At 36.1% G+C, this 72,089-nt stretch overlaps 1 protein-coding gene and 1 long non-coding RNA gene across 3 annotated transcripts in view; both read left to right on the top strand.

Moving 5' to 3' along the window:
* The first annotated feature begins 33,657 nt into the window (after positions 1-33,657).
* LOC110700097 lies at positions 33,658-34,037 on the top strand. Its single transcript, XR_002507126.1, has 3 exons — positions 33,658-33,696; positions 33,782-33,839; positions 33,938-34,037. It is a non-coding gene; the product is annotated as an uncharacterized LOC110700097 (long non-coding RNA).
* Positions 34,038-67,968: 33,931 nt separating this feature from the next.
* LOC110700040 (lipoyl synthase, chloroplastic-like) overlaps positions 67,969-72,089 on the top strand; it is a 5,056-nt gene continuing 935 nt past the window's right edge. Inside the window, exons 1-6 of one of the 2 annotated variants that reach the window (XM_021877531.1) lie at positions 67,969-68,322; positions 68,743-69,130; positions 69,607-69,770; positions 70,804-70,894; positions 71,013-71,170; positions 71,884-72,055. In XM_021877531.1, coding sequence (XP_021733223.1) covers positions 68,768-69,130; positions 69,607-69,770; positions 70,804-70,894; positions 71,013-71,170; positions 71,884-72,055 — 948 coding nt within the window. In that variant the 5' untranslated portion in view covers positions 67,969-68,322; positions 68,743-68,767. The remainder of the gene's footprint in view (positions 68,323-68,742; positions 69,131-69,606; positions 69,771-70,803; positions 70,895-71,012; positions 71,171-71,883; positions 72,056-72,089) is intronic. The other variant, XM_021877532.1, reaches the window with a different exon arrangement.

Genomic DNA, 72,089 nt, shown 5'->3' on the forward strand with positions numbered 1-72,089 from the left:
AAATGTAAATACATAACTAATGACATGATGAACATAACAAAAAAGAAAGGTATAAAATAATGGATACAAACGCTTGAATGATTTTGTTTTACTGAGGAATAACAAAATTTAATGTGAGAATTCTATATAATAGCATTAGTTCAGGTTTCTTAACCTTTGCAGGTTTTGATTCCTGAACTAGTTTTACTACCTTCATGGTCTCTATAGGATCAAGCTCTTCTATTGCAAGAGTTTTTTCAATAGCATCCACCTCATTCCTCCAAATGCTTACATCACCTACAGATAAATCTCCACAAAGAACTTCCTCCAAGGGATCCCTTGCAAGAACTTGTGGTAAGCTTTCTTCACAAATATCATCAATTATATCTACGACATCAATTAAACAACAATTTTTTTCTAGCATAGGTCCTTTTAAAACTTTTCTTATATTAAAAGTGATATTATCATCTATAACAGAAAAGGTTAGTTTTCCATTTTTAACATCAATAATGGCTCCTTTAGTATGGAGAAAAGGTTTACCTAATATAATGGGAATTTGTTTATCCTCATCCATGTCTAAAACAACAAAATCTATAAGGATAAAAAATTTACCAACTCTGACAGGAACATCCTCTAGAATTCCTAAGGAATATTTAATCGAACGGTCTTCCATCTGTAAATTAATGTTATTAACTTTCAAATCACCTGTAAGTTTAGTACACACAGTCGATGGCATAACACTAACACTAGCACCCAAATCACATAATGCTTTATCTATGAAGACATTACTAATATGACAGGAGTTAGAAAAACTATTGGGATTCTTTAATTTAGGAGGGGATTTATTTTGAAATACAGCACTACATTCCTCTGTAAAAGCTACAGTTTCTACCTCATCAAAGGCTCTTTTCCTAGTCAAAATATATTTTAGAAATTTAGCACATGTAGGAACATGAGTGATTAAATCAGTGAAAGGAATTGTTACTGATGAGGGGTGAAACTAGGTCGTTGACTAATCCTCCCTCGGTCAAACTAAATTTATAAACACTTAACAAACCTAAATACAAGTATAAAGGCAATTCAAGGGTCAAACCCAAAGGAGCGGTAATGTTCAAGCGCTCGCAATTATGCGCCTAAACTAGGTCAAAGACAAAGATAAAGAGAGAACACTAACAACTAACAAACAAAGAAATCAAACAAATAAAGCACTAGGGAATGGGGATCAACAAGTAATCATGACAATTGTAGCAACTCGGGAACAACATGCAAATCAACGGATGCAAAGACTAATGGTAAGAGCAATCAAAAGAGCTCGACACGCTATATCCTAGAGGTCTAACTAGCGCCAACTATGAGAGACACTAACTAGCAACGTCACTAATCAAACTCAATCGATAATTGTAAGCTACAAATTAATGATTCGTATCAATGTAGACTCACAATGCAATCTAGCATAATTCTCAAGGCCTAATCAAATTACACACATGCACAATTTCCATTAATCACTTTAATGTCAACAATTAATCAACACAATCCCCAAACTACTTAAGCACAATCAATCAATCATACAAGTTTTAACCAATCCCTAGCAAAATAACTACTATAACATCATCATCTAATCAATTAACAACTAAGGAAATCAAGAATCAACAAAATATTAGAACAATTACACTAATCAACAATCAAACATCAAACATCAAACTCAAACCAAACAAACATGAAATCAAACAAAACAATAAAATGAGATAGAGTTAGAAACTCTCATTGATAATAGAGAAGATCTTCAACACAATTTTCACCATTGAATCTTCAATCTCTCAATCACCATTGAAATTCCTCACTTTCTCACTTTAAAATCTACTCCTTAACTAACCCTAAAACTAGTGAGAGAAGCTCTCAACTAAGTTAAGAATATGATCAAAATTATGTCTAATAACTCTTAAAAAATTGGTTAAGAAAGGTATTTATAGAGGCGCGGAAAAGAGATCGAACGAAGTCGGAAAGCAGGGGAGGAGCGACCGCCCGAGTAGAGGCGCGCACCCGCTCCTTTATGGGTTTCTTCCGTCTTCTTTGCCGCTTCGTGCGCTCGATAATGAACCTGCAAACTCCGGATGATGCATGATTGTAAGGGCGGTAGCTAAGAGCTCTTTTGGTGGGGTCAATACCAGTTCTTGATGGGAGCACGGCTCGAGAGCGCAAAACCTAGAACTTGTAGCATCCACTTTCTTGCATCTTGAGCTTTCTCAATGCTATGAGCTTACTCCACAATCTAACTTGGAAAATCATCACTATCGAGACTTGAACCTCGTACAATACCTACAACCATTAAAAGAGAACAAATAAAGGAGAAAAGACTAGAAAAACCATTAAAATGCACAAAACCACAATATAAGAAAGAAAAAGGTAAAACAAAGAGCAAAAGCCTGAAACTAAGCATTTATTAAGAAAGAAAGCTATGAAAAGAAGGTAAAACAACCTAAATACTCATCAAATGGGTGCCATTTATGACACCCATCAGTTACCTGCATATTTTTCACAGCCTCCAAAAACTTACCAAATTGCTTATCAAACTTACTCTTCAAATGTCTATTTGGGAATTGAAGTATGATAACTGGTATCCTCACATCTCCACCTTTGTCCTGAGATTTACCCTGCAAAAAAAATTAGAAGGGTTAGTTTCCTCTTGTAGCCCTATAGGTTAGTAAGATTAACATTTAGTACAAGGGAATCAAGATTATCAATAGGTTCATCATCCTTGGGCATAGGAGGCCCATCATAGTGTGAACTACTCCTAAAAGTAATTGCATTACCATGATCCGTAGGATGGATTGGTTGCGATTGTAGAGCTCCTTGCTGACGGGTTTGTAGGATAGATGAAATCTGCACAATTTGATTGTCTATAATTTTTTTATGAGCTATAATCAAATCAATTTGTGCATCCCTACTCTCCATGTGCTTTTGAATGCTTGATAGGTTTGCTCTAATTTCTGACATAGTAGGGTCAGAAGATGAGGAGTGTTATGATTGGGTTTTCTGGCCAGAGTTATGATGGTAATATTTTTGTTGTGGTGGTGGTTGTTGTTGTGTTCTTTGTGGAGGTGGAAGATTTTGTACATTGATACTTGTAGACACCTAAAAATGTCTACCCAAAGCCAAACCCGATGATGAATAACCTTTCACCGCCATTATTGGTCGGGTTGAGTATTTAATCTTGGAGTGCTTATATCCATTTTTCCATTTCATAAAACAAACCAATTCCTAGCCCATTTCCCCAAACCATAACTTACTTTCCTCTTTTCGTGCCTTTAAACCCAAAATAATTCATTTCATGTCCCTTAAAATCATTCATTTCTTGTCCTTTTTATAAAAACATTTAGTCCATTTTATTTTGGTCCATAATCTGGGTCCAATGATTGAATATTTGGATGGAGTTTTAAAAGATCTTTCCAACGATAATATTATAAGCCCAAATCCGAGTTATAACTAATAAGTTATGGCCAAAATATTAAACTGAGCCCAAACCGAACCTAAGCCCACCTTACCTACGACCCAATGATCATGTGGAGGGTCTAAAAGCTTTAATCCCATCCCTAAACCAATAAGGATAAATTGGAAGCTTCTATAAGTTTCTAAAAGATCTGGATTATCCTTTTTGAAAAGATAAGATAAACGAGTTAAAAATTGAATAAATCATTTCTTTTTTAAACTCCTATTTTCTATCTGAATTGAAATACGTTCTAAGATAGACAGATATTATTTTCGTGCCTCATAGTTTTTATCAAAATTTTATATGGTTGGATATACCTTGAAATTACCTTTCCAATGATATATTATAATATCAATTCCGAGCTATAACGGAAAAGATATGAATAAAATGTCACTCTATCCAAAAATGACACTGTCTCACTATTTCGGCCATATCTTTTATTCTACAAAATATTTAATCTGATTCTAATTGGGTTAGAAAGTAGACGTCAAGAGCTTTCCAACAATATCGTTTTTTTACCTTATTTTGATATCTGGATCAAAAGATATGATAAAAACAAAAACCGCAAAAACTGTTGTGTATCGAGTTTTATTCCGATTTAATTCGGATCTTATCTTGTATTTTTTACCCTTCTTTTTTCTTCATAAATAGAGGTCATATCTCTCCTTTTTTCAATCATGAACAAGTTTGATCACAAAATAATTCTCTTCTCCCTCTTTAGCCTGAACACTAGCCTCCCTATTTTTTTCATTCCTTCCTTAAGCACTCCAAGGCGTGAAAGGTACCATTAACCGAGGATTTGGACCAAATCAACTCTACTTTTTATTTAATTTAATTGTTTCAATTTGATAAATATTTATTGAAGTTACTAACAGTTTATTAATATTAAACCAATTTAAGGAAACGCGGAAAGTGAGTAATTAATCACTTAATTGCTCTTATTATTATTCTTGTTGCTAGTATCATGATTAGGGTTATTATTTATATTTGATTTGACTAATGATATTATGGTTAAATTGCTTCCAATATAAATGTTTATTCTATTATTATTATTATTTATGATCACCATATTACATGTTTAAAGGGAATATGTAATTGAAAATCACGCCTAATAAGATAATTTGGACAACCGGTTTATGTTCCTTTTAATCTTGTTGTTTATTCAAGTGATCACTAGTATTTTAGAATAATGTGTTGCATTAATATTAAACCAATTTAGCTTAATAATAGTTTGGAGCAAATTGAATATTTTGTTTGCATGTCTTTGAGATCGCAAGAATCACTTTTCACTATAAGAATCGAGTAGAGGCCAATACGGGCGAACGTGACTCCATGACTCACTTCGTACCATCATCCTCAATCCTCCTTTCGTGGTTCCGAACCATATGGAGTTAGTAATCTCATGGATTATGAATGGGGTGTAACCTTCACGGGTCAATCGTTGTTGCCTATCGTTGTCCCTTTATCGTGGTTGCCTTTTATGATCCGTGTACGGTTTACAAGTTCCCTAAAAACTTGTTGGCGACTCACTACTTTCCTTGTCCCTAATCGTTGTCCCTAATCGTATATGTCAATTCCCACTTCCTAAGAGTGCCAAGCATATTCATAACATCTTTAACGTAGGCGCACTTCGAGCGACGCCTAAAATTTGGCGACTCTACTGGGGAGGATTCTTGGTTATTTATCGATTTGAGTAATCGGTATTTAATTGAGATGAGTGGATGAGACTTGAAATATTCTTGAATTGTATTCCTGCGATTTAATTGGCATTGTCACATATGCATATGCATTTTAGCTTACCTATTTTGCCACAATAGTATGTGTTCTACGTATGTGGCTAGCCCGGGGGATTTATGCTCTATCAACCCGAAAACGCTCATGGCAATAAGGGTTCATCCGAGTTTTTAAATCCACCCAAACCATGGAGTTGAGTTCGATTTCATCATGAACTCGCGGAGCCGCTCGTTGGCATACACCCTCAAGGGAGGCTGCCTTGCTAACGCGTCCAAACTCTTAACCATGGTACCCTTCGAAACCCAAAGCTTGACCATAGTCGAACATAGAACTTGACTTTAGGTTGCGAACTTCATTACATCATGCTTGACGATATGCTTATATGTGCATTTTTTTATTCAATTTTTAATTATTTTTTTTCTCTTATCAAACCCTTTTTTTTTTATTATTAGAGTCGAGCCATAGATTTTTTTATAAAATTTTTAAGTCACCCGGATTTTTAATCCCGTATAATGCACAAGAGTTAACTTGTTTTGGTCATATCCAGATTTCTAGAAAGAGTTACATGTCATACCACCTATGGATCTGTAGCCGGAGTTTTATCTTTCATTTGGAGTTGGTTTCGTTCCAATCAGAGTCACAGATCAAAAGTTATAACCGATATATTACATCCTGTCCAGTTTAGGTGTCTTTTTAGCGTCAACTTTTTTTTTTTATATATCTTTTCGTGTCAAGCTAGTCTTAGCCAAGTCATTTAATCCGTGACAACTCGTATAATATAGGATTATAGATATTTATTTTTATTTTATTTAATTTTTATATCCATGAGTCCTAACTCTTCTTGAATTTTAGTCCTCTTCCTAGTTTCTTGTAATTTTTTGTGCTAACCTTAACATGTGTTCTTTGTCTTTAATTGTGGTTGATCTTATTTATGACTAATGATTGCCAATGGACCGTTTTCACCTAGTAAATAGCATAAACATTAAAATTGGACAAAATTAATCAAGTTAGTTTGTCTTTTAGTCTTCCGTGCTATTTCGTCATTGGGTCCTTTGTTTTTCACAACGTCCTCATGTCTAGCCATGCGATCATACCACGAGTCTTAATAAACTCACCTAATCACACATATTGAGTCATTGCACACACTTTGTCTTCGAGTAATGCACTATATTGTTTATGATCGTATACTAGGACCATGCATGTGTCGTTTTCTGTCGTAATAGGAATGAGTTGAGTATTTCCCATCAGCTTTCAAATTGTTTCATACACTCTTCCTTTCCAATATGAGTATTGAGTGAATGCATTAAGTGAGTTCATCCTTACACAGTACTTGAATCTAAAATCACTAGGCAAGAGTTGGAAGAATAAGGGGAACGTCATTCCTTCCTTCTTTTCTTCCATTTAAAGCATCAGCAATAACAAACTTCTTGTCCCTCTTGGTGGTAACAAGTAATTCATAAGCAACCATGAAGACGAAGCGCAAGACAAGTTTCCATACAATATTTCATGCTTTTTTTTTCTTTCGTTTTAACCCTTTACCCCTAATAAGTCTAGTATAGGTTCTCCTTATCCTTGTGTCTATATGGCATGTTCCATTAATGAGCATTTCTTTCCTTTGCATTCGATCATGTCATTCGCAAAAAAAAAAAAAAAAAAAAAAAAAAAAAAAAAAAAAATCAATTGCCGAACTAAACACAAGGTACACCAATGATTTGAGGCACCTTTCCAACCCTGTCATTCCCCATTTACAATTCAAGCACACATTCCATTTCTCCATCAATCACTTTGAGCCTCGTCTAATGATTGACCTTTTTAATTCAACCCACATTCACTTAACCCTAGGATAAGAAGGTGTGTAATTGTATAACATTCAAAAAGCAAGTAAAAAAAAAGTAGCAAAGCAACAATAAAACAATGTCTAAGGGAAAGTGTTCCAATGTCTTTGATATGAACACGTCTCAAATTTCTTCTCTCATCGAGTGCTTGGTACCGTGCCTGAAAGACATGAATGCTAAGTGAGTGATGGACTGCATGATCTGAAATTACCTACATTGATTCAAAAGAATGAAAAAAATGGAATTCAAATAAGAAAAATATATGAAAAATAAAACTTGCAAAGTCCAAATTTTCAAAAACAAAATTGCATATCTTGGGGGCTTCTCTCGGGTCTTGAGCCTTTTACCCCTTTCTTCCCTAAACCATCAGCTTAACCATTAAAACCCTTTAAAAACCTCTTTGAGGTGTACATACACTTGTGCAAAGTTCGGTTAGAGCTACGTTCGGCCTGATTCCTAACGGATACGTAGACAACCTCACATTGAGGTGCGGCCACATTCATATGCATGATCGAGTTAAAGAATATCCAATGCTTAATCTTATGACCCTATCCATCTAGAGCTAGACTTGGGGGCTTGAACCCACATCATTTAACCTACACATCCTAAAGAGTCATCATCTTTGACTCTTCTCACATCTATTTCCATCACCATAACCCTTGCAGCCAGCCTTAGTATCACATTCACACACTTCACTCACACATCCATATCCATATCATCATCCTTCCCCTTAAGAACCCTTTATCATGAAATCTTTTTTTCCCACTGTGCATGTTTCATCATCTTTCAAGACAACATTCATTAGAAGAAACATCGTATACTTGCTTAGCTTCCTGACCTGAGCAATATTCATTGTTTCATGCATCGCATATCGTGCTTAGCTTCCAGACCTAAGTGACGTTCAAGATCGTTTCTTTACACCATATATGATGCTTAGCTCCATGACCTAAGTTCAATTCATTCATCTATCCTAAGAACATGCATCATGCATACATTATCTTCAAGAAAGCAATTCATTCCATGCGATTCATTTCGTCTTGCTCAACGAGGAAGTTCAAAATTTTTCCCTTTTGCATGTCTTTTCTTTTGAGGAAGTTCAAAAACATTTTCAAAATTTTTTCATCGAGGAAAGTTCAAACATAAAATTTCAGTTTTAATGTCCTTGACCTAAGCAACGTTCATTATACAATAAAGCTTCAAGACCTAAGTGACGTTCAAGATCGTTCATTACACCATATATGATGCTTAGCTCCATGACCTAAGTTCATTCATCTATCGTGTCACATGATGTAATTGTCCTTAGCCTCCTGGCCTAAGAACATGCATCATGCATACGTTATTTTCATGACAAGCAATAATCCATGCGATTCATCTCGTCTTACTCAACGAAGAAGTTCAAAACTTTTTCCCTTTCTCATAACTTTTCTTTTGGGGAAATTAAAATACGTTTTTAAAAATTTCTCATCGAGGGAAGTTAGAAAACAAAACTTTTTTTTTTCATGTCTTTCTTTTTCGGGAGAGAGTTGGTACCCTCCACTCATCTCATGACAAAAAGACAGAATTTTTTTGCTTTTGCATTTTCGGTTGCTTGTGTCTGTGCACACACACTCAAACTATACACACACAATCACAACTCATACTCATGTCATGTCATGTCATCATGTCGGGTCAAGTCAAGCTTGGTCAAGTCAGTAGGTTAAGTCAATCATAGTCTATACGAGCCTCTTGGCAAATTTTATTTTGTTGGTCTCAATTACAGCCCACGTCCGGGGACAAGCAGACCATCTACAACCCACGTCCGGGGACAAGTGGACCATCTACATCCCACGTTTGGGGACAAGCAAACAATTTACAGCCCACGTTCGGGGACAAGCGAACCATTTACAGCCCACGTTCGGGGACAAGCGAACCATTTACAGCCCACGTTCAGGGACAATCGAACCACCATCATTTCATGGCGCAAGGTTCTCGATACACAGAGACTTGCAATCTTATTAGACAAGTTTTTCCTCAAGCATGGAAAATTGTCGGTCGTTGTCATCTCTCAAAGCGAAGAAGTCAGCGATTACATCATATGTTAACTTTCCTCAAGCATGGAAAATATATCAACCGGTGGGTTTCTTCAAGCATAGAAAACTGCTAAAATCATCTGTCGACTTTCCCTAAGCATGGAAAGTATTATCGATGGGTTTCTTTAAACATAGAAAACCGCCAAATTCATATGTTGACTTTCCTCAAGCATGGAAAGTATCATCCAGTAGGTTTCTTCAGGCTTAGAAAGCTACCAAACTCATCTATCGGCTTTCCTCAAGCATGAAAAGCATTTCAACAAACGTCATCCGGTAGATTCCTTCAAGCATAGGAAGCTACCAAACTCATTTGTCACCGATACACTGGTGTCAGATACGCATTCTATCCCTTTAATCTTTTATCTGTAGAACTAACATTTTTCTGCAAGTATCGGCGTATATAGAGTGATTTAGGATCGCAGAACGTCTTAAATCATTCTCCGTCCCAATCGACTACTTTGACTATCGTTTTCGAAGCTGAAGTTTCTACAAACTCTGTCAAAGTGGGGGCTTCTGTAGACACCTAAAAATGTCTCCCCAAAACCAAACCTGATGATGAAAAACCTTTCACCGCCACTATTGGTCGGGTTGAGTATTTAATCTTGGATTGATTATATCCATATTTCCATTTCATAAACCAAACCAATTCTTAGCCCATTTCCCCAAACCATAACTTATTTTCCTCTTTTCATGCCTTTAAACCCAAAATAATTCATTTCGTGTCCCTTAAAATCATTCATTTCTTGTCCTTTTTATAAAAAAATTTAGTCCATTTTTATTTTGGTCCATAATCTGGGTCCAATGATTGAATATTTGGATGGGGCTTGAAAAGAGCTTTCCAGCGATATATTATAAGCCCAAATCCGAGTTATAACGAATAAGTTATGGCCAAAATATTAAACTGAGCCCAAACTGAACCGAAGCCCACCTTACCTACGACCCAATGATCATGTGGAGGGTCCAAAAGCTTTAATCCCATCGCTAAACCAATTAGGATCAATTGGAAGATTCTATAAGTTTCTAAAAGATCTTGATTATTTGTAGGCGTCGCTCGAAGTGCGCCTACGTTAAAGCATGTGGTGAATATGCTTTGCACTCATAGAAAGTGGGAATTGACATATACGATTAGGGACAAGGAAAGTAGGGAGCCGCCAACAAGTTTTTTAAGGAACTTGTAAACCGTTCACGGATCATTTAAGGCAACCACGAATAAGGGACAACGATAGGCAACAATGATTGACCCGTGAAGGTTACACCCCATTCATAATCCATAAGATTACTAACTCCATATGGTTCGGAACCACGAAAGGAGGATTGGGGATGATGGTACAAAGTGAGTCATGGAGTCACGTTCGCCCGTATTGGCCTCTATTCGATTCTTATAGTGAAAAGTGATTCCTGCGATCTCAAAGGCATACAAACAACATATTCAATTTGCTCCAAACTATTATTAAGCTAAATTGGTTTAATATTAATGCAACACATTATTCTAAAATATTTTTGACCACTTCGATTAATAACAATATAAAAAAGGAACCTAAACCGGTCGTCCAAATTATCTTATTAGGCGTGATTTTCATTTACATATTTCCTTTAACATGCAATATGGTGATCAATAAATAAAATAGAATAAACATTAATATTGGAAGCAATTCAACAATAAATTGTTAGTCAAATCAAATATAAAATGACCTAATCATGATACAAGCAATATTAAAATAAAATAAGAGTAATTAAATTAATTAATTACTCACATTTTGCGCGTTCCTTTAAATTGCTACATCATGAATAAACTGTTAGTAACTTCAATAAAAAAGTATAAAGCAAATGAAAATTAAATTAAAATAATATAGATTTGATTTGGTCCAAACCCTCAGTTATTCACAAGTAGAAAAAATGCTATTTGTAACGCCCTATTAGTAACTGGCATATGTTATGCTAGTTACAAAATCATCAATAGTAACCGACTAAGATAATGTCAGTTACAAATTTCATGACATTAGTAACCAGCGTAGTAAATGTCAGTTACTAATATGTGGTTTATCAATGTTTGAAGTTTTATTATTAACTGACTAAATAAATGTCAGTTACAAATATTAAGTCAAAAAAACTTTGACTAAAAAGCTTGTAACTAGCTTACAAACGTTAGTTACAAATATTAAGTCAAAGAAAATTTGACCAAAGTGTTTGTAACTAGCTTATAAACGTCAGTTACAAATATTAAGTAAAGAAAATTTTACCAAAGCGTTTGTAACTAGCTTACAAACGCCAGTTAAAATAATAAGTCAAAGAAAATTTGACCAAAAAGTTTGTAAGTAGCTTATAAACGCCAGTTACAAATAATAAGTCAAATTTTTTTTTTTGAAGCAACAAAGATTAAGTTTCTACATTCTATTAATATTATTTAATTTTTATTAAAGGTTAAAAAAAATTATTGAATGCCAGTAAATTTGCAGAAATAAAAAAAAACAAACTGAAATTTTTTGCACCTTCGCTCCAACGAACTGTTCGAGGTGATACATAGGCTCAAACTCAAAACATCCTTTGCCTTGTACACAAGAACCCCCAACAAATGTTTTCAAGTTAACCTATCCAAATCCGGAGAATGATACATAGGCTCAAACCCCAGTCACTAGCTAGACAAACTAGTATAAATCCTGCAAAATGATTACTTCTACTGTAGTTCTTTATACTCTACCTTTTCATCATTCTTTTTTCGTTTTTCGCAAAAACTCTCTTCCTTAACATCAAATTAAACAACAAATTTCTCAAAGGTTTTTTTGCTTTTTCTTTTTCCCGATAATTCTTTCACTTTGCATAAACCCTAATTTGATAATTTTAAATTCAAATTTCTCAAGGGTTTTTCCAGACGATTTGAGCCTCGATTATCTGCGCTACCATGGTTTTCGGTGGGATTTTTGCTTTCAATTTCGTCGCTTTCATCATTGAGAATCAGTACTATAATTCCAAAGGTTATTTTTTGACGCTTCTTCAATTTGATTGATAATATAGCGATTTGTGGATTTCCTTTGAAATATTAAATTGTATAGAAATTTGGGAATTCCCTTTAGAGTTCATGATTAGTTTTGCAATTTGTGAATTTTGCAGTTAATATTTTGGAAAATTATACAGTAATTATGCCCTTCATTCTTCTGTAAATCTGAACGTGTGGGTGTTTGGCGCAATGTTTGATATAGTTTGTTTTTCCTTACTATAAGTATTGCGGAAATTGGGGCATGGCAATCAGTCTTCGTAATGCCTTTATGGTTGACTCAAGTTTTCAATATCTTTTATATTGAAAAGAAATTGGGTTGAATATGGGTGCTAGTGTAAAGGTTCTTGGTTTATAATGCAAGGCAACTTTGAAAAATATGCTAACAGCATTATAATTGTCCATTTCTTGGGAATTGTGGTTATAATGCAAGATTAATAGCATAAGGTGTTGTATTGCTGTGGTGGACTTATATTTTGTATGAGGTTGTTGTACATAAATTGTATTGGTGAAGTTGGTGAATGAGGTAGAAAAACCTTCTTGATCTTGTCATCAGCCTCTTTTCATACTCCTTGGATTAAGAAAAGATAATACTTCAATTTGGGATAAGAAATTGACTATATGAATATATTTTGTTCCCTTTGTTCACTCTCTCCTTGTACTGGTTAGGAGTGTAAATAGTTTGTGATTATTTTGTGTTTAAACAAGCTCAGAATAGGGGTAAAAGAAAGAAATTGATCTGGTGAATCTAGAGGCACTTTGCAAAATTGGTTTTTTCTCTCTCATATCCCTTACTTTTAAAAAAAAAATATTAAACCATTTTCTCTTTTTATAAGTATTAAATCCCCAACAAACTATGCTTATATACGAAGTACTACCTTCGTTTCTTAAAGTTGACATGTATTCCTTTTTAGGAAGTGTTTTTTTAGTGGACACGTTTCCTTTTGGGGTAAATGTTTTACCTTGTATTTACTAGATAATCCACTTGCCTTTTCATTCTCTCTCACTCTCTCTCCTCTCCTTAATATATGTGCCTAAATCAAACACGTCAACTAAATAGAAATGGAGGAAGTATTATTTAACAAGTTCAACTCAAATGTAAAAAAAAAAAATAAAAAAAAAAAAAAATACAACTCAAACTCTTAAGACTCCATGTCGAAAAAGCTTATGTAAAATGTAATATGCACAGGGAAAGTATACTTTTTCCTCTTTATCTTTGTTAATTAATGAGTGCCAGATGAGATGAGATTAATGATGATACTAGAATTGTTAAGCTGGCTTGGAAGTCAAAAGAGGACTACCTTGTGTTAGGTGAAAAGATGGTGAATATATTTGACATTGAGATAAGTTGAAACAAACGCCATTAATTTTTATATGATGTATCTAACATGATTGATTTTTGGTTGTATATCTTTTATTTAGGCACCTTGTGCTAGGTCTAAAGATGGTGGTACCGAATGTGCTTAAAAGTCTATTAGTAATGAAAGTACTATTTAATTTATTAAATAATTGTACTATCTATGTTCATTTGAATTAGTGTGCTCAACAATGTGGTGGTACCGAATGTGTTTATCATGTGATGAGATATATGTATGAGATAGTATCTTTCCATAGCAATTGGAAGGGTAATTTGAAAGAGGATAGTGATGAATTTACCTCTTTTGTGCAAGCTAAAAAGCTTTATACGAGTTTTGGTTGATGTTTTATTTTTATAAAGTATAATATATATACAAGTATTTTTTTTTATATTTGCAGGAGTATTGGTAAGACTTGCAGCCTACAATGATGTAACATTGGATGAGATTCAAGAACAATGGGCTAAGTTTTTTAGGCTTAATTTTTTGTTGAAAGACTAGTTATCTTATTAATTGATGTTATGATTAATCGCATTTAGCTTAATTAAACAATGTAACACATTTAATGTATCTACTTTAATTTTATTTAGCCTGTTGGTTATTGTTATTATATTTCTAAATTATAAATCAATGAATTTTTTATTCAAGTTTTAATTGCTGTTTGGATATTAAAGTATAGTTAATTTTGTGTAGTTTATGGTTATGGATGAATAATTCAATTGAGTTGCGTGATACTATTTAGAGTGTTTGTATTGTATGTTGTGGGTGAATTTAAGTTATATGGAAGTATTCGGAGTACGTGTTTTGTTGGTTGAATAGTAACAGGTTATACCCATTTGACGATGCCATTCTTGTATCCGAATCAAATATTTATAAAAGAAAATTATTATTCATTAGTAACTGGCGTAATCTAGTGCTAGTTACTAATAGTATTTTTTTAAAAAAAAAGTAAAAAAATATATTCGTAACCGGCGTTGTGATTTGCCAATTACTAATAATACCCTTATTGTAACCGACGTAACTTAATGTCAGTTACAAATAGTATGATTTCTAACTTGGAAAATAGACTTTTTGTAATTGGCGTTGGGTTAAGCCAGTTACAAATAATACATTATATGTAACTAACATTATCCGGTTACGAATAATATTCACTAGTTGTAACGGTGGCATTCGCAACCAACAATGCCAGTTACAAAAAGTCAATTTCGCCAGTTACAAATAGCACTTTTTCTACTAGTGATTTATACATTTCACGCCTTGGTTTAAGGATGGAACCTCGGGTTTAGTATAGACTCCTTGGAGTGCTTAAGGGAAGAATGGTGTAATTAGGAATATAGGTTTAAGGCTTAGAATATAGGAGAGAGAATAGAATAATTTTTGTTGTAAAAGAGAGGAAGAGAGAATGATTGATGCCCCGAACTGCAGAAAGGAGGGGCTTATTTATAGGGAAATTGAGTAGAGGGAACACGTGGAACCCTAAAAAGATAAAAACCCTAAAAATTAACACCGCGACGCGGCAGAAAAACATCATGACACGGTGCCAGACACCGTCAGACGGGGGAAGGCACCGTCAGACAAGGAAAAATCCCGTGACGCGGTGGACAACTGGAGTGATGCGGGAAATATTTGACCTACGGTAAGTGAAAACGCGTGAAGGGTTTACGCGGAAAAGACACGAGAAAATTCTGTGACACGACACACGTACCGTGACACGGCAGTGTCCACCATGGCATGGTACTGTACACCATGTCACGGTATGGGAAAATGCGGAAATTACATGGAAAAAGCACCGTGACACGATGGGATCTGAACTACCGTGTCGCAGCAGCAGGTACCGTGCCACGGTGGAATTTGACGCGAAAAGGCTTCAAAAATGGCATGACACGAAGTATAGTACCGTGTCACGGCTCCAGGCACCGTCAGACGGGGGAAGGCACCATAAGACGGGGCACACTCCCGTGACACGGTGCTTTTGCACTGTGCGCAGTAATTCCAGTTTTTTACCCATTTTTAAAATCATCATAACTTTTGATCCGTAACTCGGAATAAGGCATATAATATATCATTAGAAATATTATCAAGTCTAATTTCCAACCCAATTAGAATCAGGTAAAAATAATTTTTATATTTTAAGATATGGCCGTTTTAGTGGAAGGGTGTCAGTTTTGGGTCCAGTTTAGTGTTTTGCTCATAACTTTTTCGTTATTGCTCGAAATTGGGCTTATGATATATGGTTGGAAAGCTTATTTCAAGGCCTATCCAACAAAATAATAATTGGATCAAAAATATATATCCATAAAATCAGTTTCTCTCGGTTTTGCGATATGGACACAAAAAGTGGAAAATAGGTTATGGTTTAGGGAAATGAGCTAGAAATTGGATTGGTTCATGAAATATATTGAACAGAACATGGATTTAAGCACTCCAAAGATTAAATACTTAACTGGACCAATAATGGCGCTGAAAGGTGTTCATCATCGGGTTTGGTTTTGGGGAGACATTTTTAGGTGTCTACATTATCCTATTTGAAAAGATAAGATAAAAGAGTTTAAAATTGGATAAATCATTTCTTTTTTAAACTCCTATTTTCTATCCGAATTGAAAGACGTTCAAAGATAGAAAGATATTATTTTCTTACCTCATAGTTTTTATCCAAATTTTATATGGTTGGATATCCCTTGAAATTATCTTTCCAATGATATATTATAATATCAATTCCGAGCTATAACGGAAAAGATATGAATAAAATGTCAAACTCTATCCAAAACTGATACCGTCTCCCTATTTCGGCCATATCTTTTATTCTACAAAATATTTTAATCTGATTCTAATTGGGTTAGAAAGTAGATATCAAGAGCTTTCCAACGATATCTTATTTATCTTATTCCGATATTTGAATCAAAAGATATGATAAAAACTAAAAGTGCAAAAACTGCTGTCATCGAGTTTTTTTCCGATTTAATTCGGATCTTATCTTGTATTTTCGACCCTTCTTTTTTCTCTATAAATAGAGGTCATATCTCTTCTTTTTTCAATCATCAACAAGCTTGATCACAATTGATCACAAAATAATTCTCTTTTCCCTCTTTAGCCTAAACACTAGCCTCCCTATTTTTTTCATTCCTTCCTTAAGCACTCCAAGGAGTTCATACAATACCCAAAGTTATATACTTAAACCAAGGCGTGAAAGGTACAATTAACTGAAGGTTTGGACCAAATCAACTTTACTTTTTATTTAATTTAATTGTTTCAATTTGATTTATATTTATTGAAGTTACTAACAGTTTATTCATGATGTAGCAATTCAAGGAAACACGGAAAGTGAGTAATTAATCACTTAATTGCTCTTATTTTTATTCTTGTTGCTAGTATCATGGTTAGGGTTATTATTTATATTTGATTTGACTAATGATATTATGGTTAAATTGCTTCCAATATTAATGTTTATTCTATTATTATTCATGATCACCATATTGTATGTTTAAAGGGAATATGTAATTGAAAATCACGCCTAATAAGATAATTTGGACACCCGGTTTAGGTTCCTTTTAATCTTGTTGTTTATTCAAGTGATCACTAGTATTTTAGAATAATGTGTTGCATTAATATTAAACCAATTTAGCTTAACAATAGTTTGGAGCAAATTGAATATTTTGTTTGCATGCCTTTGAGATCGTAAGAATCACTTTTCACTATAAGAATCAAGTAGAGGCCAATACGGGCGAACGTGACTCCAAGACTCACTTCGTACCATCATCCCCAATCCTCCTTTCGTGGTTCCGAACCATATAGAGTTAGTAATCTCATGGATAAATGGGGTGTAACCTTCACGGGTCAATCGTTGTTGCCTATCGCTGTCCCTTTATCGTGGTTGCCTTTTATGATCCGTGAACGGTTTACAAGTTCCTTAAAAACTTGTTGGTGGCTCCCTACTTTCATTGTCTCTAATCGTTGTCCCTAATCGTATATGTCAATTCCCACTTCCTAATAATGTCAAGCATATTCACAACATGCTTTAACGTAGGTGCACTTCGAGCGACGCCTACAATGCTCCAGTAGGAAAGATATGGATAGTTCCAAAGGCCAGGATTATAAGTGTTGGAGTATGGCTTATTTTTCCTATAGGTTTGGAAGGCATGAACATGCCCCATGGAACTCCTACAATCTTGCTCCCAATGATCTACAATTCCACAATTTTGACAAAAAACTTCATTATTATTATTGACCGCAGAAACATTGGCTACAAAGTTAGGAATAGTAGTAAGATTATCTTGTTTTTGGCAATTAGATGTTAACTGAGCCTAGAAGAAGGATACAGAATCAACATTATGTTTTCTTTTGTTAGCAAACCCTCTCGGATTCCCATATTGGGAATTATGAATTGCCATGTCTTCGATAACTTGATCTGCATTTTCAACATTAAGATTCATGAACCTCTCACAAGCTGCAGAATCTAGAATTGATCTAGATGAGTTTCCAAGTCCATTGTAAAAATCTTGGATCAACTGCCATTGTGCTAGATTATGGTGGGGACGTTCTCTTTGTAGATCCTTAAATCTTTCCCAAGTAAAGCTTTCCTCTCTGCAGGGTAATATTTATTATAAAAATTTAAAGTAAGAGCTTCCCAATCAATAATACCAAGTGCAGTTCTATTCAAACTATTAAACCATAGTTTAGCTTTTCCACATAAAGAAAAGGAAAAAGGATCTCCGTGATTTGGTCTTGCATGACCCCAGTTTGCCTAATGGTATTGCAATACTAACAGAAATCTGCAATGTGAATATTAGGATCTTCACCCTTAGCTCTACTAAATTGCTTCTTCTCTATCATCGTGATAAATAGGGGCTTGATCTCAAATTACACTGCATCAAGAGTCGGAGTAGGAGTAAGGTGTGGAAAATTTTAATACCCCGTATTTTATACGTATTTTATTTAAAGTATGTATTTTATAAAGTATTTAAATAGTTGTAATTATTTTAATTAAAGTATTTTAATTAATATTATTATAAAAGGAAAGTTTATTTAAGTATTTTATTTAAAAGTTGGGGATTTTATTTTAAAGAAAGTTTAATTTTGACAAGTTTTAGGAAAAGGATTAGGAAAAACGAAAAGAGGAAAGTTTAGGGTAAAGGGTTGGTAGAGAAGGGGTATAAATATCCCACTTATGAGGTAAATCAAACTTTTCCCAGAGTGGAGAAAACCCAAGGTAAGCTTCTCCCCTTTTCTCCTTACTTTTCTTTCTTTTTTTCCTTCCTCTTTCCCTTCCCCTTTTCACGGCCGACCACCACCACCACCACACACGTGGCCGGACCACCACCGCGCATCACCGCGCGCCACCAGCACACGGCCAGCAACCGCGGCGACACAGGCGGCAGCAGCCCAGCCGTGTCGTGGTGGCTGCTGCTCGGTGTTCCTCGAAAAAAAAAAGATTTAATCTTTCTTATTCTAATTTAATCTATGCTTGGATCTAATTATAAATTATGAATTTTGGGATTAAATTTTGATGTTTGAATATTGTAATCATGTTAATTAATTTTTAGCTTTGGTTTTAATTTAAAAAGCCCCAATTTTTAAAACCCTAGGTTCTTGATTTATGAAATTATGAAAGTATATGATGTATGAATGTTTAGATCTTCAATTTAAGTGCTTTGAAACCAAATTACAGCAAGTTTTAATTAGAAATGAAGTGCTGAAATTTTATGTAGAACCGTAAATATTATGTTTTTGAAGGAAATTTAAATTACCCATTAAGTGGGACTTAATTAGAGTGTTTTAAATATAATTTCAGCCTATTTTAATTATTCTAAGAGGGATTTTAGGATAGTATATATTGCTGAAAATTTGTTTAGAGTGGGTGTTAATGCTCTATTATAATTTTAATGTGTAGGAGACTTCGAAGTGAGCAATTTTTACTAGTTGTGACGATTTTAAGATCGTATTCAAGGTACGTTCGCGTACTTAGAATATTTTGATGATGTAGAATCATGCTAGGTTTAATTTCAATCAATTACAAGTAGTATCATGCTAAGGTTTATGTATTAAATTGTGAATTTTTTGTGTTGGTAATTGAATTGTGAAGCATGAATTATTTGTGATGGTTTATGGATTGGAAAATTATATTTTGGTATGATTATATGGACTACATATTTAATTATGGCATGATAGATAGCATGTTTAATTAAACTAATTGTTTAATTATGTTTGGAATATTGAAAAGAAATTTAATTATGGTTCATATAATTTTTATTGATGCTTTAAGCATGAGGAAGGAGCTAGATAAGTGTCTATGTACACGAGGAATAAATTGTATGTCGGTGCCTTTGTGCACTTAAGGTGTGTTTAACACCGAGGGATAGGATTTGTGGCGCATTATGCGTTTAAGGTGTCTTTGACACTGAGGTAGAATTAAAAAGGGTTCAACATTAAATCATATGTGGTCACTAATTATTCAAGAATTAAATTGGTAAGTTTGTTTGATTGAATAATTATTGTTGATTGATTTATTATGCTTTGAGAGTCATCACCAAGTCTAATAATATGTAAATAACGTAAAGTGAAAGAGATTACGCACCAAAACTCTTGGAACGTATATACCTTGAGTATGAACAATGGGGGGAGTTATGGGGTTTTATATTTAACCATAACTTCCAATGGAGTACAGGACGCTGTATATTCCTTTTTATTATTTATTATGCGCAGGAATTCCGCCACCTTTGTGTGGTTTGTCGCTGGCACGGTTAGCTCCCGTGCCAGTTAACCTCAAATTTTATTTGGGGGAGGTAAAGAGGTGGAAACCCGTTCGATGCATAATCAAGGCAAAATGAATTAATTATTATCTAGTCATTGTGTCTTGTTGGTTGTTGGGTGTGCTTGTAAACAGGTACAATGAGGTAAGTGTGTGTGATGATAGGAGAATGCATGCTAGTGTGTTTAGTTACGCTTATGTACTCAGCTTTGCTGATCGTGTGTGTTGTTTGTGCCTGGCCATGTCTTTATCTTGGCCCTACGATGATCCATTTTAATGAAGAGTAGTGGGGGCAAGTAGAGATACTCTTTCAGGTATTGAAGCATGTTCATGACGGGACATGAGTGAAGAGGGAATCATGCTAGCTTCCATTAGGATATGTTTTGCTTTATGCATTGAATGTTTTATTATATTACTTTGTGGACTAACACTAAAAGTTGGGTTGTTTCGGTTTTGAATAAGGGCCTTAAATGGTTCCAAGTTGTGGTGAGTTTTATTTGACTTTGGTTTTGTTGTGTTTCAGCTTTGTTTTTGTTGGGTTGTTTTTAAATTGTGTTATTTAAATAGTTTTGGTTTTTTAAGTATTCCGCTGTGTATCTTTGATATTTGCCTTAACCGTTTTCACGGTGGCGGTAATGTCTTAGATATTCCTATTTAAAGTTTTATACAGGGAAAAACAGGTATTTTAAAATAAAGGAATTTCTAGGGTGTTACAAAAATCTTTCAGTGACGGCTGCGAATAATCGTTGAGCTTGCGAGGTGGCTGTGGAGGTGGATTCGCCATCTCTGATTCAGGTTATGAAGAAACTTCTGAATCGGTAGAATTAGATGGGCGTTCCAAAGGTGTTTCATATCAGCCTGTAAAAATTATTTTGTCTATGAAAAGATTGTTTGATTTCAAGATTGAATGGAATGTAACCTGATCTAGATCTCCTGGGCATAAACACAGCACTAAACAAACAAATATGAGAAATTTTCTCAAAGAACTTGCGTTCTCCGAGACGGGAAGAAATAATTTAGACTATAAAAACAATTAGAAATTAAAAATAAAAATTTTTCCCCAGCAATGGCGCCAATTTTTGACAGGATAAAGTCATATCACCTAGTCAAAAATAATTCCTAAGTTCCTCTAACTATGCAGATAGGGTAGAAGGGTCGAACCACAGGGAAACAAGTCTTCATATTCCTAATTAATTAATATAATCTAAATTATAAAGTAACTAAATTATAGATATGATGAAATTAAACTAAGGGAGATAAAATTGGGGAGAAATCATTTAATAAAAGCCTAGGGTATAGGTTCACCAATAAAAAAATTCTAGCGTAAAACATAATAATCCATTATCAATACATCAATTAATCAGATCATAAAGGGCTTTCGCTACGTATTACAATCACAGAGTTAATTTACCGGTATTCAATCTCATCTCTCGAATCTTGAATCAATATTGCATAACTCATACATTAAACCAGGCCTAATCTAATTGCATAGAATTAAATCAATCAATAGGAAATTAATCAAGCATTGACAATTAACAATAATAATTGACCCCTTCATATTATTTATGGATCCCCACAAACCCTAGAAAGAAAACTATTCGCACATAATTAAATCTAAACTAATCAAACCAAATAAACAAGACATGATGAATTAAAGAAATTAAATTACTGAATTTAATAAGGAAGAAATCGTTACCAAAGTTGGCAGGAATAATGAGTTGAATTAAAGAACAAAGTTGTAGAGAGAGAAAATAAGAGAGAAGTTTAAGCTTAAGAGAAGATTAAAACTAATGAAAGAGAGATAATTGTATCTAAAGCTATTAAAACGTATTTATAAAAGGCCTGTAAAAATCATAATTAGAAACTAAGTTAAATCGTTGAAAAACTCCCTTCAAAACACACGCTTGGTCGGGCGAGGTACCGCCTGGTTGGGCGCGCCTTTTTTGTCTCTAAACCATCTCTCGCGCCCGGCCAAGCGCGAGCTCGAGTGAAGCAATGCCTTGATCCTTCTTCCGCCCCTCCCGACCTGGCGCGCATTCGGGAGAGGCAATGCTCGGGTGGGCGAAGCTCTTAGACACTTAGACTTCTTATTTGGGCTATCAACTTTGGCCCAAACTAAATCTCCTCCTTGGGGCTTTAATACTTGGTCCAAATGCCTCGGTATCTCATATGTCGAGCCCTTAATCACTAGTTTGATGAATATAACTGGTCTTGGGCTACGAAAAGTGGTCGTGCTCCTCCATTGCTCGTAGTTGCACTAAATAATCTCGGGAAAATGCTCCAAATGTGCAATTCCCTACAAAACGTAACTTAAACTACGAAAATACTAGAAAACACCAATTAATAATAAATTTGGCTCTAAAGAGCCAAAAACACTTCTAATTTTGACCAAGGGACAGGGGTAAAACACTATATAAAATAGACATATCAGTGATACGACTTTAGCCTGTCAGTCTTCCCAAAAACCAAACCCAGTGATGAATATCTTTCACGTCATTTGAATATCGAGCCAGATGAAAATGTGAAAAGTCTTGTGATGTTGTCATTTTAAATACTTCTTTCTGTTTTTGAAAATGTTTCTTTTCGTACTCTAATTATGGGAAATGTTCAGTCTAGTTTATTTTGGTCCATGGTAAGGGTCCAATAATATTGTAGTTGGATTGTCTTGAAAAGAGCTTTCCAACGATATATTATAAGCCCAATTCCAATGAATAATGAGGAAGTTATGGCCAAAATGCTAAATTGGCCCAGAAATGAGTTTTATATACGGCTCAATGATCAAGTGGAGGCCCATTAATTATTATGTCTAAAGTCTGTTGATCTTAAGTTTTGATGATGACTCAAGGAACCTAAGCAAACCCATAGGGGCTTTAACTTTTGTCTATTAGCTTTGATGTATTGACAGGTTTTATATGCAACGAAGTTCTAGAGTTAGAATGGAGCATGGAACAAGTCTAAAGGATGAGCTATGGACGAGCATAGAAGACAATCAGAAGCCAAGTTCCTTAAGTGAGGAACTGAAGCTCCAGAGTCGAAGCTTCACTGTGTTCCAAGGAGTCTATTGTATCTTTATTATTTATTTTAGGCTACTTGTATATATGATAAGTTCATTGATTGATAGGATTTAAGTGGATTTAATTTCAGTTTATAAAGATTTTATTTTTCCTTTCTTTAACAAAGATTTAATTTTATTTCGGAAAAATATCTTTCAAGTAAAAATATCGTATTAATTAAAAGATTTTCTGTTCTGATTTTATCCTAACATTTTTGGAAAATCTGACTTGGTAAAACTATTTTTTAAACGAATTTTACTTGGTAAAGGAGGTTGAGAAAATATAGGAACCACTTCCTTACTGTGCGCTTCAGCTTGCTGCCCAAGCATCCACGAACTGCACTTCCTTATTTCATGGAAGTTGTGGTATAGTGGGAGCTAAGGAAAACATAAGGTTTTCAACTGCTTTCCTCCTGTATAATTCGGATTCGTTTTCTGTTTTGAAAAGCAAACTTGAGCATTACGATTCTTAGCTTTTCTAAAAGAGTCAAAAATCTACTTAAGTCCTTGAGTGTCTTTGTACTTAGCATCTTAGAAGTTTTATCTTGAGTTGTATTGGGGTAGAGTTTGGGTAAACTCTAGAGTGTGTAATTGCTTTGAGTGAAGCAAGGAGAAAGAGAGATATTCGAGAGCTCAACTGATTGAGGGATCAGTTGAGGGGGAACTTAAGTTCGTAGATGAACTTGAGTTTAGAGTCTTAATTTGTAATAGGCTGTTTGCCCTATTATTATTAAGAGTTGTGATTAAAATCCCTTGTGGTCGTGGTTTTTCTTCTTGATTAGGGCCAAGAAGTTTTCCACGTAAAATCTCTCTTGCACTTTAAAGTTTTTGTTTAAATTTCTTTAAGAATTCCGCAAAAATTACCCTAATTCCTCAACAATACAATTCACCCCCCCCCCTCTTATGTTGTTCATTCGAGTCCACAAAGTCATTAGGATTAACTTTAATCTTCTAGAATAATCTAGAATGTTATTTTAAATTCTAGTGGAATTTGGATTATTTATTATATCTTTTAGAAAATAAAGAATTTAATTTGGAATAAAACAAGTGTTTTATAAAATAAATCGGATTTTAAAAGATAAGTATAGACTTTAATTAATCTAAGTTAATTAGATTAAGTATTCCATACTGTAGGCGTCGTTCAAACTGCGCCTACGTTAAGCATGTTGTGAATATGCTTGGCACTCTTAGGAAGTAGGAATAGACATATACGATTAGGGACAAGGAAAGTAGGGAGCCGCCAACAAGTTTTTAAGGAACTTTTAAACCGTTCACGGATCATTTAAGCCAACCACGAATAAGGGACAACGAAGGCAACAACGATTGACCCGTGAAGGTTACACCTCATTCATAATCCATGAGATTACTAACTCCATATGTCTCGGAACCACATAAGGAGGATCGGAGATGATGGTACGAAGTGAGTCATGGAGTCACATTCGCCCGTATTGGCCTCTACTCGATTCTTATAGTGAAAAGTGATTCCTGCGATCTCAAAGGCATACAAACAAAATATTCAATTTGCTCCAAACTATTATTATGCAAAATCGGTTTAATATTAACGCAACACATTATTCTATAATATTAGTGATCACTTGATTAAATAAAAAGATTAAAAAGGAACCTAAACCGGTTGTCCAAATTATCTTATTAGTCGTGATTTTCAATTACATATTCCCTTTAATATGAAATATGGTGATCATAATAACAATTGAATAAACATTAATATTGGAAGCAATTCAACAATAATAACGTTAGTCAAATCAAATATAAAATAACCTAATCATGATGCTAGCAATATAAAAATAAAATAAGAGTAATTAAAATAATTAATTACTCACATTCCGCGCGTTCCTTTAAATTGTTACATTATGAATAAATTGTTAGTAACTTCAATTAAAATATAAAATCAAATTGAAATAATTAAATTAAATTAAATAAAAAGTAGATTGGATTTGGTCCGAATCCTCAGTTAATTATACCTTTCACGCCTTGGTTTAAGGACGGAACCTCGGGTTAAGTATGAACTCCTTGGAGTGCTTAAGGGAAGTATTTTGAGGTAATAGGATGGCTAGTATTTAGGCTAAAGAGGGAGAAGAGAATTATTTTATGATCAAGCTTGTTGGTGATTGAAAAAGTGGTGATATGAACTCTATTTATAGAGAAAAAAGAGGGGTGGAAGAATTAAGATAAGATCCGAATTAAATCGGAATAAAACTCGATAAACTGCACTTTTTGCGGTTTTTGTTTTTATCATATATTTTGATCAAGAAATTGGAATACAATGAATAAGATATCGTTGGAAATATCTTGAAGTCTAATTTCTAACCCAATTGGAATCAGATTAAAATATTTTGTAGAAGTAAAGATATGGCCGAAATAGTGAGACGGTGTCAGTTTTGGATAGTGTTTGACATTTTATTCATATCTTTTCCGTTATAGCTCGGAATTGATATTATAATATATCATTGGAAGGATAATTTCAAGGACTATCCAACCATATAAAATATTGATAAAAACAATGAGTCAAGAAAATAATATTTGTCTATCTTTGAACGTCTTTCAATTCGGATAAAATTAGGATTTTAAAAAAAAGGAGTTTTTTTCAAACTCTTTAATCTTACCTTTTCAAAAAGGATAATTAAGATCTTTCAGAAACTTGTAGAAGCTTCCAATTAATCCTAATTGTTTTAGAAATTGTATTAAATCATTTGGACCCTCCACATGATCATTGGGTCGTAGGTAAGGTGGGCTTAGGTTCGGTTTAGGCTCAGTTTAATATTTTGGTCACAACTTCTTCGTTATAACTCGGATTTAGGCTTATAATATATCGTTGGAAAGCTCTTTTCAAGCCCCATCCAACTATTTAGTTGTTGGACCCAGATTATGGACAAGAAATGAATGACTTTGAAGGACACGAAATGAATTATTTTGGGTTTAAAGGCACGAAAAGAGGAAAATAAGTTATGGTTTGTGGAAATGGGCTAGGAATTGGGTTGGTTTATGAAATGGAAATATGGATTTAAGCACTCCAAGATTAAATACTCAACCCGACCAATAATGGCGGTGAAAGGTTGTTCATCATCGGGTTTGGTTTTGGGGAGACATTTTTAGGTGTCTATAGAAGCCCCCACTTTGACTGAGTTTGTAGAAACGTTAGTTTCGAAAACGATAGTCAAAGTAGTCGATAGGGACAGAGAATGATTCAAGAAGTTCTGCGATCCAAAATCACTCTTTATACACCGATACCTGCAGAAAAATGTTAGTTCTACAGATAAAAGAGTATAGGGATATAACGCTTATCTGACACCACTGTCTCGGTGAAAAATGAGTTTGGTATTTTCCTATGCTTGAAGGAATCCACCAGATAACATTTGTTGAAATGCTTTCCATGCTTGAGGAAAGTCGATAGATGAGTTTGGTAGCTTTCTAAACCTGAAGAAACCTACCGGATGACACTTTCCATGCTTGAGGAAAGTCGACATATGATTTTGGCATTTTTCTATGCTTGAAGAAATCCACCGATAATGCTTTCCATGCTTGAGGAAAGCCGACAAAGGAATTTGGCGGTTTTCTATGCTTGAAGAAATCCACCGGATAATACTTTCCATGCTTGAGGAAAGTCGACAGATGATGAGATTGCAAGTCTCTATGTATCGAGAACCTTGCGTCATGAAATGATGGTGGTTCGATTGTCCCCGAACGTGTGCTGTAGATGGTCCGCTTGTCCGCGGACGTGGGCTGTAGTCGGTTCGCTTGTCCCCGAACGTGGGTTGTAAATGGTTCACTTTTCCCCGAACGTGGGTTGTAGATGGTCCGCTTGTCCCCAGACGTGGGCTGTAGATGGTCCGCTTGTCCCCGGACGTGGGTTGTAGTTGGTTCGCTTCTCCCCGAACGTGGGCTGCAGATGAGACCTGTAAAAATAAATTTGCCAATGGACTCGTTTATATTGTGATTGACTTGACCAAGTTTGATTTGATGTGACATGACATGTGTATGACTTGTGAGTGTGTGTGTGTATATGTGTGTGTGCAGACACAAGCAAACGAATGCAAAAGCAAAAAATTTCCGTCAATTTTTGTCATGAGTGGAGGATACCGACTTTCTCCCGAAAAAGAAAGATGTGAAAACTGAACTTTTATTTTTGAACTTCCCTCAATGAGAAAAAAGTTTGAAAAAGTTTTTGAACTTCCCCGAAAGAAAAGACTTGAAAAAGAGAAAAAATTTTGAACTTCCTCATTGAGCAAGACAAAATGAATCGCATGGATTGTATGCATGATGCATGTTCCTAGGCCAGGAGGCTAAGAACAATTACATCATGTGACACGATAGATGAATGAACTTAGGTCATGGAGCTAAGAATCATATATGGTGTAAAGAAGCGATCTTGAACGTCACTTAGGTCTGGAAGCTAAGCACGTATATAGATGAAATGATTATGAATGTTGCATATTGAATGTTGCTTAGCACATTATGCGATGCGTGAAACAATGAATATTTCTCAGGTCAGGAAGCTAAGCAAGTATACAATGTTTCTTGTAATGAATGTTCTCCTGAAAGACGATGAAACATGCACATTGTTTTAACAATATTCCATGATAAAGGGTTCTTAAAGGGAAGGATGATATGGATATGGATGTGTGAGTGAAGTGTGTGAATGTGATACTAAGGTTGGCTGCAAAGGTTATGGTGATGGAAATATATGTGGGAAGAGTCAAAGATGATGACTCTTTAGGCTGGGTAGGCTAAATGATATGGGTTCAAGCCCCAAGTCTAGCTCTAGATGGATAGGGGTAAGAATTGGATATTCTTTGACTCAATCAAGCATGGATATGAATATAAATGTGAATATGAATGTGGTCGCACCTCGATGTGAGGTTGCCAACGTATCCGTTAGGAATCAGGCCGAACGTAACTCTAACCGAACTTTTCACAAGTGTGTGTACACCTCAAAGAAGTAATTCAAGGGTTGTAACATGGTTAAGTTGATGGTTTAAGGAAGAAAGGGGTAAAAATCTCAAGACCCGAGAGAAGCCCCCCAAGATATGCAATTATGTATTGGACTTTACAAGTTTTATTTTTCATATTTTTATTTTTTTTTTATTTTTTTTTATTCTTTTGAATCAATGTAGGCAATCTCAGATCATGCGGTCCATCACTCACTTAGCATTCATGTTTCTCAGGCATGGTACCTAGCACTCGATGAGAGACGCAATTTGAGACGTGTTCATATCAAAGACATTGGAACACTTGCCTTTAGACATTGTTTTATTGTTGCTTTGCTGCCTTTTTTTTTACTTTCTTTTTTAATGTTATATAATTACACATCTTCCAATCCCAGGGTTAAGTGAATGTGGGTTGAAGAAATGAAGGCCAAACGTTAGACGAGGCTCAAAGTGGTTGATGAAAAAATGGATATGTGATTGAATGGTTAATGGGGAATGAATGGGTTGCAAAGGTGCCTCAAGTCATTGGTGTACCTTGTGTTTAGTTCGGCAATTGATTTTTTGATAATCACATGATCGAATGTAAGAAAGAGATGCTTATTTATGAATAAGGTAAGAAATGTGACACATAGACACATGAATAAGGAGAACCTATGCTAGACTTTTTAGGGAGAAGGGTTTGAAATAAAAGAAGAAATCATGAAATCTTGGTAAGAAGCTTGCATCGTGCTTTGTCTTCATGGATGTTTATGAGTTACTTCTAGCTGCCTGCTGAGAAAAATAGTTTCTTATTGTTGATGCTTTGATTGGAAGGAAAGAAGGAAGGAGTGACGTTCCCATTATTCTTCCAACTATTTTCTAGTGATTTTAAACTCAAGTAATGTGTGAGGATGAACTCACTTAATGCATTCACTCAATACTCAGATTGGAAAGGAAGAGTGTAAGAAACAATTTTGAAATCTGATGAGAAAAACTCCACTCATTCCTATTACGACGGAAAACGTCGCATGCATGGTCCTAATATACGATCATAAACAATATAGTGCATTACTCGAAGACAAAGTGCGTGAAATGACTCAACATGTGTGATTAGGTGAGTTTATTAAGACTCTTGGTATGATCGCATGGCTAGACATGAGGACGTTGTGAAAAATAAAGGACCCAATGACCAAATAGCACGGAAGACTAAAAGACAAACTAACATGATTAATTTTGTCCAATTTTAATGTTTATGCTATTTAATAGGTGAAAACGGTCCATTGGCAATCATTAGTCACAAATAAGATCAACCATAATCAAAGACAAAGAACACATGTTAAGGTTAGCACAAAAATCGATCACAAGAAACTAGGAAGAGGAATAGAATTCTAGAAGAGTTAAGACTCATGGGTATAAAAAAAATAAAATAAAAATAAAAAATCTATAATCCTATGTTATATGATTAAACACGGACTAAAAGATTTGGCTAATACTAGCTTGACATGAAAAGATATAAAAAATTAAAAATAAATAAATAAATAAAATAAAAGAAAGTTGACGCTAAAAAGACACCTAAACTGGACAGGCTGTAGTATATCAGTTATAAATTTTGATCTGTGACATGGATTGGGACGAAACCAACTCTAAATCAAAGATAAAACTCGGGGATATAGATCCATATGTGGCACGAGACGTTACTCTTTCTAGAACTCCGGTTATGACCAAAACAAGTTGACTCTTGTGCAGGATACGAGAATAAAAATCCGGGTGACTCAAAAATAAAATAAAAATAAAATAAATCAATGACTCGACTCTACAAAAAAAAGGTTTGATAAGAGAAAAAAATAATTAAAAAAATTCAATAAAAAAATGCACATATAAGCATATCGTCACGCATGATGCAATGAAGTTCGCAACCTAAAGTCAAGTTTTATGTTCGACTATGGTCAAGCTTTTGGGTGTCAAAGGGTACCATGGTTAATAGTTTGGACGCGTTAGCAAGGCAGCCTCCCTTGAGGAAGTATTCCAACGGGCGGCTTCGCAAGTTCGTGATGACATCGAACTCGACTCCATGGTTTGGGTGGATTTAAAAACTCGGATGAACCCTTATTGCCGTGAGCGTTTTCGGGTTGATAGAGCATAAATCCCACAGGCTAGCCACATACGTAGAACAGGTACTATTGTGGCAAAATAGGTAAGCTAAAATGCATATGTTACAATGCCAATTAATTCGCAGGAATATATTTCAAGAATCTTTCAAGTCTCATCCACTCATCTCAATTAAATACCGATCACTCAAATGGATAAATAACAAAGAATCCTCCCCAGTGGAGTCGCCAAATTGTAGGTGTCGTTCGAAGTGCGCCTATGTGAAGCATGTTGTGAATATGCTTGGCACTCTTAGGAAGTAGGAATTGACATATACGATTAGGGACAAGGAAAGTAGGGAGCCTCCAACAAGTTTTTAAGGAACTTGTAAACCGTTCACGGATCATTTAAGGCAACCACAAATAAGGGACAACGAAGGCAACAACGATTGACCCGTGAAGGTTACACCCCATTCATAATCCATGAGATTACTAACTCCATATGGTTCGGAACCACAAAAGGAGGATCGAGGATGATGGTACGAAGTGAGTCATGGAGTCACATTCGCCCGTATTGGCCTCTACTCGATTCTTATAGTGAAAATTGATTCCTGCGATCTCAAAGGCATACAAACAAAATATTCAATTTGCTCCAAACTATTATTATGCTAAATTGGTTTAATATTAATGAAACACATTATTCCATAATATTAGTGATCACTTGATTAAATAACAAGATTAAAAAAGAACCTAAATCGGTTGTCCAAATTATCTTATTAGTCGTGATTTTCAATTACATATTCCCTTTAATATGCAATATGGTGATCATAATAACAATAGAATAAACATTAATATTGGAAGCAATTTAACAATAATAACGTTAGTCAAATCAAATATAAAATAACCTAATCATGATGCTAGCAATATAAAAATAAAATAAGAGTAATTAAAATAATTAATTATTCACATTCCGCGCGTTCCTTTAAATTGCTACATCATGAATAAATTGTTAGTAACTTCAATTAAAATATAAAATCAAATTGAAATAATTAAATTAAATTAAATAAAAATTAGATTTGATTTGGTCCAAATCCTCATTTAATTATACCTTACACGTCTTGGTTTAAGGGCGGAACCTCTGGTTAAGTATGAACTCTTTGGAGTGCTTAAGGGAAGTATTTTGAGATAATAGGATGGCTAGTATTTAGGCTAAAGAGGGAGAAGAGAATTATTTTATGATCAAGCTTGTTGATGATTGAAAAAAGGATGATATTACCTCTATTTATAGAGAAAAAAGAGGGGTCGAAGAATTAAGATAAGATCCGAATTAAATCAGAATAAATTCGATAGACTGCAGTTTTTGCGGTTTTTGTTTTTATCATATCTTTTGATTAGGAAATCGGAATAAGATGAATAAGATATCGTTGGAAATCTCTTGACGTCTACTTTCTAACCCAATTAGAATCAGATAAAATACTTTGTAGAAGTAAAGATATGGCCGAAATCGTGAGACGGTGTCAGTTTTGAATAGAGTTTGACATTTTATTCATATCTTTTCCGTTATAGCTCGGAGTGGATATTATAATATATCATTGGAAAGATAATTTCATGGGATATCCAACCATATAAAATTTGGATAAAAACTATGAGGCACGAAAATAATATCTGTCTATCTTTGAACGTCTTTTAATTCGAATAAAATTAGGACTTTAAAAAAAAGAGTTTTATTCAATTTCAAACTCTTTATTCTTACCTTTTCAAAAAGGATAATTAAGATCTTTTAGAAACTTGTAGAAGATTCAATTAATCCTAATTGGTTAAGGAATTGTATTAAATCATTTGGACCCTCCATATGATCGTTGGGTCGTAGGTAAGGCGGGTTTAGGTTCGGTTTAGGCTCAGTTTAATATTTTGGTCACAACGTATTCGTTATAACTCGGATTTGGGCTTATAATATATATTTGGAAAGCTCTTTTCAATCCCCATACAACTATTTAATCATTGGACCCAGATTATGGACACAAAATGAATGATTTTAAAGGACACAAAATGAATTATTTTGGGTTTAAAGGCACGAAAAGAGGAAAATAAGTTATGGTTTGGGGAAATGGGCTAGTAATTGGGTTGGTTTATGAAATGGAAATATGGATTTAAGCACTCCAAGATTAAATACTCAACCCGACCAATAATGGCGGTGAAAGGTTGTTCATCATCGGGTTTGGTTTTGGGGATACATTTTTAGGTGTCTATACATACGGATTTTAGATAACGCGTTCTCCATCGCGAAACGACAGGACCCATCGCGTCGCGATGGAAGCAATTTTACTCCGAATCAAATTCGATCTTTTTCAGTTCGTTTTGGGACTTTTTTCTATATGTATAAGGTCCTTATTCCCCGTTTTCATCATCAACAATCATCTAATTCTATTCTATTCTCTTTCTTAAGCAATAACTTGTTCTTTCCCTCATGCTTTCTAGCCTAGCCTTTTTACAAACACAATACCGCATCCATAAGTTCTAGACTCACCTAGCTAACACTAGTAGAAAAATTGAAAATGCCACCGGTTATCTTTGTTTGATCTGATTTCGAAAAAAAGGCAACCATCAAAGAGAAGGAAGGTGGAGAATCCTAAAAGCGTTGATGAACCTACAAAGAAGATGAGTGAACAAGGGTCGAAGAGTGAACAAGTGTCGGAAAAGAATTCTTCGAAAGGTTCAGCCATGCAACCTACTCCACTTGTTGGAGACAATGTCCTTCAATCGCTCACTAAGGATTTAACTTTTCTACACAATCGTTTTAGTCATTTGCCTAGTGACGATCCCATTGAAATTGCACTTCCTAAGGCAATGTTCCATTATGATGAGGATGCAAGTGCATGGTTAAACAAACAAGATGTGAAGGAATTTTTAAGAGGTTCAATGCTTAACATTTCTCTCATTCAAATATTCATGAGGTACGGGCACATGCCAATTAAATTAATTATGTTATTCATATTAGTGTTGTTTATCCTTCATATATATGTCAATTAATTTTTCATTGTCCATGCACGCAGAGCACTACGAGAGCACTTAAGTGACACTGATTCCCCTAGTAAAGTTGGGTGGTTATCCCCCGAACAGACATCCGAGACTAGAATCTTACACAACTCCCCCAAGGTGATGTATTATGTTAATCATAGTATTAGGGAATCAATGCGTGCGGGAGACAAGTTCATATTCGCCCCATGTTATGAGGAGTACGTTTAACCATGTGTAATTCAATTATTTCTACATTTGAATTATATGTTGTACCCTAATTATTGATTTGTTTGTGTATTGTGAATTTATGTAGGTTTCATTGGTTCCTCATGGTGATTTTTCCTGCTAATAACACAATCTTTCACCTTAATTCAGCTCGATCAACAAAGAAGTACCTCGTGATGTCTGTACTACAAAAGTCAATATAGTTACCTAGTTTTGATTATCTTAACCTAACTCATTTAGTAGTCAAACTAATCAAATTTGAATTTACTTTCTTATAGTATTATGAAGAAGATACATGGTCGTGCTCCACGGGGTCCTACATGGAAATCACCTATGGTAATGCCACATCATATTGTGATTACCTTAATAAACATTGCTAAAACAATTGTGGACTTTATGTGACGTTTGATTCATTTGATTTGTTCCTATGCTAGTGCCCACAACAAGATAATGGAGTTGATTGTGGATTATACGTGATGAGATTCATGCTTGACATAGCGACTCATTGTACCAACACCATACATCTTGATGAGGTACGACCTTAAAACTTAGTAAAATTCTCTTTTTACGTGATTTCAAGGCTTAGCCACCTATAACTAAGTATAATTGAAATGTTATGAGAAACAACATGGTCATTAGTTAAAAAAATGTAGAAAATGGGCAAGTAGAAGTCATTTAGGCTTATTTAGGCTATTTAGGATGAAAATGCGACCTTAAACTTAGTAAAATGCTCTTTTTCTGTGATTTCAAGGCTTAGCCACCTATAAATAAGCATAATTGACATGTTATGAGAAAGAACATGGTCATTAGTTAAAAAATATAGAAAATGGGTAAGTAGAAGTCATTTAGGCCTTATGTAGGCTATTTAGGATGAAAATGCGACCTTAAACTTAGTAAAATGCTCTTTTTCTTCAATTTCAAGGTTTAGACACCTATAACTAAGTATAATTGACATATTATGAGAAACAACATGGTCATTAGTTAAAAAATATAGAAAACGGGCAAGTAGAAGTCATTTAGGCCTTATTTAGGCTATTTTGGATGAAAATGCGACCTTAAACTTAGTAAAATGCTCTTTTTCTTTGATTTCAAGGCTTAGCCACCTATAACTAAGTATAATTGACATATTATGAGAAACAACATGGTCATTAGTTAAAAAATGTAGAGAACGGGCAAGTAGAAGTCTTTTAGGCCTTCTTTTAGACCATTTTGACCTAAGTATTTAATTTTTTACATATTTATTACTCACATGTTTAACTTAACTAATTTAATTTATTCTAACATAATTTATATATATTCTAAGTTTTGCAAGGTGCGGAAGGGAGATCCGTTAACAAGCAAGGACCTTAATGAAGTTCGAGACATGTTAGCATCTTTCATCACCTTCAATTTGTAAATGTGACATCATTTTGAATTTATACTTTGTTAATTATTAAATTTTATACTACAATATTGACTAGTTAGTATTGTTTGTATTTATGTATATCACACTTTATTTGTTGTATTGCATTTGGTTTTTAATTATTAATGTCTAAATATATATTTTTAATTCTTGTTATGATTATTAATAATAATTATATTATGGCAGAATTTATAGAAATAATATGGAAGAATATTATAGCGGGATCAGTTGCAGGAATAATTGCAGGAAAAACGAAAAAAAAAATAAGAAAAAAAAAATTACATCCCTATTATTGCCACCGGTTTACCGGTTCAAACCGGTGGCAAAAGTCAGTGTTCCAATCCAAAAAAAGCGCGCCATTTACATTGCCACTGGTTAACCGGTGGCCATAATTATTATTACCACCGGTTAACCGGTGGCCATAAGGACTTTTGCCACCGGTTTTGAATCGGTGGCCTTGCGTTTGTTTATTGCCACCCCCCAAATGACCACCGGTTCAAAACCGGTGGCAATGGGGGGTTTCAACCGGTGGCCATTACATATTTTCGCTTAGTGCAAGTTCAAAGTTGTCTTTTCCCTAGACGTGAAAGGTTGATAATTTATGAGGGTTTGGTCCCAAATCCCTATTTCAATTATTTAAATTAATTGTTTGATTTAATATTTTCCTTGAAGTTATAACGTGTGTATTGTTTTGACCGAAAGAGATACGAGACATCAAATTAAGTAATTTAATTACTTAATTATTCTTTTGATGTAGACATCATATTTTAATTATTTTATTAATTTCTAGTATCATTATTAGGATACTTTTATTGCTTTCTAGTATCATGTTTAGGGAATTAACTAATATTTCTAATATCATGTATCTTTCTAGTATCATGTTATGGCTAAACCTTTGATCTTTAATGCTTATTAGTGACATGCTAGGATTTTTTATCAATCATGTTATTATCATGCCTAGGATCTTACTAGTATTATACTTTATTTAGAGTATTATAATGATTTGTTGTATTAATTATTATTATGTAGCTTGATATTATTATTATTGCTTGATCACGCCCTCTCTTGTAGGATTAAAGGGAATTTGTACTTGAAATCACGCTTAATAAGATAATTAATAATTTTAATTAGGCTAATATGACTTTAATTCAAGTGATCGCCTATAATTGATTTGTTTGTGTATTGATATTCAACCAACATAGATTAAACAGGTTTAGGATTAATATAATGATTGTATGTTAGTTAGAAAGAGAACATGAATATGAGAAGAATAAAGCAAAGGCTTATTTAGGGAAGGTTCAATCTCTTTTAGGTTGGATTTGTACCTTCATCCCCAAATATCCAGTCATGGTTTCGGACCACTATAGAGTTAGTGATCTCATGGATCGTGAAGGGGTGTAACCTTCACCCTGTGAGTGGTTTACAAATTCCTAAAACTTGTTGCCGACTCTTTTGCTCTAGTTTCCTTCCCTATGGACGCCACCATACTTAAGTGTATGACCACATTGGGGCTCAAGTGTAGGATGCTTGAATAATTCCCGACAAGCGCTCTACCAACGCATACATGCGGCAAAGATTGAATGACCTAATTGGTCAAATCATAGTTCTCTGACCCGGGTAATCTAAAGAACGACCAAGTCTACGGGGCCGGATGTCTAAAGAGTTCAGTCGGTGACCGGCCAAAGTTCTAACTTAGATTACTTTTTGAAATTACGTAATTCCCCCCCCCCCCAATGGGGCAAAGGGACATTGAGCATAATTGGATTGCAAGAACTGCATGCGGAGGAGATCACCACAACTTTTTCACCGCCTAGGCTAACGGTTATCGTTTTGTATGCTTAGACGGCTGTGTACTTGGTTTGGGGAAATCACTACTGTGATGGGTTGACTTAGGAACATCACATACTTTTTAAGGTTTCAAAATCTCCCAAGTCAATCAATCAGCAAACTAACCAATCACACAAATGCCTAGGGGCAAGTACATCCGGGTTATCATCTGCCACATGCTCTTAAAAAGTTAGGAAAAATTCAAGTATATATATGCAAAATTCAGAAATCAATGCAAAAATTAAAGCAAATCAAAATCAAAATCGACTCAATCAGTACTTTCATAAATAAAACCCGGTCACAAGAGCAGGAGGATGTTGACCGGATAACCATCCGGGTAAAGACAGAGAACTTAAAATTGTTGATTCATTACATTCAAATAATCGGCACACAGGCCAGAAATGCAGACAGCCGGTTAAATCCGAATAAAAGAAAATGAACTTAAACTTGCGGCGCAGCTTGGTCCCTCTCTCCTGTCTGCTCAGGTGGCGGTAAAGTAGAGTTCACCTGAGCTTCTTCTGGTCCTTGCTATTTTTCTCCTCCGAGTACAGCTTGAATTGGCTCCTCCTTTATCTCTCGGTTGGCCCAGACATCTAATGATCCAGAATATAGCTTGCCCTCATCCTTGGCGGTGTAACTTCATTAGTGTACTGATAGGCCAAAGCCCGGATACCGTACTCCTTCCCCAGGTGCAAAGCCTCCTAGGCTATCTTTGTAATACTAACTTATCTTTTGTCATCGTGTGTGCTTTATTCTGAGAGCTGCCTAACTTAAAAGTTCGAGGACGAACTTTCGTTTTAGGGGGAGTAGATGTAATACCCCAAAATTTGGAGTATTTTTAATCAACGATTTCTTTTCAAAAATAAATAAATAAACTTTAAAACTAATTATTATTATTTTCAAATTTTAAAAATTATTATTATTATTATTATTATTATTATTATTATTATTATTTTCGGATTTGATAAAAAAAAAACTGATTTTGGATAACATACAGAGATTGGTTTGAAAGCTGATAAAAAGGAATTTTGAAAATCTGTTTACTGAGTTTATGTAACAAACTCAAGATAAGTTTGACCCTTATCTTGTGAAATTTCTAGAGTGCTAAACAACTCAAATTATATAAAGCCCCCTTAACTTCAAATTTCAATACCGTACTTTCAATCTTTTCTCAAGTAAACTATCTCTTCTTAAAAAAAATTAATAATAAATATTTTTCAATGACGAGTTCGGAAGTCACCGCAACTCATCACTCCATTGTTTCGGTTTCAATATGTATTTGGTCTATTGGATTTTTGTGCTTATTGATTTCAAAAAAAAACCGAATTTGTATGCTTTCAGTGGAATTTGGGATTTGGGTTTTAGTGGAATTTTAGGATGTCGGTGATGATGATGGACGAATGTCGGTGATGATGATGATGGATGTTGGTGATGATGATGAGGGCACCATTTAATTAGTTGTTTATATTTTGTTTTTGGGGTGACTAGATTACTGGTTATGATAAATTAATCACACGCTCAATTTTATATATATATATATAGTCGTATAATTATCTAACTTAGAATCGTTTATTTGTAGACGGAGGCTACTAGGTGACCGTTCCGGAGGTTAATTACCTTGAGTTTTACGCACGATCAAGGTAATTTTCAATGTCCATCATCTTTAGAATCTCGTTTTGAAATATTATGTGTCAAATACATGCTTATGTAATTATATGTGATGAGTGTGCTGTCGTATGATATTATGGAATCATATATTATATATGAGTTTTCCATTTTGTGTACTAGTATATGTAATTTCGAAAAATATGATTATTTGTTATCGTATGAGTTTTTTTTTTTTAAATATAATCTTGGGTATTGGATGATTGATTATACGTGATTGATGGTCTATATGTCATGTAGGATGACTATGGTCTAATAATACTAAAATTGAAGTATTGTTACTTGAAATTAAATTGATTTGTGCAATACTACTAGTGTACAGTGTAATTGGATGATATTATCTAATAAAATGTACAGTGAAATTTAATTTAAGAAGGTAAATGAAACCCGAAAGGGTGAAGAACAGGTTGCCCACTAGTAGTTATGGTTGCCACTAGCTGGTTTAAATTATTGTATATTGTTGTTAGTCTTCCTCCTAATCACTGGGTATTAGTGAGGGGTGTCCACACTAGGGACATTTTGTTTTATTTTATGGCCAATTGGGGTAACGCGCGACCCTCTGTAAAGTAGGTGGTGACAGGGACTAGTCCCGGCTTACTGGCGTTCTCTTTCCCTTTCTTAAATAAAGAAATAGTATGTTATGTGACTATTTGAACTTGGTTGAGTATTAAAATATTTATGAGACTATATTATGTATAAAATGTTTTGAAGTAAAATTATTTATTTTACGGGATGGAGTTGGAATTACTCAGTTTATCTGATTTTTGGGAGTTTCCTCTCTTTTCTTGTTTCTAATTTATTTTGCAGGTTGGTAAAAAGGGTACTCGGTTACGTGTGAGGAGACGTTAGAATAATCACGTAGCTAAGACAATTTAGTTTAATCCCGAATTTAATTATTTCCTCTCAGTTATTGGTTTCAAAATAATTGCAGTTTTGATGTAATGACTATTTTATTTTGCCACAACTTAGACCACTTAGTTTATTTAAATATTATGTTATTTTTGCTTTGCATTTATTTTCTACGGAAAATAAGTGTAGCGGTAACACTCCCAGAGTTCGATGGTTGGGTTTTTGAAAGTTAAAGGTTACTCTTATTGTTTTTAAAGACTCGAATTTTGGGGGTGTTACAATCTACATATGGTCTGTGCAGTCAGACTCGTTCTCTTAAACGATCCGCTCCTGCTCAACATCCAGCGTTACCTTGAAGTTCGCATGGGCCATTTAATCTTCAAGCGGTTGACGTCCACGTGGAGATCATTGTTCTCCTCGTCAGCTCCCTCAAGAGTTTTAAGGTCCAAGTGGGCATTTTTCGACGTAGCCTCGATGTCGGAAGCTTTCTTCTTGGCGATCTCCAGCTCAGTCGTCAAGCGCCTGATGTTTTCCTACTGCGTCATTTCAAACACTTTAGTCTCAAGTTCATTTGATGAAGTTTGGTATTGAGCAACGTTTGCAGAGTCTCGCGCAGCTTTATTGGCTCGTTTTACCTTGTTCTGCTTGTGGGCCCATGGTTTCCTCAACTAATCAACCCTCAGCATAGCCTATGGACACAAATGGAGTGTTAGGGGCTTAAGTGGTAATATACTTATCGAAATCTATGGGAAAGGTCATACCTCATACAGGAGGGCCATGATCCGTTCGAGGTTAAATGTCTCTATGCCATGGATGGAATCCTTCTCCTTCTTGGGGATGGCCCCAAGCATGGACTTGGCATAATTCTGCACATTCGGCCATTAGGAGAAATCTGCATCATAACCAAGATTGGGTGAGTAAGCTATGCAGGCGGCACCTATCTACAGACGGTTGCCTGAATAGCCTTTAGAAGCCTACTGTGAGTGAAATTTCATCAGCATGGGCTAGGGAACCTCAAACGGGGATTTAAAGGGACTACCAATACCTTGATCAATAATAATTTGCAGGTTATTATCACCCACAGCCTCTGTAGAGCTACTTGCCACCTTGGGCTGCTCGCCTGCTCTAGACACTGCCTCGACGCCAAAATTCCTGTTTAGGTCTATACCTAGACCGAAGCCCTTCAGATTAATGCTCTTCCCCCCAATGTTGAGACGAGTCTTCCCATCCGGGGCTTCTGGTGCCGTCAGGGTTGAGGAAACCTTCTAAGATTTGGTGAAGCTATTGGTTGTCTCATCCGGCTTCTGCTTGATGAGCTTTTGGAGGGATCGAGGAACATCCTGAAACGCAATGGCATAATGAGTATGCAGCCGGCATAGCGCCGCGTGTAGTTAATAACTAAGGCAAACTACCAAGGTGACTAGAGCAAACGGTGAATACCTGACCCTTGGCGGCTATTTTCGCCCTTTTTTTCTCCGCATTGTCTTTGCGGATTTGTGCTGCAGACCGTCTATAATTTTTCTCTTCCGATACCATGTTCCTACCTGTCTCTGCAAACAAAGTATCTATCTGAATACACAAAAAAGAAACAAAACCAACAAGAAAGTAAGACATATGCCAATAACTGCCGGATGCATATTAAACGTACGTCTATCAAACATTGTACTAAGACCGCAGGCAGACAAAAACACCTCGTCTCTCAACCATTCATGCTTAGGTATCCAATTCTTGGGGACACTTATTGGTTCCCAGGTTGGGAGGGTGTCGGTTTTAGTTCAAAAAACCCCGCCATTATGATTTTCTCATAGTTCTCGTGGAATTTACATTTTTGATGTGGAAGGTTCGGCTTCTTATTGTAACTCATGTACTCGTGGTTCTCTCTCTCCTTGGGGGAGGACACCAGATAGAAGCGCTCCCTCCAATTATCCCACTTAGACAATTTGTCTAAGGTCATCTGGTATTTGGGGTAGGTGGTAAGAGTGTACCACGCTCGCCACCCACCTGGATTTCGACTAAGGTAATGGATTTCAATATAACCCAAAATGTTGACCCTATATTTTGGAGTTCACTGCCATATGCCCAAGCCGTATCCTCGGAGGATGGCTTTTACTGCATCATGAAGAAGGAAACGGAGGCTGGCTAAGAACGTTGCCTCATAACAGCCGAAGTAGCGATCAGCGTTTGTTTGTTTGTCTTCCGAAGCAACGGTACCTAATTCAGGCAGAAAATCCAGATGTTGAATCCACCTCCAAGAGGGTACTTGAGCTTAAAATTGTCTTAACCCTTCTCCATTGCAGCTCTACCTTTAGCTGACACATGGATCTCAGCTGGGTTATTCTTCACCTTCCAGTTCTTGCGTTCCTTTTCCTCGTTGTTCTCAAGCAGGGGAAGATCATCATCATCACTGATATCATCAGAACTAGACTTAAAAGCGGCGTTGCCTTCGCCTCTCCCTCATCTGAGCTAGAAGCAGAGACGGTCTCTTCCCTGTCTGCATATTCTGTCCTCATCTCTTGAACATAATCATTGGAGATTGTCTCTTCCCCATCTCCATCATCAGAATCACCTAAGATCCCACTACTCGGAGTACTGGGGATCCCAAAAGGGAGTACTCCCGAAATAACTAGCATATCCTCCCCCTTAGCTGGCGTTACTTCATTAGACGGTACCTCCAATGTATCGTCTCTTCTTCACCGTCTGGTGACTGTTTGTTTGGTCCAAGCCATTGTGTCCTGCACAGACACAGAGACATTTGATTATGGGGATGTAAAGGCTGCTCCATAAACCCAGAGCCGGCACCCCCATGAAAGGAATGGTGTCCTTAGAACAAGTGTATTATTATTCTGATAGTGGGTTCAGAATTATTAGAAAGCTAATATATTCAGTAAGGTCAAGTGATCGGAATGCCTAGGTGGAGGCCTCTTCTGATTAGTAATATTAATGTATAATTAATATTACAGCTTCATCTTGACTGAACCCTTCGGGTCAAACCCAAGCAATTAACAAACCGACTCGACTAATTAATTCGGAAATTTGAGCTTGGAGCGTCAAAACTAAGCGTCGGAGAATCTCAAATGTCGAGCCAAAATTTAGGATTTGGCAATACGGGAAAATGCTTCAAGTAACTAGTAAAATCCTAGCAACGCGAAAGGCTAGGAAAGTGCGCCCAATAGGAGCGTGCCACGTGGAAGCACACGTGGCAAAACGTCATGTGCCAGCACACGTGGCAGCCGCCAAGTGGCAACAGCCACGTTGGCAGCCACCTAGTGGCAGCGTGCCACGTGGCAATGCGCCATGGTGGCAGCGCGCCACGGTGGCGGCACGTGTGGCAAGGGGTCGTGGATCCGGGTGACGGGTCATGGACACAGGCCAAAAGAAAGTGGCCCAACCGAACATAACTTGGGGCTCAAGGTTGGGTGACACATGGTTAGCTCACAATGCATGTGAGTTGCCTTGGGGACCAAGTGGGAAAGTGGTCCTCATCTAACCATGTGACACTTGTTACTTGTTCCTTCGTGTATTTAACTAAGGGTTGAATTCTTCAATCTTTCCATGTGGGATCTTTTTGTGAAAAGTCCTTCATTGAAAGATGAGTCAAATTCACAAGCTATCCTTCCTTATAAATAGCCAAAGCATGGCTTGAGAATTCTTTGCTTGAGTAGGAGTTAAATAGGGCATTGCCTTTGCAAAAACCCTTAAACTCATATAATACTCGGGTTTTGGTCGGGCCTCGCTAACCTCGAGGCAACAGACCTAAAAGTCGGTAGTCGTTCTTACGGGTGGATTTCCGTTGGAGGCTTGTGTATTTGGGGCTAAGCTTTCAAGTAAGAGCCCATTCGGTCGAGCGAAGCACGCGTCAAATGTATATTTCCTATTTTTCCCTTTTGGGTTTATTTTATGCATTAGTGATATTAATTTATGCGAACGTGATCCTTGGCTCGGGTTTTTTCCGCGGTGAGTAGGACTCACCAAACCCCTATAGCGGTATTGGAGCTTCACTCGTTTATTTTTAATTATCGTATTTTTCAAGGTATTTTTATGGATTAGTTTTTCTTGTTATAAGTTGCTAATTAGATTAGTAGCTCGTTTTATCCATTTTAACCTCGTATTTGAGCTGACTTCAGCTCCCGAACCAAGATTTCGACCCAAAATAGTAAATTTTGGGTGGAAAAGGCGTTCTTGAAATGGATTTATCCTTTAAAGACTCGGTTTTTAGCCAAAAAACGACCAGAAATGCATTTTTTGAGGGGTTTTTCGTTTTTACGAAAAATTTTAAGTCTTTCTAACCTTGAAAATTAACTGCATATTTATGGTGGTTATGTAATTGGTTCAATACATATTTTATATGCAATTTTTAAACCTCTTTAGGCATGATTACTTTGTGGTAATTTGTGTTTGAAAGCTTGGTTTTATTTTTCACATAATTGCAAATTAATTGCATTAAGTGTGAAATTTTTTTTTTTGAGGCTTCTAAAGTGCTAAAGATTCAATCTTTAATTATGTTAAGTTATTGAAACTTTAAAAGCTACTAAATTCCATGAATTTTATGTTGAACTTTGTTGTTTTAATCATTTTTTGTTGATTGGAAACATAAAGTTTCAAAATTTGTGATAGAAATTTGTTTATCTTCATATTGGAAGATATAATTTTTCAAGGATTCACAAATGTTAGTAATTGGATTTTTTATTCGAACATTAAAGTTCATATTTTTCCAACTCCCTCTTACTTTGTCAAAATCTCAAGATTAATTTAAATTGATTAAATTAATAATGAGAAATTGCCTTATTTATTTTGTTGCACCAAGTTAAACAAATTTAATTAAAGAATGGTTCTTGGAAATTACTTTGGTTAAATGCACTTGAATGAATTTTATTTAAGTTAGACTTGTTATTATTTTCATTTTTCCTCAATAAATTAATTCTAAAATTAATTTAGAATTGATTAATAATGTCACATTATATCGGGAATTTTTCCCAAGGCATGAGCACATAAATCGAGGCCTAAGAGCCCTAAGCAAGCTCTCGGCCACCTGGGCTGCTCACGCAACCCACATGGGGCTGCCGAGGCTGTTGGGCACCTCGATGGTGTGTGCGTGTTGCTATGCGCATGGGCAGCAGGCTGTGCGTGCGATGTGTGTAAGGGAGGTAGTGCGTTGCTTGGTGCGTGTAGGCGGGGTATGCGAAGAGTTGTGCGGGCTATGGCTGCTAGGCAGCACGAGCCCGACACAGCAGCAAGTGCGTGCGAGCAGCAGGTTGCACCCCTGCTGAGGCTTGGTGCCTAGCAAACCAAGCCTCATTGCTTGGTGCTAGGAACACACACACAATCATTGGGCTATGTTTTGCATTTTAAGCCGTTTTTAATTATTTTAATTAATTTTGTTTATTTTAATTAAAATTTTTGGAGGCTAAGCCTCGGTTTTTTAGCGACATTGGCAAAATTTATTTTGACAAATTTTGGGTTCTACCGGCTTAATTAATTGGATTAATTAAGATAGATGCGGAATTTAGTAGGAGCTTCAATTATTAATTACGTCAATTACATAATCGGTTAAACAACTTTGACTAGTTTTAATTAGGCGTGTTAATCGAATTAACCACATAGATTAGTTACTAGTGTGGGCGTGTGTTTTATGCATTGTTACTTGTTTATTGTTGTAAAATGCATGGGTCATTCACATATAGTGAATGGATGAATGGAATGTATATTCTCTCACAGGTTTTATGAAATGGCAACTAGTGGGACCCGATTAGGATAGAAAATACGGACTGCGTGCCGTGATGTATTTTTATAAATCTAAATACGGTCTACTTACCGTTGAGTATTTTTGTACCTTAATATTTAGATTAATCCTAGTCGTAGATACTAGTAGTTGCATAATTTTTTGTTAAGTCTTAAAGACGAAGGTTCTTGGAAGACGAAACCTTGAAATTGCAAGAGAAGACCTTTTGAAGACTTGAAGAATTCAAGGGGTCATGCTAGTTGCCAATATGCAACTTATACTTATGCTTTATATATTTATGGTTGTGCTTATTTATGAATGATATGTTGGATGCATGTTTAGGTTTTCATTATGTTGCGATGATTAATTAAGTTCACTTAAATCAACTAACATAGAAAACCCAGGTCCCTAATAATATTGGGTAAAACTTGCCTTTCCAAAACAACACTTGCAAACGAATGAGTGTGATGGTGGGCTACGCCAAAGAGAGGTACCATCACTACTCCAATGAACATAAGGCACACCAGGAGTGCATGTTAGTTTTTGTTGTACTCAACGATATGAGTGATGGAGTCTGATATGTCCATTTAATATAGTAATTTACCCCCGTCCCTTGGTCATAATTAGTAGTGTTTTTGGCTCTTTCGAGCCACTTTTATTGCTAATTGGTGTTTTCTAGTGTTTTCGTAGTCTTTGTTGAGTTTTGTAGGAAATTGCACCTTTAGAGCATTTTCTCGGGTTTTTCATGGAGCGACTACGGAAATTAGAAGAGCACGACCATCTTTGAAGTCCAAGGCCGGTTAGAGTCATTGAGCCGGTGATTAAGGGCTCGGTAATCGGGATACCGGGGTATTTGGACCGAGTATTCAAGACCCGAAGAGGAAATTTGGATTGGGCCGAGGAATCAAGCCCAATCAAAGTCCAAGCCTCAATGAGAAGCAAGGGCCCGATCCGGCAAGCTAGCACGATCGGGCGCGACATGCATTTGGTGCTGGTGCGTGGCCTAAACCGCGCCCGATTGTGCGAGCATCTAGCTCGATCGGGCGTCGCTGCTGAGAAGAGGCGCAAGGAAAAAGGCGCGCCCAATCGGGCGGCCTGTAGCCCGATCGGGCGGCCTCTAGCCCGATCGGGCGCGTGTTTTTATCAGGCCTGATTAGATTAGTTTTAATTTTTGTTTTGAGGAATGTTTAAGTACGAATTATGTACGTAATTTTGGTTTATCTTCTTTTTTAGACTTTCTCTCTCTACTTAGGATATTTCTCTCTCTTAAATTCTCTCTCAACTCTTGTTCTTAATTACTTCCATTAATTCAGATTTCCTTTGGTAACAATTTCTTCTCCTTTAATTTCAGCTATTTCATTTACTTCTTTGATTATGTTTTGTTTTATTTTTTTTATTAGTTTAGTTATGATTATGTCTGAGTAGTTTAATTCTAGGGTTTATGGGGATCCATAATTAATATGAAGGGATAATTTGTTATTATTGATTATTGGTATTGCATGATAATTTCTTATTGAATTGTTTTAATTCTTTGCAATTAGATTATGAATCGAGCAGATGTAATTTGATTGTGAATGTTTAACAATATTGAATTGATGAATCGAGCAGATGTTAATTTAATATTAAAGGCTATTTTTAATAGGAACTTAGATCTAGTAAATTGCGAGAGCCTGTTAGATCTATGTTGATTAATAAATTGCGAGAGCCTGTTGATCATGTTATTTGTGAAATGTTGATTATTAGTTATTATGTGTTATCCCGGGATATTAATTATTGGTGAACCTATGACCCTAGGCCTTCTTATTATTGTTTTTCTCCCTAAACTTATTCTTCGTAGTATAGAATTTATTCCCAAAAATATTGGTTACTTAGATAATTTAGATTATAATAATTAATTAGGAGTAAAAAGACTTGTTTCCCTGTGGAGTTCGACCCTACTTCCCTATCTACTTTAGTTAGAGGACTTAGGTATTTACTTTTGATTAGGGGATACCCTATCAAAATTTGGCGCCGTTGCCGGGGAAACGGTTTTATTTTTATTTTCTGATTATTTTTTGTAGTCTAGATTATCCCCTTTTGTCTTAGAGAACGTTAGTTCTTTGAGGCAATTCTCATATTTGTGTTTTAGTTCCTTGTTTATGCCTAGGTGTTCCAGATCAGGTTACATTCCATTCGATCCTAAGATCGAGCGCTCTTTTCATAGGCAAAGGAAAAGCTATAGACAAATTCTGGCGGGTTCTGAGGAGGATAACAGTCGAAGAGATCCTCCCTCTGATTCTAGTGACACAGATATTCCTTCAGATTCAGAATCAGAGATGACAGCCCAGAAGAAACTCAGTGACTACTCGCAACCGAAGCTCACAGATTTCCCGCACCTTACTCCCACTCCAGCACTAGATGGAGTTCAATTCAAAATCAAGCCCCAATTCATCACTATGATAGAGAGGAAGCAATTCAGTGGAGCTAAGGGTGAAGATCCTAATCTTCACATTGCAGATTTCTGCCAATATTGTAACACCATTAGACAAGCCGGGGTCACGCAAGACCAAATCAGGGAGATTCTTTTTCCTTTTTCATTATGTGGCAAAGCTAAATTATGGTTTAATGGTTTGAATAGAACTGCACTTGGTATTACTGACTGGGAAACTCTTGCTTTCAATTTCTATAATAAATACTATCCTGTAGAGAGAACAGCGGTGCTAAGGAGTGCTATTCAGAACTTCACTCAAGAGGCCGACGAAACGCTATATGAGGCTTGGGAGAGGTTCAAGGATCTAAAGAGAGAGTGCCCCCACCACAATCTAGCACAATAGCCATTGATCCAAGCATTTTATAATGGACTTGGAAATTCTTCTAGATTAGTGCTAGATTCTGCAGCCAGTGGGAGGTTCATGAATTTAAATGTGGACGATGCAGGACAGGTTATCGAAGACATGGAAATACACAATTCCCAATATGGGAATCCGAGAGGGTTTGCAAATAAAGGAAAACATAATATCGATTCCGTATCCTTTTTGCAAGCTCAATTAACGTCTATTTGTCAAAAATTAGATAATCTTACTGTTGCTCCTAACTCTGTAGCTAATGTTTCTGTTGTTGCTAACAATGAAGCTTTTAGTGAAAATTGTGGAATTGTAGGTCATTGGGAGCAAGATTGTAGGAGCTCTATGGAACAAGTTAATGCCTTTCAAACCTATAGGCAGAATAACCCCTATTCCAATTGCTACAATGCTGGTTATAAGAACCATCCATATCTTTCATACCGGAGCACCAATGTACAAAACCCTCCACCTCCACCACAACCACAACAGCAAACCCCACCACAGCAAAAATATTATCATCCTAATTTCGGCCAGAAAAGCCAAGCATCACCCTTATCATCTTCCGACCCTGCCATGACAGAAATTAGAGCAATGATTACTAATATGCAAAAGCATATGGAGAGTAGGGATGCGCAAATTGATTCTATCCTAGCCCACAATAAAACCATGGACAATCAAATTGCACAACTTTCATCTACCCTACAATCCCGTCAGCAGGGAGCTCTACCATCACAACCTATCCATCCTACAGATCATGCCAATGCAATCACTCTAAGGAGTGGTTCACATTATGATGAACCTCCTATGCCAATAGAAGATAGACCAGTTCCTGATCTAGATTCCTCTATATCAAACGCTAATCCTGCTAGCCCTACAGGGCTACAAACAGATACTAACTCTACTAATGTTTCTGTGCAGGGTAAATCGCAGGTTAAGGGAGGAGATGTGCAGAGCCCGGTTATCAAACTTCCATTCCCTAATAGACAACTGAAGAGTAAGCTTGATAAACAATTTGATAAGTTTTTAGAGGTTGTGAAAAACCTGCAGGTAACAGTTCCTTTTACTTACTTAATCACTCAAGTTCCTGCTTATGCTAAATTTATGAAAGACATTCTGACTAGGAAAAGGGCCTTTAATGAAGTAGAAACTGTAGCTTTCATAGAGGAGTGTAGCGCTTTATTACAAAAAAAATCCCCTCCTAAATTAAAGGATCCCGGTAGTTTTTCTATCCCTTGTCATATAGGGAACGTTTCTATTGATAAAGCTTTGTGTGATTTGGGTGCTATTGTCAGTGTCATGCCATCGTCTGTCTGCGCTAAACTTAATATGGGAGAATTAAAAGTTACTAATATAAATTTGCAAATGGCAGATCGTTCGGTAAAATACCCCTTAGGTATTTTAGAGGACGTCCTTGTCAGAGTTGGTAAATTTTTTATTCCTGTTGATTTTGTTGTTTTAGACATGGCAGAGGATACAGAAATACCCATTATATTAGGTAGGCCTTTTCTCCATTACTGCAGGAGCAATTATTGATGTTAAAAATGGTAAACTTACCCTTTCTTTTGGTGACGACAATGTTACTTTTAATTTAGGGAAGGTTTTGAAAGGGCCTATGCTAGAGGACAATTGTTGCTATATTGATGTAATTGATATAATGGATGATATTTGTGATGATAGCTTGCCACAGTTTCTTGCGAAGGATCCCCTAGAGGAATTTCTCTGCGGGAATTTATCTAAAGACAATGCAAGCGTTTGGGGTAATGAGGTACAAGATATTGAAAAGGCTCTTTCCTTAAAAGAGTTAAGCCCCAAGGAAACAATGAAGGTAGTAAATTTAGTTCAGGAATCAAAACCTGCAGAGGTCAAGAAACCTGAGCTAAAACCTCTCCCTTCTCATTTAAAATATATTTTTCTTGATGAACAAGAACTATACCCCGTGATCATCAGTACTGCACTTACTGACCTACAAACTTCCCAACTTCTAGGGGTTCTCAAAACCCATAAGAAAGCTATTGGGTACAGTATTGATGATCTCGAGGGTATTAGCCCTGATTTTTGTATGCACATGATACATCTAGAGGACAACTATAAGCCCTGCATTCAACCCCAACTAAGATTAAATCCCAACATGCAGGAAGTAGTCAAGAAGGAGGTTATGAAATTACTTGATGCAGGTATTATCTATCCTATTTCTGACTACAAATGGGTAAGTCCTGTGCAGGTAGTGCCAAAAAAAGGTGGGATGACTGTGATAACAAATGAAAAAAAATGAATTAATTCCTACTAGAACCGTAACAGGGTGGCGTATGTGCATTGATTATCGTAGATTAAATATCGCCACTAAAAAGGACCACTTCCCTCTTCCCTTTATAGATCAAATGCTTGAGAGGTTAGCTAATTATAAATTCTTTTGCTATTTGGATGGGTATTCGGGATTTTTCCAAATTCCGATTCACCCTGAAGATCAGGAGAAGACTACTTTTACATGCCCCTATGACACTTTTGCATATCGTAGAATACCCTTTGGCTTATGTAATTCACCTGCTACCTTTCAACGTTGTATGATGAGCATTTTTTCTGATTTCATAGAGTCTATCATGGAAGTCTTTATGGATGATTTTAGCGTGTATGGTTCTTCGTTTGATTCATGTTTAATTAATCTCGCTAAAATTTTGAAAAGATGTGAAGAGTGCAATTTAGTTCTAAATTGGGAAAAATGTCACTTTATGGTGACAAAGGAAGTAGTTCTAGGTCATATTGTATCTGATAAGGGCATACAAGTAGACAAAGCTAAGATATCAGTGATTTACCAATTACCTCCCCCGGTTAATGTTAAGGGAGTTAGAAGTTTCTTGGGTCATGCGGGGTTTTATCGCCGTTTTATCAAGAATTTTTCTAAAATTGCTAAACCACTGACTCAGCTTTTTCTCAAGGATGCTCCTTTTATTTTTACTGACGAGTGTCTTGAGGCTTTCAACAGGATTAAGCAGGCTTTGATATCGGCACCCATCATATGTGCTCCCGATTGGAACCTTCCTTTCGAGATCATGTGTGATGCAAGTTACTTTGCGCTAGGAGTCGTGCTCGGACAGAGAAAGAACAAGGTTTTGCATGCTATTTATTATGCAAGCAAAACCTTGAATGAAGCTCAAGTCAACTATGCCACTACGGAAAAGGTGTTTCTTCCTGTTATCTATGCTTTAGAAAAATTTAGATCATATCTTGTTGGTTCTAAAGTCATTGTTTTTACTGACCATGCAGCATTGAAGTACTTGATAGCTAAGGCGGAATCAAAGCCAAGGCTACTCCGATGGGTTCTTCTGCTCCAAGACTTCAACATTGAAATAAAAGATAAAAAAAGAGCAGAGAACGTAGTGGCAGACCACTTGTCACGAATCAGGTATGATGAGGGTAAGGATTCTCTTCCTATAGATGATTCATTCCCTGATGACAACCTGTATGCAGTTGTAGAGCAACACCCTTGGTATGCAGACTTTGCTAATTATTTAGTGGGTGGTACTCTACCTCCTGACTTGTCCTACCAATAGAAAAAGAAATTCCTTTCTGATGTTAAACATTATTTTTGGGATGATCCTTTTTTGTTTCGTGAGTGTGCAGATGGATTATTTCGCAGGTGTGTTCCCGAACGGGAAGTTCATGGTGTTCTTACCAGTTGTCATACCTCACCTTATGGAGGACATCATGTCCCCACTAAAACGGTGGCCAAGATTAATGAGTCAGGCTTCTATTGGCCCACTATGTTTAAGGATGCTAACACTTTTGTGCAGGCTTGTGACTCTTGCTAGAGGACTGGCAACATTTCGCGGAGGCATGAGATGCCCCAAACCGGGATTCTTGAAGTAGAAATATTTGATGTTTGGGGTATTGATTATATGGGGCCGTTCCCATCTTCCAATGGGAATTTCTACATACTTGTAGCCGTCGATTATGTGTCCAAGTGGGTCGAGGCCATAGCTTCACCAACAAACGATGCCAAGGTAGTCATCAAGCTCTTCAAGAAGACCGTATTTCCGAGGTTTGGTGTTCCACGGGCTATTATTAGTGATGGAGGTACTCACTTCCATGAAAGACAACTGGACAACCTCCTTAAGAAGTATGTTGTATATCATAGAATCGAGCTTAGTTACCACCCTCAAACTAGTGGTCAAGTTGAGATCTCTAATAGGGAAATCAAGGCGATTCTAGAAAAGGTAGTAGCCAAGTCAAGGAAAGATTGAAGTATGAATCTTGATGACACACTTTGGGCATACTGAACGGAATTCAAGACACCAATTGGTAATTCTCATTATAGATTAGTTTATGGTAAGGCATGTCATCTTCCGGAGTTGGAGTACAAAACTTTTTGGGCGATCAAGGAGCTTAACATGGACTCTAAGGTCGCGGGTAAGAGAAGACTCCTCCAACTCAATGAGTTAGTTGAGTTTAGATTGTCGGCATATGATAATGCGTGAATCTACAAGGAGAAGACTAAGAAGTGGCATGACAAGAGGATCTTACCAAGAGAGTTTGCACCGGGTGATAAGGTTCTTCTCTTCAATTCTAGATTAAATATTTTCCCAGGAAAGTTGAAGTCTAGGTGGTCCGGTGCCTTCACTGTCACAAGGGTGAAAACATTTGGTTCGGTAGAGTTGGTCAATGACAAGGGTGAAGAGTTTAAGGTAAATGGCCAACGATTGAAAGTGTATCATGAGGGCACTACTAGTAGAGATGTGGAGGAAACCCTCCTAACTCCACTTCCAACCTGAGCAACAAGGTGGTAAGAAGGTCGTGCGGGACCTAGATAAACCAGCGTTTTGCGGGAGGCAACCCGTATTTCTTGCTTTCTAGACTAGTTTTCCTTTTTCTTTATTTTTATTTTTATTTTTATTTTAGAGAGGCGAGGAGAGTGAAATTTTACCTTTTATAAGTGTTTTTATACAGGTATAGGTTTGAGAGGTAAAGAGACTTAGAAAAATTTGAAGACGAAAAAAATCGAAGAAGAAGCTAAGAGAATCCGACTGGGCACGGGCCCGATCGGGCGGAGCTTGCCCGATCGGGCGCGCAAGCGAGGAAAATTTCAGCTCTTAATTCGCCCGATCGGGCGCGCAATTGGAGTTGGAATTGGAGCTTAATTCGCCCGATCGGGCGAAGCTTGCCCGATTGGACGCATTTTTGTGGAAAATCGAGTGAAGGAAAAGATATGTCGGGCGAAGCTCGCCTGACCGAGCGAGTAAAAAGGCGAAATTTAACTTCGTATTTGCGCCCGATCGGGCGGAGCTCGCCCGATCGGGCGCGCAACCAGACATTTGGAATTCAGCTTAATTCGCCCGATCGGGCGAGGCTTGCCTGATCGGGCGCGCCTATTTTTTGTCGTCCCTTTTATTCCTTTCCTTTCTTTCTTTCCTCACTTTCTTCTTCTTCCATCTTCTTCATTACTACTTTCTCTCTCTAAAACCTCCATTTTTACACCTTCAAACTCCCTTATTTTCAAGATCTCCTCCAATTCTTCCATCAAAACTTAAATTTTTTTTACATATTCTTAATCCTTTCATCTTTCTCTACAATCTACACCAAATTTCTACCACTTTATCTCATTTTTTATCAAAACCCTAAGAGAGAGAAAGCTTCAATTCCTACCATTTCTCATCATAAATGGCTCTAAAAAGATCTAGGACTGTAAGGGGGGAAAGCTCAAGGAAACAAGCGCCTAGGATTGACCCGGAATTGCAAGTTCCGGGATGGGAGAGGGTGGTCATCACCACCCAAGAGCAAAGGCAAAGGATGATCAATATCACGTCAAGGCAAGTAATTCCTACATGTTTTGTTCATCACCCCACCCTTGCTAAATTAGGAATTGATAAACCCGTAGAAAAGTTGTTTAAAGGAATTGGCATGAGTGGTTTGTTTAACTTGCACTATGATACTTATGATTATTTGACCTTGGAATTTATTTCTAGTTTTAATGTCATAAAATCTAATGCTTTGATTTCTCATGTTCAATTTAGATTACTTAATAATGATGTTAGATTGTCTTTGAAAGAATTTAGCAAATTATCTGAGTTAAAATCGGATAGACCAATTGAACCTCCTCAAGACAACATTTTCGTTATCTATCAATCCCTTACGGGGGATGCTAACTTGAACCTCTAACATGCCAAGGGCACTTAGATACAACATACCATGCCAAAGTTTTGGCAACGGTTTGTTGGCCTTACCATCTTTGGGAGGCATGAACCCGCCAATGTTAGGCGGGATGAACTAAAATTGTTAGGGTCATACATGATACCTAGGAGTGATAAGCTCAACATTGTCTATAAGATGGACCAACACTTCCAAAGGGTGGCCAATGCGGCCGAGGCGGGTAGGTCTAGGGTACCCATTTATTTTGGTGGTCTAGTAACTCACATAGCGGTCAAACACCTTAACTTTGTCCCTAACAACGAAGGGAAGGTAGCCGGCCCAACAATTATGGACCTACCCTATTTAGGTGGCCTAAATTGGATAAATGTCATAGGAGGTGAGACTTGGTGGGTGATTCAAAGGGAATCGGGTAGAAGGGACAATGCTTTTACTTTGCCTAACCCACTTTTGACCAAGTTTGAGAAGGGTCTACCTTCTTACACCTTCGACTTAGGCAACCAAGGTGAGGCCCAAACGTCTCACCAAGCACCACCCTCACCACAACCTCAATTTCACCAACCATCACCCCAACCCTACACATATGACATTCCCATTTCCTCAACCAATTACAACATTGACCCCAACAACCCTTATGAATTTTCGGCTTTTAGGAGCCAATTGGATAGGTTTGAGATGGGGCAAGGGAGAGTCGAGAGTATGGTTAGGAACTTGGACACTAGAGTTGGGTCTCTAGATAGACGGGTGGGGTATGTGGAGAGGAACGTCGGGAGGGGTCTATACCCCATGTACGATGATTATGCACGTCGGGGGGCTATTCCCCCTGATTCACTTGTTCCCGATTGGTTCCAATATCCTCAAGGAGGATACATGGACCCAAGTTCCTACGGTACCTATGTGGACTACTCATCGGTCCATGGTTATGGGAACGATGTTCCTTTTGGTGGGCTTAGGGGGAATGTGGACCCTAACTACTTTGCAGATGGTTCGGGTTATGGAGGTGGTGGTTCGAGCCATGGAGGAGCCGGTTCTAGCCATGGAGGGGGATATTCGAGGATGGACGAGGATGAGGAGTAGGTTACACTCCCAAGTCAATGAGGGCATTGCTTGATTTGGCTTGGGGGGGTGATCTTTCGCTTGGTGATTCTCTTCCTTTTCTCTTTTTATTTGCTTTCTAGTATAGTTTTTTTTTTGTGCTTTTTAGTGTAGTTTCTATTTACTTTCCTTTATGAGAAAAATAAAAAAAATTGAAAAATAAAAAAAATCCAAAAATACGTTCCAATGAATTGTAAATCATGCTTCCCTGTGCCCCATACTTGAGAAAATTTGTTTTAATTCTTGGTTATTGATAATGAGCATTGTGGATTTGTTGGTCATGATTTGAAGTTTAATTGTTTGGATTCCTAAACATGCGTCAATTTTTCCAACTATTTGTGAATATAGTGCTTGACTAGTTGATTTGGTTAGGAATGTGTGATAGTTCCATAGTTCCTAGTATGTCAATGAATTTGAGTATTGGTTTGCAACTATGAGTAGTGTTTCATGACTTATTATTATGCACATGAGGAGGACGAAGGTGTTCATTCTTTTAGGTAGCCTTCAGAGTATTTAGATACATTTGTTCCCTTCTTGCTACCCATGTTGTTGCTTGTGCCCTTTTATTGTTTATTTAGCCACATTACAAGCCTACATGAACCCCATTGGTTACTAGTCCCAAGCTTGGCTTGGGGGAGCTATTAGTTGGTGAGGTGAGGGAGTTGTGGTGTGCACTTCATTTGCACAATGTGGGAATAAAAGAAGAGTGATTGTTCTTTGATTTTTTATTGGAAAATATTGATATGTTATGTTACAAAGTTGAAATTTCCAATATGAGTTAAAAAAAAAAAAAAAAAGAGCAAAAGGAAAAAAATTTAATGCTCAAATGTTCTATTTGAAGGTTGTTCAAGAAGAAAAAAAAAATTTCAAAAGAGAAAAAAATTTCAAGTTTGAAAAGAAAGAAAAAAAAAAGAGAATGAGTTCAAAGTTTGTATTTCACTCAAGTTCTACATTATCATATTTTTATGAGTGAATTTTGTAAGTAATGGATTTATTTATGTTGATTGGAGTTGTATTTGGTGGTTCTTGTTGGAGTTAGTTATGTTGTTGGAGATGTATGATCATAATTTATTTTTGATCATGGGTTTGTTAGGATTCGGCTCCCTTAATGCATAGCTTTTCTTTCACATACTCCCAAATTTATCCTAACCTTTACCCTAGCCTTACATTACAAGCTTTAAAGACCTTCCGACCTTTTGTATAGAGTTGTGTAAATGTGAAAGTGTTGTTTATCAATGCAAGTTATGATTTGACATATTTCTAGTCGACTAGTAGGTTGAGCGTTCATTGTTTTAAACACACGAGAGTGTGAGATGGGTGGGCATTGTTCACAAGTAAAGGGGTTGGTTGGAGAGCGATCGAGTACATCTTTTACTCGCCACATAAATGAGAGTTGAGTGTGTGAGCACTAGTCTTGAATTTTATATGCTCTTGTGGTTTGCTCTATTTGACAATTGTTGGGGAGGAAGGGTGATTGGATGAATAAGATTGATTGATGTTGAAGCATGTTCATTAGATGTGCCTTGAATCGTTTGTGCTTGATTTGATTATTGGGGTGAGGCATGTTTTATATGTTCATTGATGAGCTCTTTGCTTAGGGACAAGCAAAGGTTTGGCTGGGGGAGATTGATATGTCCATTTTATATAGTAATTTACCTCCGTCCCTTGGTCATAATTAGTAGTGTTTTTGGCTCTTTGGAGCCACTTTTATTGCTAATTGGTGTTTTCTAGTGTTTTCGTAGTCTTTGTTGAGTTTTGTAGGAAATTGCACCTTTGGAGCATTTTCTCGGGTTTTTCATGGAGCGACTACGGAAATTAGAAGAGCACGACCATCTTTGAAGCCCAAGGCCGGTTAGAGTCATCGAGCCGGTGATTAAGGGCTCGGTAATCGGGATACCGAGGTATTTGGACCGAGTATTCAAGACTCGAAGAGGAAATCCGAATTGGGCCGAGGAATCAAGCCCTATCGAAGTCCAAGCCTCAATGAGAAGCAAGGGCCCGATCGGGCAAGCTAGCACGATCGGGCGCGGCATGCATTTGGTGCTGGTGCGTGGCCTAAAGCGCGCCCGATCGTGCGAGCATCTAGCTCGATCGGGCGTCGCTGCTGAGAAGAGGCGCAAGGAAAAAGGCGCGCCAGGCCGCCCGATCGGGCGCGTGTTTTTATTAGACTTGATTAGATTAGTTTTAATTTTTGTTTTGAGGAATGTTTAAGTACAAATTATGTGCGTAATTTTGGTTTACCTTCTTTTTTAGACTTTCTCTCTCTACTTAGGATATTTCTCTCTCTTAAATTCTCTCTCAACTCTTGTTCTTAATTACTTCCATTAATTCAGATTTCCTTTGGTAACAATTTCTTCTCCGTTAATTTCAGCTATTTCATTTACTTCTTTGATTATGTTTTGTTTTATTTATTTGATTAGTTTAGTTATGATTATGTCTGAGTAGTTTAATTCTAGGGTTTATGGGGATCCATAATTAATATGAAGGGATAATTTGTTATTATTGATTATTGGTATTACATGATAATTTCTTATTGAATTGTTTTAATTCTTTGCAATTAGATTATGAATCGAGCAGATGTAATTTGATTGTGAATGTTTAGCAATATTGAATTGATGAATCGAGCAGATGTTAATTTAATATTAAAGGCTATTTTTAATAGGAACTTAGATCTAGTAAATTGCGAGAGCCTGTTAAATCTATGTTGATTAATAAATTGCGAGAGCCTGTTGATCATGTTATTTGTGCAATGTTGATTATTAGTTATTATGTGTTATCCCGGAATATTAATTATTGGTGAACCTGTGACCCTAGGCCTTCTTATTATTGTTTTTCTCCCTAAACTTATTCTTCGTAGTATAGAATTTATTCCCAAAAATATTGGTTACTTAGATAATTTAGATTATAATAATTAATTAGGAGTAAAAAGACTTGTTTCCCTGTGGAGTTCGACCCTACTTCCCTATCTACTTTAGTTAGAGGATTTAGGTATTTAATTTTGATTAGGGGATACGACTTTACCCTGTCAGAGTCCATACATGTCGTGGCAAAAGAGATATATCGTCATGACGCATTAGATGCGACGATTGTCTAACCAAGAGTGGCTTGGAGCCATTAGAAAAGAATTTTTTACCTTGGGGTATCAAGTGGTAGGACAAGCCAAAGCATGCCTAATTACTCGTTGATCCCTTGGATCTTGGAATCGACTTATTCTCGCCAAATGGGACAATTTTATGCGTAAATAAGACGTTTAATAAGATTGAAGTTTGCATGAATGCTCTTAAATTTCAAACTTATTATATTCTTGATAAATGGTTATTCTTTGCACTTATATTTATAGTATTGTAAATCAAATAATATTGTTTCCATGATTGGTAAAGGAAATCTTTGAGGATAGTTCTCAAAGAAAGGAAAAGCATTTCTAAAATACAATTCTCATAAATGACTTTTACAACTAAGTCCGAAAGGACGGTTGGACATCATGTATTCAAAATACTAGGTAGTTTTGATAAAAACATGAAGTATTGAGTTACAAACTCAAATTGTCAATATTTGACATCCAACGCATCTTTTCACTTCATACATAAATGAGTAGGACTCATTGATGTGGTAATTCAAGTTTGAATTGAAAGAAAAAATAGAACTTTGTTTTACGGCGCACTAGGTGCCTGATTATGCATAACAAAGTGTAAAATTCAAGGCACTTAAAGAAATGGTTCTTAAAGTAAGGTTATGAGATATTGTACAATAAGAAATATAGGAAACAAGGAACAAAGAAAAAGGAATAAGATTCCATTTCAACCCATGAGTTCATGATATTGTAGTTAACTTAGCAATTTGTTATCTTCACAAGTATCGGATACTACTTGAGTGTTCTACTTTGAAAGTGACCTCAAACTATTGAAATTAAGCTAAGTTATGGACTTACAAGCTTAGAATGAAGCGAGGAGAGCTACATAAGTTGTAAGGTCGTATGATTTGTTTAAAGACCTTTTAAGAAAAAGGCTGGAACAAGTAATGGTTATTATTATGTTCCATAATCAGCAATTGATCCATTTACACACGGAAAGACTCACATTCAAAGTAAAAGAAATAGTTGCAAATTTATTTAAATGGCATGGTTATCCAAGCGTTGAGTCAAGAAATGCTTGATTATAAACAAACATTTCACTAAACATGATAAACTCACTAAGTTCAATTCATGGGCATGATTTGCGTTCCAAACATCTTTAGCAATGTCACATTGACAAGAACGTACTCAAGGATCTATTATATAGGCTCTTGATAGTTACCCGATTCAAAATTGTTCTAAGACAAGCAAGTCTTACTTGTTGAAACCGACAAAGCAAAGCGCTATTGTTCTTGGTATAGACAATTGACTCCGAAGGCTAAAGAGGATTCAATTACTTCAACGTTTCACGAAGAATTTGAAAGGATATGGGTGTATTCATCAAATGTGAACAAACTTGACTTGAGTATCTCAAGAGTCCAGTGAAGTACAGAATCGACTTGGCAAGATACCAAAACGTCTAGATTAGATCGAGTGATGTTTGCTTGAACCAAGCGTAACCATCTCAAAGTTATGAATGGAAATTTTCATAAACAATTCCACAAAGAACATAGCTTGTCATCACGGAGATCTCGATGTCATTTGAAAATGACTCGAACAAAGATGATTCACAACCCTTCCTATAAAGTTCTTCAAGATTTGCAAAAATGATTACTGTTACACTAAACAAAATGTCGAAGCTAAGAAAGGAAGCCATATTCATTTATGGATAGAAATAACTTCTAAACGTCTTTTCAAGTATATGTCTAAGGCTCTTAGTCTTAGTGGGAGCTCACTGGCTCAGTGGGAGCTGAGTGACTCAATGGGAGTTCACCGGCTAAGTGAAGTTAGGTGGCTCAGTGGGAGCTTAGTGGCTCATTAGAGGCTAAGATAGCTCAAGTGGAAGCTAATTGTTTGTTTCACAATGAACTTTTACCCAAAGACAATATACATGTCTCTTTGAAAGCATTCAAGTGAGACTACGGGCATTACCTCCACAACCTAATTGAGAACATAATGTTTGTTGCTCTAAGTGGTGTCTTTTTGAAAAGTAACACATTTCCAAAACGACAAGTGGGAGGAAAATGAACTCAATGTCCATCGAGCTTAGCAACAAACTAAAACTGAGAGTACTGAGAATCTCGGAAGACCTTAAAAGGACTTCGTGAGAATGCTTGATCAAGAATACTCAAAAGGAATTTACAAGTGCCTTAAAATAGAATTCATTACTCACAAAACATCAGAAATGTTAGAGTAAGATCAACATAATAAAAGGGCTTTAGAAGCGCCTTGAAACTCAGTGGTTGATGCAATTGCCCCATATAGGTATAGAATTCACCAAAGGTTTGGGTTAAATCCTATAAATTTTCTATTAAGTTAGAAATACACCTAAGACTCACAAGCATACTATTTACTATTAGATAGTAAAGGAATAATGTCTTGTAAGATAGCTACGACAAATCCAAATTCCGAATAATGGTTAGAGGCCATGAAAATCCTAAACAGACCCCATGTTTGAAAATCATGTTTGAAACTTGATTAAGTTGCATGAAGGGTGAAAGACGTATCGATTGCAAATAAGTTTTCAAGGAGAAAACTAACAAATGTGGAAATGTATATGCATACATAGCTAGATTGGATGTAAAGGATACAATTAAATTCACGGAGTTGATTTTAATAAAAACCTATTCACCAATCGAAATGCTTAAGTCTTTTCGTGATTGATCTAGAAAAATTGCACATATGAAATATGGCAAAATAGATACCAAAACTGCCTTCCCAAAATAGGATTTTGGAAGTGACTATGGAATAGTCTAAGGGTTTTGAAAATCTAAATAATGCTAGATTTGAAAGCAAGCTCAAGGAATCCTTCATGGGATTAAAGGAAGCATTGCATATAGGAATTGGAACGTGTTTTCTCATAAAGTTAATAAGAGGATTGGCTTATGGAGAAACATAGAAATTCTGATGAATAAGAAGTTTAGTGGGAGCAAAAGTAAAGGTCCAACGAGAAGTTTACGAACTCTATTGTGAAACAATTATCAAATGCTAAATGTTTAGATTTGAAAGTATTTTGATAATGGACCAAGCTAATTAAAGGTGATACTTAGTATACATATTGGGAATTAAGTTCTATGGTATAGAGTTAATTAAATGTTTAAACGAGTAAAGGAATTTACCATGTTTAACATGAAGGACTTTGAACGGCTTTCGACCCATATGTATAAAACTAATTAAATGTTTGAACTAAGTATAAGTTAGGCTAAATACTAAGTCAAGCAAGAAAGACTCTAGTAAGAGACTTTCAACCATATCACATAGCGAACAATTTAGCAAAGACTTAGTGAAACTGAATGAGCTAAAATGTCATATTGATGGGATAAAGATTTAGAATCATTCTAAAATTAAATCCATCATGTAAAGCTATGATATCGAATCGTTACACGACTTACTTGCTTAGAGCATGCGAAGTACGTATATAGTACCAATCAACTTGAATCTAAGTATTAGATTATAATCAAGAACATCCAAAACACATGGATGAGTTAGAGGATGAGTTATTGACGCATGGAAACAAATATAATTTGAGAATTGATGATGAAAGCACAAACCTTAAATAAGGATGAAATCCTTAATAAGGAAGCCATTTGTAAGCACGAGGTAAGAAGCGTCGTTGTAACACCCCCAAATCTCCCTCTACGGAAATACTAGTATAATACGTATAATTATACCGTAGAGATAAACTTGGGCGTATTACCGCCGCGTGATTACGCAAGGCTACTCAAAGTACTTAACTCAACTACAAAACTTGCAGCGGAAACTCAATTTTCTTTTATTAATACTTATAAAAAAATAGTAACATTGTTATGAGTGCTCAAAAATAAAGACAAGACCAACATTCCTAAACTAGGTGAAGCAAATCCCTGGACTCCCATATGCTCATTCATGACTCCACCTGAAAATAGTCAACGCTTACCATTAAGGTAAACAAGGCGAACCAAAACAAATAAGAAATACGGATTAGCAAAATATGCTAAGTACGATAAGTGCAAGATAGTGTAAACTCAATTTATTTCCAAACATGCTTTTAAATCCAATTCCAATAATTAATCTAATAAATTCAAAACTCATTATTCCAAAACCGATTCCAATGATTCAACATTCAAAATAATAGTTAATAAAACCAATTTCTTTTAATCAAATTCCTCACCCAAGTGTGCACACCCCCAAGCTAGTCTCCTTATATTACAAGGCTATTCTTGAGGAAAGACCCGGCCATACAAAGTCTAAGGCCTTATCAATAAACCAAATCCGCATAGTGGGATTACTAACATGCTTATAAAACATTAATAACAATAATTCAATGGTTCAATAAATCCTTTTTAATAGTTTCCAATATTATTTAAACACGACAAGTAATCCAAACTATTCAAAACATAATTTAAAAATCAATCATTCAAGTACTTTTATTAAAATAAATACCTTCAAACATTATTTATTTCAAAATCAATTTAATTCAATCACCAATCAAATCATGTAAAACATGTTATCCAAACCAATTACTTTCAAAGGTATCTAGCCACCTAAACGTACCTTGATCCTTGCTAGAAAAACCACACAAAAAGAATTTCAAGAACCTTGATTGAACACACCATACAAATAAATATAACCTTAATCAATATAAGGTTAATACATAATCACAAATAATTAAATTAAAACCTCCCAACTATATGTACATGAACCTTTTAACATAAACATTATTAAAAAAAATCTGATTTTATATAATTAAAACTACTCATAATAATTATTTATAAATCCCCCATAATAATAATAATAATAATAATAATAATAATAATAATAATAATAATAATAATAATAATAATAATAATAATAATAATAATAAGAGAAGAGAATAAAAAAAGATAAGAAACCGAGGAAAAGAGAAGAATTGGATTTGCGTTGGAAAGAATAGGCAGAACTTGCAGAGGCTATAACTCCTTTTATATAACTCCGAATTGGGTGATTATTGAGCCTAATCTCAAGGATATTTTGAGAGGAACAATATTCTGTGAAATGTCAATACCCCAAAACTGACCATAAGTGCCCGAAAATTGGCTTCAAAGATAAATGGGATGATTTGTGTAAAAAGAGGAGAAGAAAAGTAGAGAATTGATGTGAATAAGTGGGAAGAATTAAGGGTCTATTTATAGTGTTGAGGGTGTAGAAAGTATAGAGCATAAGGTGGAATGAGATTAGAATAAGAACATGATAAGTTTAAGTTTGTTCAATGAATTTGAGTAACATTTGGTCCAGATTAGTAGGTTGGTTAAAAGATAAGAAAAATTAAATGGATACACATATGGTTGGGAGAAGGAAGATAGGAACAAAATGAGATAGAGAATTAGAGGTTAAGTTAAATAATTATTAACAAACTAAGGCGATAAAATCACTCTTAAAAACATGATAAGCTCACGTTCACAAAAATTTCTTTTTTTTTCCAAATGAAAATCATAATAAAATAATTGAATAAATAAATATTTTAGATAATATCAAAATTAGTTAAATACATGATGTATATTAGATATTTCTCTTGAAATAGTTAGTATAATAAAGTATGGACCGACCTTAAAAAAAAGATAATTAAACCTATATTATTAATTTAGAAATCCAAAAATAATTAATTATTCAAATGATTAAATACTTATATTTGACTTCAAAATTCAAATATTATTTTGGCTCCAAATAATGAATTTACTAAAATACCCTTTTTATAAAATAATTCTTAATTAATTAATTAGAAAATACGTTATGGGGTATTACAGTCGTGGCTTGAGAAATGGTAACATGGGTGTGCATCCATGTATAATGTGCGGAAATTTAAGGTAAATTTCCATGATCACAAGTAATTAGGATATTCCAAATCATTGGGAGCCGTTGGGAGTGAAACCCAAGCAACGCATCATCAAGAAGTCTACTAAAGGATATGATGAGAACATTTTTGCCTTAAAAGGCAATAATAAAGAAGATGTTAAATGGAAAGTTCGTTGTTGAACGTTGATGATTGTAGGTTGTCAAGCTGAAGGTCACAAATCATGAAAAATGAGTGGGAGCCATTGCTTGGACAATAAATCTTAAATCACATATAATCCATGACACTCTCTAATTTTATCATCTTATTATGAAAGTTATCAGTAATGAAGATGCTAAGATTAGCAAAGTAGTTATAACTTAACCTATGCAATAAGTGAATGACAACATTTTCAATTGCATGAAAGAAATCAAGCATATTAGATATGGGTGTGATTTCTATAGATGTTTTATAAAGAGTGATACTCTTAAAAAATTTTGAAAAACCATTTATCATAAGATGAACCATTCAGGTTTTGGAGTATTTAAAATTTCATGCAATTTTTATCACTCCGTTTACTATTTAATTGTGCTTTAGAATTAAATAATGAGTCCATTCGATTTAAAAGAATATTCAAAATAGGGTATCAAGACAATGTCTTGGATAAAGAAACACCTATTAAGTGAACATTGAATATTTTTTATCGAAAATTATCCCTAATCAAGGTCATTTATTTCGTGGACGATTAATAACCATTAGAGATTAGTGTGTAGTATGATTTATAGAACTGTTTCTTGTGCTATGAGGACATAAATCATTTGCACAGGTATTGGTTAAGAACCATACTTGATCGACCTATGAGAATACTTTAAGAGATTCGAAATCGTCATAAGTATATTTCTCATTATTTCTATCAGAACTCTTTTCCTTGACCATGAGTATTGTGAGGTCTCTTGTTTGAGTTCTAGTCCGTTTTTGATGTCGGTCAAACGTCTGCCGTAATTGGGGATTATAACGACGGCTATCAGGCGGCTAGGTCCTCTTAGTAAGAGAAGCTACATTACAAGACTGGGAATGTCCCCCTACTAATAATAGGGAACATGTCTTGTTGTTTACAAGGCCTCTCGAAGAGAAAGACTATAAAAATGCATGGTCGTGTTCAGATGGATTTTAGAAATCATCTGCTTATTAACAGTCAAACTCGGATTTTGAGAAACACTTCTGGACGTAACAGGGATGACGAATAATCTTACCCTGTAGTTCATGAAGAGACATGAAGAGACATAGGAAAGGGGCTATACATTGAATGCTCACTTGTCCGGAAGGACAAGTGGGAGATTGAAAGGAATGGTGTACTTCGAACAAGTGTATTATTCTAATAGTGGGTTCAAAATTATTAGAAAGCTAATATATTCAGTAAGGTCAAGTGATCGGAATGCCTAGGTGGAGGCCGCTTCTGATCAGTAATATTAATGTATAATTAATATTACACCTTAATCTTGACTGAACCCTTCGGGTCAAACCCAAGCAATTAACGAACTGACTCGACAAATTAATTCGGAAGAAATTAATGAGTCACCCGAGTATTAAATATTTAGACGTTGGAAATTCGAGTTGGAGCGTCGAAACTGAGCGTCGGAGAATCTCAAATGTCGAGCCAAAATTTAGGATTTGGCAAGACGGGAAAATGCTTCAAGTAACAAGTAAAATCCTAGCCACGCGAAAGGCTAGGAAAGCGCGCCCAATAGGAGTGTGCCATGTGGCAGCACACATGGCAAAACGTCATTTGGCAGCACGCGTGGCAGCGCACGTGGCAGCCGCCAAGTGGCAGTGCGCCATGGTGGAAGCGCACCACGGTGGCGGCACGTGTGGCAAGGGGCCGTGGACCCGGGTGACGGGTCATGGACACAGGCCAAAAGAAAGTGGCCCAACCGAACCCAACTTGGGGCTCAAGGTTGGGTGACACATGGTTAGCTCACAATGCATGTGAGTTGCCTTGGGGACCAAGTGGGAAAGTGGTCCTCACCTAACCATGTGACACTTGTTACTTGTTACTTGGTTTATTTAACTAAGGTTTGAATTCATCAATCTTTCCATGTGGGATCTTTTTGTGAAAAGTCCCACATTGAAAAATGAGTGGAATTCACAAGCTATTCTTCCTTATAAATAGCCAAAGCATGGCTTGAGAATTCTTTGCTTGAGTAGGAGTTAAATAGAACATTGCCTTTGCAACAACCCTTAAACTCATATAATACTCGAGTTTTGGTCGGGCCTCGCTAACCTCGAGGCAACAGACCTAAAAGTCGGTAGTCGTTCTTGCGGGTGGATTTCCATTGGAGGCTTGTGTTTTTGGGGATAAGCTTTCAAGTAAGAGCCCATTTGGTCGGGCGAAGCACGCGACAAAGGTATATTTCCTATTTTGCCCTTTTGTGTTTATTTTATGCATTAGTGATATTAATTATTGCGAGCGTTATTCTTTGCTTGAGTAGGACTCACCAAACCCCAACACCCCAGTCCTAGACTCAACCGTTCCAGGAGACCGGCTGACTACTGATCTAGGTTGTGTCGTGTGTTGTTGGTGATGAATCCATTTATTTGAATGTAAATGTACAAACGGAAAAAAGTAAGAATGAGCTCAAGGGGGTAGAGACGGTACCTTAAAATTCTGAAGGGGGTCAGGCGTTGACCGGCGGCTGTAGCAAGCAGGTTTAAGTGATTCTGCTTATAGATAACACAAGCGGATGTAATCGGCTTGGAAGGCTGGCGAAAAAGGGGACTGTTTGTGTATAACACAGGCGGATCTTAGACTTTCTCTCTCTAGACTTTTCTGGAAACGTCCAAAATGAGAGGGGTATAACTTGTATTTATAGAGGGGTAATTTCAGAGGCATCCCCGTAATTTCCCAAGAATGTGAAAAGTTATATTTCACAGTTAAAACAATTCAACCAGTGGTAGAGTGACATGTGTCACAGATGCCACGTGGCGTGCCAAGTCACATCTGTGAGGTGCAAATGTTTTGGGTAAAAATTACCCATTCCACGTGGACTAGCCAAAAGACGACACATGTCAGCCCTATAAATAGGGCCCAAGTGGGCCTATCCCTATTTGACACGTGGCGTTCTCAGAATTCAGGAGAAAAGACGGCCTTCAGGCCCAAATTCCAAAAAAGCCGTAATACGGTGCAGCCCATCAAAATTATGTCAGAGTGACCTAATTAGGGGCACATTTACCAATGACTCTATAAATAGGGAGATTCCCCCCATTTTGGGGACATTTACAATTCATTTATTACAACAACCCTACATTCTCTCACATCATAGAAAACACATGATCTCGAAATCTGAGAAGATCTCAATTTTAACTGTTCCGCACCTTTTCGTATTCTTCGATCGATACTAACTTGATCGTCGGAGGCGGAGCTCCAACCAATCGTAGTCCTCGTGTTTTGCAGGTACAGATTGTGTCGGACCAGTCTTGGAGACGTAACTCTCCCGATGGACAAAAACACCCAAAACAACAACGATTCAAGTCATATAACTCCACCGACAACTACCTCGCAATCCCTCCACAAGTCAGGTAGCTCCCACACTCTCCACTAGCCTAGCAACTAGCAAGCCCTCCACACGCCAGGTAGCAGGAAAACCTCCACTGGTAGCAAGCCCTCCACACGCCAGGTAGCAGGAAAACCTCCACTGGTGTAACACCTCGCACCATGTCCACTAAACTTCGATAAACTACGCGATCACCACCAAAGGCACTCAGCTTACTCACACCAAAGGCACTCATCTTACTCTGCTAGCAAGCCCTCATTTTTGTTTTTGGCATTTTCTCACTCCTAGGGTTTCGTTAATGGAACGTTTGCGAGACCGTTTGTCAAACATATAACGAACGTTAGCTATAACTAACTGTCAAAAATTCTCATTCCAAAAATAACCTTCCAACTAACTTGTTAAATGACAAATATGACCCATGTAAACTAATTTCAATTTTCATGGAGATGAACATGAATTCGCTCGTTTGATTTCATCACAAATCTATTGAGGATTTCAAAAGCATACACCCTCGTGGTAGGCAGCCTGCTTTCGCACCAAAACTCTCAAATATGGTACCTATTTGGACACCTAATTTGACCGAGTTTTAGTATAAGCATAGATCCTTGGTTAGGTTGTAAAATTCATTGTATCATTGTGAGTTTGTGACTGTGTTTCCTTGTACATCTTGATGTGTTTTGACCAAAAACTGAGTTGGCCAACAGTATAAGCTCAACTTATAAGATCGAAGTGGTGAACAGTAACACATTTGTTAACCAACCCATTCCTCGTAATCATCGAAAGAATCACTGCTACTCTACATTCTCCATTGAAATACACTCAACTTTGTATCCTCCATTGAAGCAGCTTCCCAGGTAACTTGTTGAGCATCCTTGATTCTTTTTCATTTTTATTTTCATTCAGATTCAAATGCTTATTGGCTCATTCCTTGACTCCTATACTTGCTGATTTTTTATAATGTTTTTAAACTAATACTCTGATTAACCTAATACAATCAAATTGCTTGTCGCATTTTGTTTAGTTTTACCACTTTATGTTGTTGCTACAGAAGAATATTATGTGATTTTTTGAGCCTAATTTGATAATTGTATTGTGATGAACTAGGAATTAGACATTTTCTCCGTATAATTATGTGAATTTTCGACCCTAATTTGATCATGGAATCAAAGTATGTGTTGTAGAACTTATTAATGTTGTCATGGAATAAAAAAAATTTCCCTAAAACTGTGATTTTTCAAGCTTAATTTGATCACTGAATCAAATTTGGTTGCTAGTGTTGCAGAACTCATTGATGTTGTGATGGAACTTGAAATTATACATTTCCTCCCTGGGTCAAGGGCGGCCGCCCCTCGTGCCCTGGCTCAGGGACGGGCCTGTTACAAACCATTTAACATAAGGTGCAAAATCACCTCAAAGCTGAGTTCTTCAAGAACCACGATAAGTGCTGACTTGCCTGAATCTGAGGAGACGGCGAAGTTGAAATCGAATCCCTATCCCGGAGGAATGGGACCCCACACGGGGAGAGACCCAAATGTATCGAAACCGAATTGGTTGAGGCAGAAAGCTCCCCAAGGGAAGAAATTTGAGGAGGTGAAAGAGTCACTTTCTCGCTTGAATCTCCACACTGTTTGTGAGGAAGCCCAGTGCCCCAACATTGGAGAGGTATCTCTTTTGTTTCTTTTTTTTTTTTTTTTTTTTTTTTTTTTTTTATGATCATTTGTGATTGTGTTGATAGTTTCTGGAAAGGAGACTTTGACTTGAGTATGTGTCCAAGTGTTTTGCGATTGTGTGAAAAATTTCATGAGATTGGCTGAAAATAAAGGGTTTGAAGTGTCCTGCCCGTGTCTGGAGGATCCAACATGGGTACTTAAGTTAAAAACAAAGAGTTTAAGTAATGTAGGACATTGTTGCATCATGCCAAATTGTTTGTCGTTGCATTTGATTAAATATATATTTGTGGCATACAAAGAACTAAATTAAAATTAATCCTACTAGAATTTACTTCTTAAATTGGAAAATAATGTTGCTTAGCGTATGATGATAGTAGGTTAGAAGAGTAGTCATTAAACTTTTCCAAGTGTTTGTTAGCACATGAAGTATTAGGATCATTTAACATCAATCTAAAATTTACATTGCAGTGTTGGAATGGGGGTGGGGATGGAATTGCAACTGCCACGATAATGGTTCTTGGTGATACGTGTACTCGTGGTTGCAGATTTTGTGCTGTTAAAACGAGCAAAAACCCTGCACCACCTGATCCAATGGAACCAGAGAATACTGCTACTGCTGTTGTAAGTTGGGGGTATGTATAATACACTTTTTGGTAATTTTTTTTTTTCATTTTTATTATTTTACTCAATTCCTGTCCTCTTACTTTCCTTTTGTATTACATGATGCTTTTTGATTGGTATGTAAGCTCTAAAACTTGTTAGTGTTTCATTTATTAATTTAATATATGGAAGGTAAACATTTCACCAAAAAAATTAAGTGTTCCTCAGACCTCAGGTGCTTGATTAAATAGCCCTTAACAGCATAGGGCTTATAAAAGTTGTAAATTATAGCCTAGTAATGCATACCTGAAGGAACCATCACTATATGTTTTGTTAGTCCATTTTTTGTTTGGAAATCCAAACCTAAGAGTAGAAATTACCTATAAAGTTCAAGTAATCTCCAACAAACTTTATTTAGTTCTTATTAACCTTTACAGCAACTAAAGAACATAAAATTAAGGTTAGATTGTCTTAGGGTATAGAAACTTGCTGATATGTCTAAAGAATGTTAGGATTTTGAATAACATCCAGAGTATAAATGTCTTCATGTTTATTTATTTATTTATTTATTTATTTTTTATTTATTTATTTATTTTATTTATTTATTTTTTTGGCATTTTTCATTGAACATCTCTCCAGATGTGCATTAACTGGTTTGCTCTTTTTTTTTAAAAAAAAAAAAAAATCATTATCTATATGCGCCACATCTTTATCTTGGAGCTCTTAGCATATTAGCACTATAATATTATTCCATGAAATCTCTCATAAATAATGCAGCCTAATGCTTGATTCTTTTTAACCATATGTCTCTTATACCCATAAAATTTGGGTTTATAAACTAGGAAGAGTTATGGTGTGTTGTAGGACAGTTACCCCTTTATTAGTATAGATCAGCTGGTCTGGAGTAAGGATGCTTATGTAATCACTTTAGAACCTTTTCATGACAATTTATACTTTGGCAAAGAATAGGCTATTGGTTGTAGTTTGCTGATTATATAAAATATACATATCTGAGCGCTAAATGTCTTGATCTATATACTGATATCCTTTGGGAATACATTGTAGTGTTGATTACATCGTTCTAACAAGTGTTGATCGTGATGATTTGCTTGATGGTGGAAGTGGCCATTTTGCTCAAACAGTCAAAGCCATGAAGGTGTAGTTGGAACTTTTTAGTAGCTTATTGTGGACCTTTTCTTCAGTTTTCTTAATTCTAACCATGTCAATTACCAAGAGAGAAAAGATGCTTGACAAGGAAACATTTGACGGTGCAGAAACTCAAGCCTGAAATCATGGTTGAATGTTTAACTTCTGATTTTAGGGGAGACTTGAAGGCTGTAGATACTCTGGTGCACTCGGGATTAGATGTTTTTGCTCACAACATTGAAACTGTCAAGCGGCTTCAGAGAATAGTTAGAGATCCTCGGGCAGGGTCAGTTTTTTTGTTTCTATGTTAACAATTTAGTATCAGCATACTGGTACTGCCTCTCTTTTAAATTCATGTCTTGCATAATTTTCATGGGTAAAATTGTGGGCCTTTAAATCATTCTGCTCTAAATTTATAGGATGAGGCTATTGGAAACTGAACCTTGACTAGCAACAGACCTACTGCAAGTACAGAAACTATAGTTTGTCTTTCAAATTATGTGATAAGACCAAACATGGTTTTCTTTTAAGTAGTCAAACTTCAAGGAACTCAGAAACTAGGTGAAATCAGTGGCTTAGAAAAACCTAGCTTGGTCTGGAGACTCTGGACAAATCTCTGATAGACTTGGTAGCATTTTGATGTTCTCAAGATAAGAGTTTTTGTAATTTTGTGCATTACCTCAAACTTTATGTAAAACAATTGACACAAACTTTATTAGGAAGATGCAAGCCAAAAGCAGATAAAGTGGAAAATAGCAAAAAGAACTTTATAGCATGCCTCTTCAATGGGACTATAGCATTGCCTTTCTAAACCTTTGATCATTTCAAATTATTAATGTTTCCTAATAGCAGAATTATATAAATTTTGTATGCTCTACTTGATTTTGTAAGAAAAAATTATAGTTACGGTCATACCTTAAACTAACATGTTTGTCCAAGCCTCCAAGGCACACATATATACATATGTAATATTCAATAGTGATTTTATTTGATGTGCAGGTATGAACAGAGCATGTCAGTGCTCAAGCATGCAAAAATTAGCAAGGATGGGATGATCACAAAAACTTCAATCATGCTAGGGCTTGGGGAAACAGATGATGAATTGAAGGAAGCCATGGCTGATCTTCGAGCCATTGATGTAGACATTCTGACACTTGGACAATATTTACAAGTGAGAAATTTATGCTGACTTTATTGGCTTTGTG

The sequence above is a fragment of the Chenopodium quinoa genome, unplaced genomic scaffold, assembly GCF_001683475.1.
Source record: "Chenopodium quinoa cultivar QQ74 unplaced genomic scaffold, ASM168347v1, whole genome shotgun sequence".
Taxonomy (NCBI): Eukaryota; Viridiplantae; Streptophyta; class Magnoliopsida; order Caryophyllales; family Amaranthaceae; genus Chenopodium; species Chenopodium quinoa.